This window comes from Phoenix dactylifera, chromosome 9 (genome assembly GCF_051530095.1).
Source record: "Phoenix dactylifera cultivar Ajwa chromosome 9, Ajwa_hap1_PhDact_Kaust_v1.1, whole genome shotgun sequence".
In the NCBI taxonomy this organism is placed as follows: Eukaryota; Viridiplantae; Streptophyta; class Magnoliopsida; order Arecales; family Arecaceae; genus Phoenix; species Phoenix dactylifera.
Window position 1 is genome coordinate 16,462,873 of NC_143198.1, and position 72,089 is coordinate 16,534,961.

The following is a 72,089-nucleotide window of genomic DNA, read 5'->3' on the forward strand; positions in this document are numbered from 1 at the left end:
CGAGTACCAACATCAGTATGAAGTTCGGGAGACTCCTCAAATGTCATCTGATCTCCAAATTTTATGTTCTTATAGTCATTGAAAAGCTACGGATGTCTACTTTCCAACAAAATTTGAATCAACTTAATCGGACTTCTGTAGCTTCCGAAATCTTCAAAATACCATATGGTGTTCAATCTGTCATGGATTTTAACTGGATCTGAACTCTGAATTTCTTCCACATGTGAGAGGTCTTCATGGTAGAACTTCTCTTTCTTTTGACATGTGACCACTTCTAATTAGCCATGGACCCATTCATGCCTTGGACTCAATCTAATTGATATTGAAGAGGCTAACCCATTGTGAATCAAATCACTTATTGCATAACATGGACTCTTTTGATGCCACTTGGCATTCAATTACAAACATAAATCAGCAAATTGTAAATCCAAAATAAGAACTCAAATAAACTCAAAATAAAAGGACTCAATGTGACCAAAATAGAATAGACTCAATCCAATTAAATGCTAGAAATTATGAACCCAATGTGTTTTCGGGCACTCCCAAGCAAGAATCCAAACTCGACGTACATCCATTATGATTTGGGCTCGTGCTCCTGCATCAATTCCCCCCTTCTGGAAAAAAGACTCGACTCCGTCGAGTTTCACAACTGATAGAGCTTGTAGAAGTTTGGGTTCAGCTGTTGGACTTCCTCCATCTTTAATCATGAGCGATCTGAATTTAGTCGGTCCTCCAATGAAAAACTTCTGATATCCTCCTCGATGGGTGGACACTATCTGAACAACTAGGATGTCCTCAATGATGTCCGTCGGGGCTGATCGTCGAAGAAGTGAAGATGGTACAGATGGGATGTCTTCATCTTCAACATAGTGAGCATCATAGGGCTGCAACTCTTCAACATAGAAGATGGGGCTAACCGGCAAATCATCTGGTAACTCGAGCACAAAGGCCTTGGGTCCCATCCACTTCAGCACTTTGAAGAATTCGACTTGGCAAGGTTGAAGCTTCTGAAAATTTCTGCATTCAACACTCAACCACATCAACACAAAGTTTGCTTCCTTGCGCAGGGTCGGCAAATAGAACTTATCCTCCACCATGGTGACTGTTTTGACGTAGCCAAAGTGACCACCAAGGTCTCCGCCATGGACCTCTCGAACAATATGATCACCAAGTGAGGTCTCCGGGACACATAAAAGAAAGCAATTATGGGTCAAAAATTTTGAATGCTGCCACTGATCCACTGCTGAAACTTCTGCATATATGGGCTGAAAATATACTTCAGAGGGGTACAAAAATTTTAGATTGGCAAACCCCATTACCTCAACATTCAAAAGAGTTAGAACATATGAATTTTGACTGAGGGCATCAGCAATAAAATCTTCTGCATGCGGCCCATGCTTCAGGACTTGGCGACGAGAATCCTCGTGTTTTTTTTGGGTTCAACCAGCATGCAGGAAGGTTCGGCAAGCTTGATCTGGGCACCAAATCTATGGTGCGCTGGTTGTCTCTCATCAGTGGAAGATTCTTGGGAAGACTCTCAAGGGTTATATTAGAGGAATCATCCAATATGGACTTGAAATCAGGAGGAACAACTTCTGAAATTTCAGAACTAGCACCCTTGGCAACTGATGTGAGTAGGGCTTCATCCGTAGGGGTTTCTTCTTCGTCTCCTTCATTTTCTTCATCAACAGTGGGCTGAGGAGAAGGAGAAACTTCAGAAGGCTCTATGATCTCGTCCTCCTCATGTACCAACATGGAACGTTGGTCTCTGGTGGGGCAAACAACGGCGGAATGGCCTCGACCGCCGCACTTGTAGCAATCCGTAGAGTTACTTCCTTGCAGCATGGATTGGGGCATACATCCTTTACCCCTTTCATTGGCCCATAAAGCACCTCTTTCTTGATAAGCACTTCGATTAAAAGAGGTTTTAGATCTGAAAATAGGGGCGTTACCTTGAGGAAAAGGGACTCCTTGGCTACTACGTTCTAGAGGCCGTCGCACGATCGGTGTTTGTGCAGGGCATCGTTGTCGCTGCTGTGACTCCATACGAAGCGCGAGTTGGTACGCCTCCTCCTTTTGCCGTATAAGATCCATTCGATGGAGGACTTCAGCCAGCTTCTTATCTTGTTGGCGACGATGTCGTAGTCGTGCCTCCGTATGATCCATCTCTTCTACTTCTCGTTGTTGATCATCATTGTAGGGATGGCAACGATCATCGTAGTAGGAACGACATTGATCGACATTGTAGGGATAATGTCGATCTTCATAGTAGGGATAGCGACATCTTGTACTCATGATGGTGCAATAGAATCAGCAACAAAATCAGAGATAATAAAAGCCCTTTGGCCGTCACCCAAGGGATGAACCGACCCTCCTTATGGCTTCTTTCTCAAACTCTAACCCCCCAGTGGTCATCACCCAAGCGATGATCTGACCCACTTCAGATATATTTTTTTTTCTTTTTTTTTTTTCTTTTACACCACTCATTCAACCTCCAACTCTCCCACGGTATGGGGTTTACAAAGATGAAGAACAAAATATAAAATACCCCAAACCAAACTCAAACAAGAATTATTACTGCAGAAATTTCTGTATGATTTCAAACAAGTATAAGATGCTGAATTTTAATTCCCTTTAACTTCTATGAATCAATCAGATCTACCCAACACACCAAAAAAATCAGATCTGAAAGTTCAAGTTATGGATGGATGTTACCTCCTGAGGGAAGATCTTCTTCCAGTACTCCTGTGGATCGATTCGCTCTGATACCAATTGACGCAATCGGGGTGGGCTGCAGAATTTTTCTTCTTTGATGATGGCTGAATTTTTTTTTTTTTTTTCTCTAAGCAATGGCAATGGAGGCTAGGGTTCTTTGTGGTGGAAGGAAGAAGAAAGAGGATGGGTTGGAAAAATTGATTTGAATTGGCAGCAATTGGCTCCAAAGAAAGGTTGGCGTTGGGCGGTTCTAGATTGCAATTGGATTCGTTGAGAGGAATCAATTCGAACCGATTGGATTGATCAATATAAGGTCTGATGGCTTGAGAGTTTTTTTGAGTATTAGATGGATTCTGAAAGGGATGAAGTATTAAAGAGGATGGAAGAAACTTTACTTAAATTTAATCAGGATTTCTAATAGGTTGGTGATGGAAGAACTAGGGCACAATCGGTACACCAAAAGGAACTAGTCTGAACCCGATTTGATGATCAATATGTTGGCTATATGAACATAGATTTTTCTGAAGAATATGAAGGTTGGAAGCTCTTGTGGACGTGAGGGAACAATGGAGTATGTTTTTTTTTTTTTTTGGATTTTATTTCTAAAGGATAACTAAGGAAACTAGGTTGAGTCTCACACCCTAGGTTCCTAGAATTTGAGGAGAAGGTTGGGGCGTCTCACCTTTATCTTCTTCTCTCCAATGGTGTCTCACCAATGGCTGAAAAAGAGCCCTTCTTTTCGTGGTCTCTCTCTCACCAATCTCTAGAATTTTTTTCAAATAAATTTGATATCATTTCATTCATCAAAACCTCCTCTTATAAAGAGAAAGAGGTTGGAAGTTACGAACAGATTTACTTGGACTCAAAATCAGATAAGGACATTTTTTTAAAATTCAAATCTAACGATAAACTTCCTAAACAACTTGCCAACTAAAGGTTGGACAAGTGTCAACCCTTCATGGTGTGTGGGTTGGAGATTAGGAGCAGGAAACCCCAACCGCACCATTAATCAAACACCTTCTCGAGTACCAACATCAGTATGAAGTTCGGGAGACTTCTTAAATATCATCTGATCTCCAAATTTTATGTTCTTATAGTCATTGAAAAGCTACGGATGTCTACTTTCCAACAAAATTTGAATCAACTTAATCGGACTTCTGTAGCTTCCGAAATCTTCAAAATACCATATGGTGTTCAATCTGTCATGGATTTTAACTGGATCTGAACTCTGAATTTCTTCCACATGTGAGAGGTCTTCATGGTAGAACTTCTCTTTCTTTTGACATGTGACCACTTCTAATTAGCCATAGACCCATTCATGCCTTGGACTCAATCTAATTGATATTGAAGAGGCTAACCCATTGTGAATCAAATCACTTATTGCATAACATGGACTCTTTTGATGCCACTTGGCATTCAATTACAAACATAAATCAGCAAATTGTAAATCCAAAATAAGAACTCAAATAAACTCAAAATAAAAGGACTTAATGTGACCAAAATAGAATAGACTCAATCCAATTAAATGCTAGAAATTATGAACCCAATGTGTTTTCGGGCACTCCCAAGCAAGAATCCAAACTCGACGTACATCCATTATGATTTGGGCTCGTGCTCCTGCATCAAAAGGTCTCCTGATAGTCAATGCCTTCACGCTGACTATACCCTTTTGCCACAAGCCTTGCCTTATAGGTCTCTACCTCTCTATCCGAACCTATCTTTCTTTTGTAGATCCATTTGCATCCAATAGGTACAATACCTTCTGGTGGGTCTACTAAGGTCCAGACTTGGTTGGAATGCATGGAGTCTAATTCTGACTTCATGGCTTCCAGCCATTTCTCGGAATCGATATCAGATATCGCCTCGTTGTAGGTTTTGAGATCCTGTATGTGATCCCTATCTCCCACTAGGAACATTTCCTCGGTATCCTCTTCTAGTATACCTAAGTATCTATCGGGAGGATGGGAGACCCTATTAGATCTACGAGGTGGTCGAGGGACATCGTGTACTGGCTCTGTATGAATAGGTTCAATAGGATCCATGACTCGTTGCTTTTCAGAGACTTTCTCTTCAAGCTCAATTTTCCTCCCACTGCCTCTATCAAGGATAAACTGTTTTTCCAAGAAGATGGCATGACGGCTCACAAACACATTGTGATCCTCTGAGACGAAAAATTGTATCCTAATGACTCTTTAGGATATCATATAAAACGAGCACTTATGGTCCTAGCCTCTAGCTTGTCCGCCTGTAGTCTCTTGACGTGGGCCGGACATCCCCAAATCTTAAGATGACCAAGACTTGGTTTCTTACCATGCTATATCTCATACGGTGTGGTAGGAAGGGATTTAGAGGAAAACCTATTCAACAAGTAAATAGCTGAAAATAGGGCATCTATCTAAAGAAACAAGGGTAAATCAGTGAAGCTCATCATGGACTGGACCATATCAATAGAGTCCGATTCCTCCTCTCTGATCTTCATTGAGCTGAGGTGTACCAGGAGGAATCCATTATGAAATTATACCATTCTCCTTGAGATAATCACGGAACTCTCCATTAAAGTATTCACTTCCTCGATCTGATCGAAGAACCTTAATGAGTTTTTGTGCTTATTTTTCTACTTCATATCTAAGTTTTTGAACCTTTCAAAAGTTTCATATTTGTGTCTCATACACATATCCATACCGTGAGTAATCATCGGTAAAATGAAGTAAAAATTACAACCCCTAGCCTGCACATCGAATGGGCCACACACATCAGTGTGTACTAGGATAAGTATTTTAGTGGACCTCCCTGTATCCTACAAAGGATAATTTGGCCATCTTTCCTTGAAGGCAGAATTCACAAATCAAATATGACTCGAAAGTCAATGAGCCCAAAAGCTCATATTTCTCCAATTTGTTTATTCTGTCTTCTCCTATATGGCCAAGCCTGAGGTGCCATAAATACTTTAGATTTATCTCATTTTTGGATCTTTTAGATCCTATGGTATTCACTGTTTGCTCAGATATATTCACAGATATATCCATATGTATGTGATAGAGACTGTCAACCATAAAACCACATTGAACCTAATTTATTTCTCAAATAAATGGAATAGTAGTCTTAAAAAGATCTTTCTATGCTAAGATACAGAAATCAAATTTCTGCTAGCAACAGGTAACAGTTCCTAAGTATCCTGAGCATATCTGACTGAAAGAGTAGATGCCCTACAAGCCAATCGCAATATGTATTGCGAAGGGTTTTTCTTTTGATTTGTCCAAATCATGTACATGACATTTAAATATGAATAAAGGCATTATATTTTATCATATGCTGTTGATTATATTTATGATAAACTCCTTAGATTAGGGCAATGGTTTTAAGACTATGATGAGATCATACTAGTGAGACTTAAAATTCTAAAATCCTAATCTTAAATATTTCCAGTCATTGGTACATTGAGTCGGGGATCAATGATTACCGAAAAGACTGGCATGTCTTATGTATGCTCGATGTAGAGGATGATTGATCTCACAATCATTTGTGTGGAGACACTAATACAAAGATATGGGTGCTCATTAGAAGAATGAGTTCACTGAATTGACCTACAAAGAGAAATCTTATGAAGTCTTACTTACATGTCAAAAGATGATTCTCTTAGTGGGAGTTGTGCAACTGATCCTTTGACCTGAGATCACCATGGTATCTTGTGCACATGAACCTATGTTTTGGTTTACACTCATTCATGATAATAAGTTATGTACGAGGTCTTCTGGATATGGTGGATTGTGTACGAAGATTATGAGTAGGTCAACAAGAAATTAATCACTTCTAGTAAGAGAAGATAGCATCCTATTTATTCTAATCATATGATAATTCAGGAAGCCTTTGATCAAAGCAGAATAAAAATTAGAAAGAGTTTCTAATGTTTCATTATTTGAATTATCATTAAAAGATTGAGAAAAATATGAATATGAAATTGAGTTTGACATATATTCATACTCATATACATATTTGGGATGCAGTTTGATTAAAGGATTGAATTGCATGGTAACTTGCCACTGAAGGGTATTTTTGGTATTTCCACCAAATTCCATATTTTTTGGGTAGACATGACACGTTGCTAGACGTCAATCTTGTCTTATAGGTTTGATCGAACTAAAGAGTTTAATTCGATCATCAATTAGAAAGGACTCTAACTGTTAAGTTCGGGTTCGCGCAGTTTGGACTTAAATCGATTAGAAGAGTTCTAATCAAGTTGGATCAACTCGCACTCACACCTATTGCTGGCTAAGTATGGAACCCAATGGGTCACACACAAGAAAACTTATCAAGGGTGTAATTGGATTAGATCATGTTTGCAAGATAAACATCCTAGCAGGTGTTGCAAACCTTAGCTCCTGATTCGAACTGGATTCGAATCTGATTCGAACTGGATTCGAATCTGATTCTTAATTGATCTAATTTGATTAGATCATATTCTAATATGGGTTAGCCAAGAGTTGGCACCTAAATTGGCTTAATTTGAGTCTAATTGGATTAGATTTGATAAAACATTTAATTTTGACCGTTCGATCAACATTTGGATGAAGAGAAGGATCAAATGGATGGCGCCATGGATTAGAGCCATTGGATCTTCATCATGGGATGATGGGAGATCATGATCTCGTGATGGACTTGTGATATTGACTTAGTCAACATCAGATGGCGTGAGAAAGAAGGGAATACGGTGAATTTAGAATGGCGCCTCATGAAGAAGTGCCACTTGGATTGGATAAAGATGACACGTCATCATATCCTAACTACTTTCCCTTCAACCGCATCATTCTCTCTCTCCTTCTTTCTTATGGCGCCACTAATAAGGGCCTTTGGATCATCATCTAGCCTTGATCAATGGTTGAGAATGCTCCCTACTTTTCATGCGTGAGAAGAAATGAAGAGAGGCATGAGTACGGTGGATTTCATGAAGAGATGCTTAGGGAATGGATAAGGATGAAGCGCCATATCATAAGCACTTCATCTTATCCTAACTACTTCTGATATGCCCTCTCATCAAATGACACATCCCTTGATCTCACGCCCCTCTTCATGCATGAATGGATGGCTACAATGCATCCGTACGCCATCTATAAATAGAGAATGCTCCCGGTGTTTTCAAATCATCGGAAATCAATCCAACTCTCTCTCTCTCATATCCCTTCTTTCTTACATTAGTTTCTTTCTTTCTAACATTGCTTCTAGTGTGTCCTAAGCCAAGACAAGGTGGTCTTCATTAGGACAAAAGGATTAGAAGTGATTTTAGAAGGCTAAAGAAAAATAGAAAGGAAGGAAAGCAAGCCGTTAGAGTTCTTTAGAAGAATTCTGCATTAAGGATCAAAAGTCTTTAGAGCTAAAGTCTTGATCAAGTTTTCGTGTGGATCACCATTGGAGGGCGGACACTTGGACGCCTCGTAGAGATTGTACACTTTGGATTAGCGTTTGAGGTATTCTACTAATTCTGCATTTATTTTATATTATTTGATTGTAATCATTAAGGTGATCTAGGCTTAAAAGGGTTTCATGCATAGGGACTTTATTAAGAAAATTTTAAAATTCCTAGCTTCCGCTGCCCATTATGACATGCTAGAACCCTACACTGACATACCTTCTGAAGGTCTGTCACCCTTTATGTTCTTTATGCTTTTCCATGTATGTAGGACAGTTCCTCTTCCAATGGCCGTCTATGATGCAATGGAAACATTTTTCCTTGCAATTGGCCTTTTCTTGGAACTTCCTTATTTGGCATTTTCTCGGTCTTCTGTTTCTTCGCAGGCTTTTTCTTCTTCTAAATAGACTTTCTCTTGGAAGTAGAAACCAACTTGACAGCGAAAACGATGCCCCTTGAACTTCTTCAAGGTCCCTAAGTTAGTTACCAATTTATTTAATAATTCTATTTTAGTGCATACAACCTTGTTCATATGGTAGTTTACTATAAACTATTCATATGAAGCTGGAAGGGATTGCGGGATCAAATCCATTTGCAATTCCTTGTGCATGGTCATGCCAAGCTTCTCAAGCTTCTCTAAGTCCTTTATCATGGTCAAACCATGATCATGGACAGACTGTCCATCGCGCATCTTTTGCCTTGAAGAGCCTCTTGGACACTTCAAAACATGCTGCGCGACTCTGATCGCCATACAACTCTTGCAGGTGATTTAATATGTTCCTGGCAGTCTTCATGTTCTCATGCTGGCAATGTAATTCATTGGACATGGATGCCATTGTGCAGCACCTAACCTTATTGTCATTGTTCGTCCACTTAACAAGCGTCTTACGCTGATCAGTGATCGGACGGATTGGTAACATGGGGATTCCATGGTCTAGCATATACCTGAAATTCTCACAATTCAAAACTATTTTTGAAATTTGCTGAGCCAATCTTTATAATTGGGTTTGGTCAAACGGTTGTTCTATAGGATATGAGTTAAGAGTCTAGAAGCTAACTTTATAATCCTTAGAGAGTAAAGATTCTAGTTAGACTTTTGTACTTGATCATAATCTGTTCTAAGGTCTTTTAGAACAAATGCAACTCCCACTATTTTCTCGAATTCCGCACACTCCCCTGGTGGGAAAACGGAAATCCCACACGACTAGGGTTTCTAGTGGGTACTATGGTTCCACCGATTTACATGCCACCTCACCTAACAGTTATTGATGACACATAAATTGATGAATGTACAACTCTTGTACAATGCTTCTCAAGTATGTTGCAGTGCTACTTGGTCTCTAAGCCATGAAAACCTCACCTAACAGTTATTGGTCCCATTTCTTAGTTAAGTCAGACCCACCGTATAACCGTAGGAATAAAGTCGTCATTGGGTCCTCACCTAACAGTTATTGGTGCCCAACCCCACCTTTACCCTACAACATCTCATGTCTATAGAGAGGTCCAGCCCCCCGATGCAACTTGACCACTGTGTCCAGCCGAGACAAATCAACATCAGAAAGGCCTTAGCAGCTCTACTACAGTGGAAGACCTATTGACTTAATATTGGTTAATCAGGTCTTAGTGTTTGCAACTTGAGCTCTTCATAAGAGGTAATCGAACAATTGGCCAGGTAAGCAGGTGGGAGGCTCCCCTTACTCAGAGAGTAAGGTCCTAATTAAGTAACCACCTTTCATGCTTTCCTAGACACTAATTAGATCAATTAATCTAATATGACTTGCTCATGTCGGTTCACTCTCGACTTGATTGAGGAGGTTTTGATTTAGGTCTCAATTGGGTTTGCTACATCACATGTAAACCTATCTACCCGACTCACATTCACATCACATGCAAACGGCACATTGCAGGCAGTTATAATCGCAGCAATAATTAAAGCTAAACTTTAAATAGGTGATGATCATGGATTCTAGTTAGGTCGTATTACAAGCACATGTACGTCAATCGATCAACTGGTCTTCAACTCTTGAATTGGTTCCAAGCCTCCTTGATCCGATCCTTGATCAACTCTTGATCCAATCGCCATCAACCGCTTAGATCACCTGTTCATCTCATGCCTAGTCTTCAACTTGATCGTTGACGTACATCACATCACACAAATACAACCAGATTGTAAAATAAAAATAAAAATAAATTACATCTCCTTTTAGGAGGCACGCAGGCCTCTCAAAACATCGAATAAGATGCATGCAAGCATCTGAAAAATTACATGACATTGCAGATCACATCGCAGGTCATTACATTTGATACCAAAAGGGTTTGAATCCTATGATCATCACCATATGCAACAATTATAATTTTCAGATCTGAAAACTAACTGATTATATCACGACATAGGTTGCTGATCATGCTAATCATGATTCTAAACTTTGTAATCTCATTAACAACGCAATTAGAATCATCATTTTATCACATAAAAATCAGCATGCAAAAATCAGCACCCCTGAAAAATCTGCATGCAGAAATTTTCACCATGCATGATCATTCAATTTTCAGATCTAATAAGCCTTTAGATAATTAATTCTTACCTTAATCTACGAAGCCTAGGCTCTGATACCACTGTTGGAAACCCGCCCATGCCGCTGATATTTCAAAAATATTCAGATGGTAGCGGAATCGGCATAAGCGGGATCGACGTTCATCGCATGAACGTTGTTTCATGAATCGTTCGTAGTTAGATAAGAATTAAAACTTTTTAAACCTTTAGAAAGATCAGATCTTCACGTTGTGCGGGTAGATGATCACCGCAAACTGAAGTTCGTGGTCTAGGATGAAGGTTTGCTTGAAGCCGTTCAAGTGTCCGGCCTCTACGGGTATCCACACGAAGCAGTGATCCGATCAAAGCTCTCTTGTCTTCCCGGGGTGCTAGCTCCCTTGCAAAGACTTCTTTTGATGGCTGATTTCCTCTCTTTCAATCAATCCTTGATTGTGCTTGAGAGGAGGAAGAAGAAGGATGAAGAAGAGGAAGAAGAAGAATCCCCACGCAGCCTTCTTTCTTTTCCCTGCGTTGGAAGGAAGAAGGGAGGAAGAGGATGCCGCCAACAACTTTGGCTTTTATCTTCCTTGCTTGCGGCTGAACCAAGAGGAGAGGAGAGGGAGGCATACGGCAAGGAGGAAGAGGACTTCTTCTATGCCCTAGGTGCCGCCCACAAGTCCCTTTTTATAGACATGTGGAGCTCCTAACATTTAGGAGTTCTTGATGTCTTTCCTAAGAGGGGGCGCCGTCTCTTCTCCCTTCTCCACGTGGAAAGGGGAGGGGCTTATCCCCTTCCTCATGGTAAACCCTAATCCATATTAGGTAGGGATTGGAATGCCCTAATGTGGTCAAGCCCTAATCCAATTAGGCTTAGCCCAAGGGTGAACCAATTTGGATCCAATCTAGGTAAGTCCTAATCCAATTAGAACTTAAATCAATTTTGACTCAATTGAACTCTTCAATCCTAATCCAATTAGGAGTCTTATTGATTCATTAGATTAATAATTAATTGTGACTTAAGAAACCCTAATCCAAATTAGGACATATATAATTTTAGTCCTAATCCAATTAGGACTCTATTTGAATCCGAAGTCCTAATCCGATTAGGACTCTAGGAATCCTACTCCAAGTAGGAATCCAATTTTGATTCAAAATTCCTAATCTCATTAGGATTGCAGGAATCCTATTCCAAGTAGGAATCCCAGTCCTACTCCAACTAGGATTCCCAGTTCTAATCCAATTAGGACTCTAGGAATCCTACTCGAAGTAGGACTCTTGTTTCAAGTCCAATTAATTAATTCCCTTTGTTCCTTCTTCAACTGAATATCAATCAAATTGATTACTTGTGATTCATAATCACTTTTCAACCATCGAATCGGTCAATACTTCTAGTGTGTGTGACCCCATAGGTTCTACTCTGACTGGTAGTGAGATATATTATGATCTCTATCATAATATCATTGAAAGCTCCTTTCAATGGATTGGAACGATTCCAACTCTACTCATTAGGGTTTATCGATCATCGAGATAATCCCTGTGAGTCCCACCATCCACCAGTGACACCTAGCAGCATGTAGTGGCTACCCAGTAGAATAGAATGATGAACCTCTAGGTGCAGTTACCACGTGATACAGTCCTACTATCGTGGATCCCTACAGGACGGAGGTCATGAACAACTCGTCAAACCCCATCGTCTATCATATGTCAAAATTTATTCGACTCGAGTTCGATAGTGGAAAACTCTTTCTCCACTTTATATTACTGCCCTGGCCCAGGTCTTAGAACTCAGTCTAACAAATCACATAGGATCACTCCTCTTCTATCAAGGTCGATAGATTCCTTGTAGGTGCATACCCTACTCCTACAGTGAACCTACTGCAGCCAATCTACACTGCATGGACCCATATGGCTAGAGACCATGTATGTGTGCAGTCAAACTACAATAACCTCACTGTGAGTAGCCGAAGTGTTGGGAACCCGCCCATGCCGCTGATATTTCAAAACAAAAATCAGATGGCAGCGGAATCGGCATGCACGGGTTCGACGTTCATCGCATGAACGTTGTTTCTAGACCTTTCGTAATTAGGTAAGAATTAAAACTTTTAAAACTATTAGGAAGATCAAATCTTCACCTTGCGCGGGTAGATGATCACCGCAAATCTGAATTCGTAGTTTTGGAAGAGGGTTCGCTTGAAGCCGTTCAAACGTCCGGCCTCTACGGGTATCCACACGAAGCAGGATCCGATCCAAGCTCTCTATCTCACCGGGGTGCTAGCTCTCTTGCAGAGATAGCTTTTGATGGCTGATCTCCTCTCTTTCAATCAACCCTTGATTGTGCTTGAGAGGAGGAAGAAGAAGGATGAAGATGGGAAGAAGATCAAAAGCCCCTGCAGCCTTCTTCTTTTTCCATGCGTTGGAGCCAAGGAAGAAGACCAAGAGGAGGGAGACGCCTCCTCTTCTTTTCCCTTTGCTGATGGCGGCTGAACCAAGGAGAGATGGAGAGGGGGTGGCCACGTGATGAAGAGGAGAAAGGTCTATCTAGGGCGCCGGCCCTAGTCCTCCTTTAATAAGGATGAAGGGCTCCTACAAGTTAGGAGCCCTTGACTACTTTCCAAGAGGGGGCGCCGGCCCCTTTTCTCTCTTCATGTCGCACCAACTAAGTGAAGAGGGGCTGATGCCCCTCTTACTTGGTTAACCCAATCCTCTTCCAAAAAGGATTAGGTGCCTCTCTCATGGTTTAATCCCAATCCAATTAGGATTAGCCAAATTGGGTCAATCTATGCTAGTCCTAATCCAATTAGGACTTGAATGAACCATGACTCAATTAAACTCTTCAATCCTAATCCAATTAGGAGTCATGTTGATTTATTAATTAATTTAGACTTAAGGAATCCTAATCCAATTAGGATTTGTTTAATTTTAGTCCTAATCCAATTAGGACTCTATTTGAATTCGAAGTCCTAATCCAATTAGGATTTCTAGGAATCCTACTCCAAGTAGGAATCCAATTTTAATTCAAAACTCCTAATCTCATTAGGATTTTAGAAATCTTATTCCAAGTAGGAATTCCAGTCCTACTCCAACTAGGATTCCCAGTCCTAATCCAATTAGGACTCTAGGAATCCTACCCGAAGTAGGACTCTTGTTTCAAGTCCAATTAATTAATCCCCTTTCCTTCTTCAACTTCTTTATCAATCAAATTGATTACTCGTGATTCATAATCACTTTTCAACCATCGGATCGGTCAATACTTCTAGTGTGTGTGACCCCATAGGTTCTATTCTGACTGGTAGTGAGATATATTGTGATCTCTATCACTATATCATTGAAAACTCCTTTCAATGGGTTGGAACGATTCCAACTCAACTCATTAGGATTTATCGATCATCAAGATGATCCCTATGAGTCCCACCATCCACCAGTGACACCTAGCAGCATGTAGTGGCTACCCAGCAGAATGGAATGATGAACCTCTAGGTGCAGTTAACATGTGATACAGTCCTACTATCGTGGATCCCTACAGGACGGAGGTCATGGACAACTCGTCAAACCCCATCGCCTGTCATATGTCAAGATTTATTCGACTTGAGTTCGATAGTGGAAAACTCTTTTTCCACTTTATATTACTGCCCTGGCCAAGGTCTTAGAACTCAGTCTAACAAATCACATAGGATCACTCCTCTTCTATCAAGGTCGATAGATTCCTTATAGGTGCATACCCTACTCCTACAGTGAACCTACTGCAGCCAATCTACACTGCATGGACCCATATGGCTAGAGACCATGTATGTGTGCAGTCAAACTACAATAACCTGACTGTGAGTAGCCGAAGCACCGCAGGTCAAAGGACCAGTCACACTACTGCAACATCAAGCAAGTCACTGACGAGTGGATAGACATCCAAGTGACTTCTTGTCTTGGTCACGCTCAGTACCCTTGTTCTCTAACAAGCACCTGCACTATCACTTCAGTGTCCCTACACTGTGGACTCAAGTCTCGTCCATCCAGAAGGAAAGTGATCTGTGCACTGATCGGATCGATCACCGTCCTCGTGATGATCCATTGATCAGGAGCATTTAGAAATTAATCACCAATGATACATAACTCAAATTCTCAACTCTTGAGAATATGTATCATCATCTTATTAATTTCTTGGACGATTCATAGACACATTAATAATATGAATGAAAAGATGCCTTTTATTTATTCAATAATAAATAGTCAAGTACAAAATTATGTCCCTAGAATTAACAATGTGTCAGCCAGATTGGCTTCTAGGGCATACATCTAACAGTCTCCCACTTGCACTAAAGCCAATCAGTCATATATCTAAGCCCTATCTTCTCAAGGTGGGCTTTAGTCTTTTGCTGACTCAGCTGCTTAGTGAACGGGTCTGCCACGTTATCCGCGGAGTCTACTCTCTGCACCTCTACATATTTCTTCTCCACATAGTCGCGTATGAGGTGAAAGCGCCGCTCTATATGCTTAGACTTCTGATGAGACCTTGGCTCCTTAGCAAGGGCTATGGCGCCATTATTATCGCAGTAGAGTGTTATGGCATCTGATGTCATCACATCCAACTCTGCAATGAATTTCTTGAACCAGAAGCCTTCTTTAGCAGCTTCAGAGGCGGCGATGTATTCAGCTTCCATAGTAGAATCAGCAATGATCGGTTGTTTAGAACTCTTCCAATTCACCGCACCACCATTGCACAAGAACACGTATCCAGATGTTGACTTCCTGTCATCGACATCAGTCATGAAGTCTGAATCTGTGTACCCTTCTACCTTTAACTCTGATGATCCTCCAAAAACCAAGAATAAATCTTTAGTTCTTCTCAAGTACTTAAGAATATTCTTCACAGCTGTCCAGTGTTCTTCACCTGGATTCGACTGATATCTGCTTGTGACACTCACAGCAAGAGCTATATCAGGTCGTGTACATAGTATGGCATACATGAGGCTTTCTATTGCCGATGCATAAGGAATCTTGCTCATGCGTTGAATCTCTTCAGATGTGTTGGGGCACATCTTCTTGGAGAGATGAATTCCATGCCTTAGGGGTAAGAGACCCCTCTTGGAGTTTTCTATGCTGAACCTCTTCAGCACCTCCTCTATGTACATCTTCTGTGAAAGGCCAAGCATCCTTTTAGATCTCTCTCTATAGACCTTTATTCCCAAAATATAGGATGCTTCCCCAAGGTCTTTCATGGAGAATTCTTTTGACAACCAGACCTTGACCGAGGTTAGCATGGGAATATCATTCCCAATCAGGAGAATGTCATCTACGTACAGTACGAGAAAAACGACAGCACTCCCACTAACCTTTTTGTAAACACATGGTTCCTCTTCGTTTTTGATGAAATCAAACGTTTTGATTGCGTCATCGAAACGAGTGTTCCAACTCCGAGATGCTTGCTTTAGTCCATAGATGGACCTTTGCAGCTTGCAGACCTTGTGATCTCCATCACTGGAAGTGAAACCCAAAGGCTGTTCCATATAGATATCTTCATCAAGATATCCATTCAGGAAAGCAGTTTTCACATCCATCTGCCAGATTTCATAATCATGAAATGCTGCAATGGCAAGCAATGTTCGGATGGATTTTAGCATGGCTACAGGTGAAAAGGTCTCCTGATAGTCAATGCCTTCGCGCTGACTATACCCTTTCGCCACAAGCCTTGCCTTATAGGTCTCTACCTCTCCATCCGAACCTATCTTTCTTTTGTAGATCCATTTGCATCCAATAGGTACAATACCTTCTGGTGGGTCTACTAAGGTCCAGACTTGGTTGGAACGCATGGAGTCTAACTCTGACTTCATTGCTTCCAGCCATTTCTCGGAATCGATATCAGATATCACCTCGTTGTAGGTTTTGGGATCCTGTATGTGATCCCTATCTCCCACTAGGAACATTTCCTCGGTATCCTCTTCTAGTATACCTAAGTATCTATCGGGAGGATGGGAGACCCTACTAGATCTACGAGGTGGTCGAGGGACATTGTGTACTGGCTCTGTATGAATGGGTTCAATAGGATCCATGACTCGTTGCTTTTCAGAGACTTTCTCTTCAAGCTCAATTTTCCTCCCACTGCCTCTATCAAGGATAAACTGATTTTCCAAGAAGATGGCATGACGGCTCACAAACACATTGTGATCCTCTGAGACGTAAAAATTATATCCTAATGACTCTTTAGGATATCCTATAAAACGAGCACTTATGGTCCTAGCCTCTAACTTGTCCGCCTGTAGTCTCTTGACGTGGGCCGGACATCCCCAAATCTTGAGATGACCCAGACTTGGTTTCTTACCATGCCATATCTCATACGGTGTGGTAGGAACGGATTTAGAGGGAACTCTATTCAATAAATAAATCGCTGTGAGTAAGGCATCTCCCCAAAGGAATATAGGTAAATCAGTGAAGCTCATCATGGACCTGACCATATCCAATAGGGTCCGATTCCTCCTCTCTGACACCCCGTTGAGTTGAGGTGTACCCGGAGGTGTCCATTGTGAGACTATGCCATTTTCTTTGAGATAGTCCCGGAATTCCCTACTAAGGTATTCTCCTCCTCGATCTGATCGAAGAGCCTTAAGAGGTTTTCCAGTTTGTTTTTCTACTTCATTCTTGAACTCTTTAAACTTTTCAAAAGACTCAGACTTGTGTCTCATAAGATACACATACCCATACCGTGAGTAATCATCGGTAAAGGTAATGAAGTAAGAATAACGTCCCCTGGCTAGCACATCGAATGGGCCACATACATCTGTATGTACTAGGGCAAGTAATTCAGTGGTCCTCTCCCCATGTCCTACAAAGGGCAGTCTTGCCATTTTTCCTTGAAGACAGGACTCGCAAACTGGATATGACTCGGAAGTCAATGAGCCTAAAAGTCCATCTTTATCCATTTTGTTCATTCTGTCCTCTCCAATATGGCCAAGCCTGAGGTGCCACAAATATCTTTGGTTTATCTCATCTCTGGATCTTTTGGATCCTTTGGCACTCACATCTTGCTCGGTAACATTCACAGACACGTCCATATGTAAATGATAGAAACTGTCAATCATGAAACCACGTGCGACTATTTTATTTCTCAAATACATAGAACAGCAGTCTTTGTCAAATGTAAAAACATGACCTTTCTGTGCTAGACATGAAACAGAAATCAAATTTCTGCTAGCAACAGGTACATAATAGCAGTCTCTAAGTATTAAACTAAATCCGGACGGTAGTCGCAGATGGTAGGTGCCCACAGCCACAGCAGCAACTTTTGCCCCGTTGCCAACCCGAAGGGTTACCGCACCTTCCGCCAGCCTTCTATTTTCCTTTAGACCCTGCATGGTAGTGCACAAATGAGCACTAGAACCAGAATCTATAACCCAACTAGAAGTAGAAGAAACCGTTAGATTAGTTTCAATTATGAGCAAGTCTATACCTTCTGAAGGTATGTCACCTTTCTTGTTCTTTAGGCTCTCGAGGTATGAAGGACAGTTTCTCTTCCAGTGGCCTTCGACATTGCAGTGGAAACATTTTCCTTTGTCGTTAGCCTTTTTCTTTTGAACTTCCTTCTTTTGCTTCTTGTCTTTCTTCTGCTTCTTAGCAGGCTTCTTTTTCTTCCAAGTAGACTTTCTCTTGGAACCAGAAGTCAACTCAGCAGTAAGGACATTGCCCCTTAAACCTTTCAAGGCTCCCTCAGCAGTTACCAACATGTTGATTAGTTCAGTCTTAGTGCATTCAATCTTATTCATGTGGTAGTTTACTATAAACTGACCAAATGAATCAGGAAGTGACTGTAGGATCAAATCCACTTGCAATTCCTTGTGCATGTCCATACCGAGCTTCTCAAGCTCCTCTAGGTCCTTGATCATGGTCAGACCGTGATCATGGACAGACTGCCCTTCGCGCATCTTCGCTTTGAAAAGCCTCTTGGACACTTCAAAACGAGCTGTGCGACTCTGCTCACCATACAACTCTTGCAGGTGTGCCAGTATGTCCCTAGCAGTCTTTATATTTTCATGCTGGCATTGGAGTTCATTAGACATGGATGCCATCATATAGCATTTTACTCTAATGTCATCATCCAACCACTTTTTATGCAACTCACGCTGAACATCAGTAGGACGTGCTGGTAGTGTGGGGATATCTGAATCGAGTATGTAGCCTATCTTCTCACAGTCCAAAACTATTTTGAGATTTCTAAGCCAGTCTTTGTAATTGGTTCCGGTCAGTCGGTTGGTCTCAAGAATACGGGTCAGAGGGTTTGAAGCCGACATTGTATCTGCAGAGAGTAAAGATTCTAGTTAGACTTTTGTACTTGATCCTAATCTGTTCTAAGGTCTTTTAGAACAAATGTAACTCCCACTATTTTCTCGAATTCCTCACACTCCCGTGGTAGGAAAACGGAAATCCCACACGACTAGGGTTTCTAGTGGGTACTGCGGTCCCACCGATTTATATGCCACCTCACCTAATAGTTATTGGTGACACATAGATGGATGAGTGTACAACTCTTGTACAATGCTTCTCAAGCATGTTGCAGTGTAACTTGGTCTCTAAGCCATGAAAACCTCACCTAACAGTTATTGGTCCCATTTCTTAGTTAAGTCAGACCCACCGTATAACCGTAGGAATAAAGTCGTCATTGGGTCCTCACCTAACAGTTATTGGTGCCCAACCCCACCTTTACCCTACAACATCTCATGTCTATAGAGAGGTCCAGCCCCCCGATGCAACTTGACCACTGTGTCCAGCCGAGACAAATCAACATCAGAAAGGCCTTAGCAGCTCTACTACAGTGGAAGACCTATTGACTTAATATTGATTAATCAGGTCTTAGTGTTTGCAACTTGAGCCCTTCATAAGAGGTAATCGAACAATTGGCCAGGTAAGCAGGTGGGAGGCTCCCCTTACTCAGAGAGTAAGGTCCTAATTAAGTAACCACCTTTCATGCTTTCCTAGACACCAATTAGATCAATTAATCTAATATGACTTGCTCATGTCGGTTCACTCTCGACTTGATTGAGGAGGTTTTGATTTAGGTCTCAATTGGGTTTGCTACATCACATGTAAACCTATCTACCCGACTCGCATTTACATCACATGCAAACGGCACATCACAGGCAGTTATAATCGCAGCTTCAAATTAAAGCTAAACTTTAACTAGGTGATGATCATGGATTCTAATTAGGTCGTATTACAAGCACATGCACATCAATCGATCAAGTGGTCTTCAACTCTTGAATTGGTTCCAAGCCTCCTTGATTCGATCCTTGATCAACTCTTGATCCCATCGCCATCAACCGCTTAGATCACCTTTCATCTCATGCCTTTGATTCAGCTTGATCGTTGATGTACATCACATCACAGAAATACAACCAGATGTAAAATAAAAATAAAAATAATTTACATCTCCTTTTAGGAGGCACGCAGGCCTCTCAAAACATCAAACAAGATGCATGCAAGCATCTGAAAAATTACATGACATCGCAGATCACATCGCAGGTCATTACATTTGATACCAAAAGGGTTTGAATCCTATGATCATCACCGTATGCAACAATTATAATTTTCAGATCTGAAAACTAACTGATTGTATCATGACATAGGTCGCTGATCATGCTAATCATGATTCTAAACTTTGTAATCCCATTAACAATGCATTTAGAATCATCTTTTTATCACATAAAAATCAGCATGCAAAAAATCAGCACCCCTGAAAAATCTGCATGCAGAATTTTTCAGCATGCATGATCATTCAATTTTCAGATCTAATATGCCTTTAGATATTTAATTCTTACCTTAATCTACGAAGCCTAGGCTCTGATACCACTGTTGGGAACCCGCCCATGCCGCTGATATTTCAAAACAAAAATCAGATGGCAGCGGAATCGGCATGCACGGGTTCGACATTCATCGCATGAACGTTGATTCTAGACCTTTCGTAATTAGGTAAGAATTAAAACTTTTAAAACTATTTGGAAGATCAAATCTTCACCTTGCGCGGGTAGATGATCACCGCAAATCTGAATTCGTGGTTTTGGATGAGGGTTCGCTTGAAGCCGTTCAAACGTCCGGCCTCTACGGGTATCCACACGAAGCAGGATCCGATCCAAGCTCTCTATCTCACCGGGGTGCTAGCTCCCTTGCAGAGATAGTTTTTGATGGCTGATCTCCTCTCTTTCAATCAACCCTTGATTGTGCTTGAGAGGAGGAAGAAGAAGGATGAAGATGGGAAGAAGATCAAAAGCCCCTGCAGCCTTCTTCTTTTTCCATGCGTTGGAGCCAAGGAAGAAGACCAAGAGGAGGGAGACGCCTCCTCTTCTTTTCCCTTTGCTGATGGCGGCTGAACCAAGGAGAGATGGAGAGGGGGTGGCCACGTGATGAAGAGGAGAAAGGTCCATCTAGGGTGCCGGCCCTAGTCCTCCTTTAATAAGGATGAAGGGCTCCTACAAGTTAGGAGCCCTTGACTACTTTCCAAGAGGGGGCGCCGGCCCCTTTTCTCTCTTCATGTCGCACCAACTAAGTGAAGAGGGGCTGATGCCCCTCTTACTTGGTTAACCCAATCCTCTTCCAAAAAGGATTAGGTGCCTCTCTCATGGTTTAATCCCAATCCAATTAGGATTAGCCAAATTGGGTTCAATCTATGCTAGTCCTAATCCAATTAGGACTTGAATGAACCATGACTCAATTGAACTCTTCAATCCTAATCCAATTAGGAGTCATGTTGATTTATTAATTAATTTAGACTTAAGGAATCCTAATCCAATTAGGATTTGTTTAATTTTAGTCCTAATCCAATTAGGACTCTATTTGAATTCGAAGTCCTAATCCAATTAGGATTTCTAGGAATCCTACTCCAAGTAGGAATCCAATTTTAATTCAAAACTCCTAATCTCATTAGGATTTTAGGAATCTTATTCCAAGTAGGAATTCCAGTCCTACTCCAACTAGGATTCCCAGTCCTAATCCAATTAGGACTCTAGGAATCCTACCCGAAGTAGGACTCTTGTTTCAAGTCCAATTAATTAATCCCCTTTTCTTCTTCAACTTCTTTATCAATCAAATTGATTACTCGTGATTCATAATCACTTTTCAACCATCGGATCGGTCAATACTTCTAGTGTGTGTGACCCCATAGGTTCTATTCTGACTGGTAGTGAGATATATTGTGATCTCTATCACTATATCATTGAAAACTCCTTTCAATGAGTTGGAACGATTCCAACTCAACTCATTAGGGTTTATCGATCATCAAGATGATCCCTATGAGTCCCACCATCCACCAGTGACACCTAGCAGCATGTAGTGGCTACCCAGCAGAATGGAATGATGAACCTCTAGGTGCAGTTAACATGTGATACAGTCCTACTATCGTGGATCCCTACAGGACGGAGGTCATGGACAACTCGTCAAATCCCATCGTCTGTCATATGTCAAGATTTATTCGACTTGAGTTCGATAGTGGAAAATTCTTTTTCCACTTTATATTACTGCCCTGGCCAAGGTCTTAGAACTCAGTCTAACAAATCACATAGGATCACTCCTCTTCTATCAAGGTCGATAGATTCCTTATAGGTGCATACCCTACTCCTACAGTGAACCTACTGCAGCCAATCTACACTGCATGGACCCATATGGCTAGAGACCATGTATGTGTGCAGTCAAACTACAATAACCTCACTGTGAGTAGCCGAAGCACCGCAGGTCAAAGGACCAGTCACACTACTGCAACATCAAGCAAGTCACTGACGAGTGGATAGACATCCAAGTGACTTCTTGTCTTGGTCACGCTCAGTACCCTTGTTCTCTAACAAGCACCTGCACTATCACTTCAGTGTCCCTACACTGTGGACTCAAGTCTCGTCCATCCAGAAGGAAAGTGATCTGTGCACTGATCGGATCGATCACCGTCTTCGTGATGATCCATTAATCAGGAGCATTTAGAAATTAATCACCAATGATACATGGCTCAAATTCTCAACTCTTGAGAATATGTATCATCATCTTATTAATTTCTTGGACGATTCATAGACACATAAACAATATGAATGAAAAGATGCCTTTTATTTATTCAATAATAAATAGTCAAGTACAAAATTATGTCCCTAGAATCAACAATGTGTCAGCCAAATTGGCTTCTAGGGCATACATCTAACACGAAGCACCGCAGGTCAAAGGACCAGTCATACTACTGCAACATCAAGCAAGTCACTGACGAGTGGATAGACATCCAAGTGACTTCTTGTCTTGGTCACGCTCAGTACCCTTGTTCTCTAACAAGCACCTGCACTATCACTTCAGTGTCCCTATACTGTGGACTCAAGTCTCATCCATCCAGAAGAAAAGTGATCTGTGCACTGATCGGATCGATCACCGTCCTCATGATGATCCATTGATCAGGAGCATTTAGAAATTAATCACCAATGATACATGGCTCAAATTCTCAACTCTTGAGAATATGTATCATCATCTTATTAATTTCTTGGACGATTCATAGACACATAAATAATATGAAAGAAAAGATGTCTTTTATTTATTCAATAATAAATAGTCAAGTACAAAATTATGTCCCTAGAATTAACAATGTGTCAGCCAGATTGGCTTCTAGGGCATACATCTAACAACTTTTGCCTTGTATCACACTGGGAGTCGACTCTCGCTTCCTTTGGAGTCGACCTGCCAACCATCGGAGTCGACTCGAGTTCTTCGGGAGTCGACTCGGCTCTCAGGGTCCAAAATAACTTCTCTGTCTTTCTGTCTGTAACTCCCTGGAGTCGACTCGTACTACCCTAGAGTCGACTCGGCAAGCATCGGAGTCGACTCGCGCTCTTCAGGAGTCGACTCGTTGACAGGTTCTGAGATGGATCTTTCTGTCCGTCTGTCTGTTCTCAGTCGGAGTCGACTCGTAATGTATAGGAGTCGACTCGAGCCTGTGCCAGTGCTTCTGATACGCTTGGAGTCGACTCGAAATCTTCCGGAGTCGACTCGAGTCTCAGACTTTGGTTCAAATTGAGTTCTTTACTTATCCAAAATGTATTGAACCAAATCTAGAGACACTTAACCATAAATTTACAAGTATTTGACTGAAACACTAGATTGAATTCATTAGTACTATATAAGATATACTCAAATGCTTTGAGCTCATCAAAATCAAATAGGGTTATAATCAATCACTCCACAATATCACAAAAATTTTCTTTTATTGATAAATAATAACCATTTTTGGCCAAAAGGCCTACAGAGATGACACTCATTAAAAATGTTGGACAATAATGACAATCATCTAATATGACTACTCTAGATTCAAAAACAAGCTGAATGACTCCTAGAGCTAGGACTGGAACTGATCTTCCATCTCCAACGTTCAGGAATCTCTCGTCATTCTTGAATCTTCTACTAACTTGAAGTCCCTGCAACGAATTGCAAATATTAATTAGACTTTCGATATCCAATACCTAAGTGGTAGAATCATAAATTGAAAAATTACAAGGTCTTATCATATAATTACCTTGTGCAGCAACTGTTTGCTGCTTTTTTTTCTTAGGCCTGTTTGGATCAAGGGACGCTATGTAAGCCGGACAGTTCTGCTTCCAATGATCCATCTTCTTACCGAAGAAGCACTCTGCCTTGCTCTTATCGGCTTTACGCTTCTTAGTCTGGCTGGGCTTAGAGACCCCAACACGAGCTTTCTGCATCTTCTTCTTTTTTCCTTTCTTAAAGGAAGAAAGTCCTGCAGAAGTCCCACCTACCACATTCACTGACTCCTTTTTGAGTTGGTGATCCTTCTCATAGGTCTACAGTAAACCTAGCAAACCATGATAGGATACTTCAGGTTTAGTCATTCTATAATGACTAAGGAAGGTCAGGAAGGACTTGGGAAGTGAGTTCAAAATGGCATCCTTGCCCAATTGCTCGTGCAAAGGAAAGCCAAGTTTACTTAGGCGATCGATTTGTTCGACCATGTACAATACATGATCGGTGACCGATGCCCCTTCTCTCATGCGGGCATTGAATATAGCGCAGGAGGTCTTATGTCGTTCAACATCATCAGGTGTGCCGAAAGACTCCTTCAACATTTGAAGGATTTCCACTGGCTGCGCTTCCTCGAATTTACGACTAAACTCGTCATTCATCGAGGCCCTCATGATGCAACGCACTGTAGTGCGATCGTTGAGCCACTTCTGATAAGCGTCTCTGATTGCACGTGGTGCATTGGCTACAGGTTCCTCATGTGCAGGATCCGATATCACATATAGGATCCGCTCATGCTCTAATACTATTTTCATCTTTCGATACCAGCTATCGAAGTTAGGTCCATTAAGCTTATCATTGTCTAATAGTGTTCGGAGGGACAATGAGTTAGCCATATCTGAAAAATAAAGGAAAAACCCAACTAATCAGTATATGATTTATTTAATCCTAAAGACTTGGACTTTAGTCAAAAGTTTTCTCCCACTATTTTAATCGAATTAATAGCCTTTACCTTTAATTCGAGGAATTACTTTAATTCCCTAATGAGTACTAGAATCCGCATAGACTGCATACGGGCCCGAGGAAGGCTCGGCCAACCCATTTGCATCTAAGGGTAGGTATATTACCAATTGTTTCTCTAAACAATTTCTAGTAATCAATTTTGCCCCAGGTGGTAATCAGTAGGCGGAGGCCTCCACTGAAAATCCTGGTTAGGTCCAACCATTAATGAACTAACTCGATGACACTACCTAATGTATGATCAGGCCCGAGGAAGGCTCGGCCAACCTAATCACAATTAGATAGCTCAAAAAGCTATCATATAACGAAGGATAATTCCAGTATTTAGAGGAACACCAGACGGAAGCGTCCTGCATGTTCAACTGTAATATTGGACCCATTATTATTCACCTTAATGGGAGGCTATGATCTAGTTATCTATATAACTTTATCATTTTAAGGACCTAATAATTTAGAGGATTTTAAATGATATGTAACACTGACCGATAATTCTAAATCCTCCCACTGACTTCACCAAATCATATAGAGGACTAGCTCTTATTGGTCTATTAGACACCTAAATCAGTCACACTGATTTTCCATAATGGCATGGGTGAGTGCCAAGTCTCAAGGTACCTTAATCAAAACTTGATCGACCAAATTGGCCAGGTAAGAGAGATCATGGGAGGGTTATGACATTAACCTCTTTTCTAGACACCAACTATATTGGCCAGGTAAGAGGTAGCCCCAATTAAAAACCATAATCAAATGCCGACTTACCTTAGACACCAATTGGTTTATCAAGTTGATTTAGGTTATCTTTGGAAACTTGGGCTCGACCACTAAGCCACAATCAGATCCAATTGAAATGTTTGGATATAATAAACTACAACTATTGAGTTTGATCATTTTACAAACCTTGATTTAGTCTAGTTCAACTATTGATTAGATTAAACCATGTTTCTTAAGTTAGTCCATTTCAATTTGATTTCGTGATTAGGTCTAACCTAGTCAACTAATCTGATTGTGCTAACCCATGCCCCAAAACCCATGTTCAAATTTAAATTTAATTCGAATTTCAAATTTTGAATTTTAAATCTTTATTTGAAATTCAAATTTTAAATTTTAAATTCAACATTTAATTCTTAGTTAAATGTATTATGATCATGGATTCAAGGTGTCAATTTATTCCAAATATAAACAATTTATATTTAAATTTGGTGGTCATAATAGATTTAAAACTGAAATTTCATAAACATCAATTATGCATAATTTTACAAAAATAAACTATTTATTTTATGATATAAATTAATCTCAATTTTGTGCTAGGACAACCTTTTCACTATAAGGGGTTAATCTTTGAGGATGATAGTGTTATTTTGATGATTAACAAGCAATAATCGAGAGTATGTTATAAGTTAATTCGATACTTCATTTATAAGTCTGTTACTCTCAGTATATTTGTATAACAAGATAAATATGCATTTCATTGTTTATATGAATGAATCTAACCTTGAGTTGCAGCAAAGTGTGGATTGAGTGGACCCCAAGGATGATTGGGTCGACCCCGGCACATCAAGAAAGCATTTGGCACACTTCTGCAAAAATGGCACAGATGAACAGTAAGTTGGATCGACCCAAAGAAAGCATGAGTCAACCCAAACTTCAAGCTTCTCAAAGACTCAGAAAAATGGTTCTCTGGAAACACTGAGAGGGTCAACCCAAGAGGAAGTTGAGCGACCCAAGCTTGAGTCGACCCAAACACTGAGAGGGTCGACCCAAAGACAATGACAGAATACATGACAGAAAAGGTTCTCTGAAAACCCTGAGAGGGTCGACCCAAGTGGAAGTTGAGTCGACCCAACTGAACCTTGAGTCGACCCAAAGAAATGTTGAGTCGACCTAAGTGAAGGAAGGCTGAATTGCAAGTTTCTGTGGTTCTGAGAGGGTCGACCCAAGGAAAGGTTGAGTCAACCCAAGTGAAAGTTGGGTCGACCCAAGGACAGGTTGAGCCGACCCAAACACGGGCAGAAGCTTAACGGCTAGTTCTGCAGAAGTACTTTTTGTCCTTCCAACAGTAAGTAACGGCTAGTTTTTGAATTCTAACCATTGGGGCTTGTCCAATGGATGAAGGAAACTATTTAAAGTGGCACTATTCATCAGAGAGAACATCCTTTTGCAAGAATATCAAAGAGTACACAAGAAAGACAAAGTGCCCTAATCTTCTTCATCCAAGTGCTTCATTCAAGAGTCAAAAGAAAGTAGTTGAGCAGATTCCAAGAGTCATTAAGAGCTCCATCCACCCTTGAAGAGTGAAGCATCCTTGACAAAGAGGAGAGAAGTCACATCATGCGATAACTGTTCTCTAAACTCTTCTTTGTAGATTATATTGTTATATTTGCTCATCTAGGAGCTTAAATCTTCTTACCTTGTTTATTAAACTCCTTGTAAAGGTTAGTTGGTTAGCCTGCAAAACCAATGGAATAGGTTGATTGGTGAACCCGTAAAACCAATTGTAAAGGTTCGTTGGTGAGCCCGGAAAACCAACATAGGTTCGTTGGTGAGCCCGTAAAACCAACATAGGTTTTTGGTGAATCCGAAAAACCAAAGTGTAAAGGTTTTTGGATTATGAGCCAGAAAAACAATCCAACTGTAATCCGTGGGATTATAGTGAATTCCCAAGGGGTCGCTTGGGGAGTGGACGTAGGTGCTTAGAAGAGCACCGAACCACTATACTTCTTGTTGTTTGTATTTTGATTTGTTTAATTCCACTAACTCATCAATTAACATAAGTAAGATAGTTAAAATTAAGAGAAACCAATTCACCCCCCCTCTTGGCTTGCCACCTTGGGCAACAAGTGGTATCAGAGCAAGGTGCTCCAATAGTACTTATTGATCTCACAATCAAGAGTTAAAGATCATGACAACCTAAGTGGGATGTTCTATGAGTGAGGGGCAATCAACAAATAGACCTCCTCTATTTAATGGCACAAACTACACATACTGGAAAGCTAGGATGAGAATATTCATTCAAGCTTTAGACTATGAATTATGGTACATTATTACTAGAGGACCTCACACACCCACACTTAATATAGAGGGCACTATCATACCCAAACCAGAAATGGATTGGAATGAAAGTGATAGAAGATTAGCACAGTTAAATACAAAAGCAATTAATGTACTTTACTGTTCATTAGATGTAAGTGAATTTAATAGAATATCTACTTGCATCTCTGCAAAAGAAATTTGGGACAAACTTGAGGTCACTCATGAAGGGACTAATCAAGTTAAAGAGTCAAAAATAAATATATTAGTACACAAGTATGAATTGTTTAAAATGGAATCCACTGAGTCCATAACTGATATGTTTACTCGTTTTACTGAAATTATAAATGGGCTTAAGAGTTTAGGAAAGTCTTATACTAACTCTGAATTGGTGCAAAAAATTCTCAGGTCTCTACCAAGAGTTTGGGAGGCCAAGATAACTACAATTCAGGAAGCTAAGGACCTCAACACACTGCAATTAGAGGAACTTCTAGGATCACTCATGACCCATGAGTTGACCATGAGGCAAAATTCAGAAGATGAGGTCAAGAGAAGAAAGCCCATTGCCCTAAAGTCTACCACCCCTAAACAACAAACTGAGTCGGAAGATTCAGATGATGATGATGAATTTGATGAAGAAGGAATGGCTATGCTTGGAAGAAAATTCAGAAAGTTTATGAGAGGTAAGAATAGATTTCATAAAAAGAAACCCTTCTTCAAAGGTAGCTCAAGCAAAGAAAAGGGTAAGGACAAAGAAAAGGAAAAAGAAACTCCTATTTGTTATGAGTGTAACAAACCCGGGCATTATAAAATAGATTGCCCAGAATTGAAATGGATGGCAAGAAAACTGAAAAAGAAGAACTTCATGGCTGAATGGAGTGAAAGTGAGAAGTCAAGTTCAGAAGAGGAAGATCATCAAGAGACGGCCCAAATGTGTCATATGGCCAATGACGATGAGGTAGATTCTGAACTTGAATGTGATTTTACTGTTGATGAATTACATGATGCATTCTTAGAACTCATGGAAGAACATAGAAAACTAATCAATAAAAATAAAGTTCTAAAAGAAGAAAATCAGTCTCTTGTCAAAGATAAGTTAAAACTATCTCATAACTATGAAACATTAAGTAGGAAACTTACAAATGAAACCAAGAATCTAATTGCTGAAAATGTCAAGTTAAAAGAAGATGCTGAAAAATATAAATCCTTAGTAGATAAGTTTACACTTAGTTCTACCAAATTAAATATGATTCTTGATAGTCAAAAAGCTGTATATGATAAGGCTGGATTAGGATATAAAACAAATAGGAAACAAAAATACTTAAAGAACATTTCTGTAAAAGCTAAAAATAAAAATATTACTTGTCATTGCTGCAATAAATTAGGATATAAAGCATATGAATGTAACTATAGAAAGTCCAGTCAAAACAAATTGAGTAATAATCATAAGATCAAATTCAAGAAAGTTTGGGTTCCAAAAAGAACATCAAGTACTAACCCTAAAGGACCCAACATAGTTTGGGTACCTAAAGCTCTTTCTTGATCTTTATTGCAGGGGTGTCTTGCAGCTAATAAAGAGGAAAAATGATGATATCTAGATAGCGGCTGTTCAAGACACATGACCGGTGACGTAGACCAATTTGTCACCTTGGAATCTAAGAAGGGTGGAGTAGTAACCTATGGAGACAATGGTAAAGGGTATATCATTGGAAAGGATAAAATTTTCATTACTCCATCTATTTTCATAGAAAATGTCTTATTAGTTAAGGGTTTGAAACATAACCTACTTAGCATAAGTCAATTTTGTGATAAAGGATTTAAAGTCACATTTGAAGCATCAGTATGCATAATCACAAATCCTAAAGATAATAGTATTGTACTTGTAGGACAAAGGCAAAGAAATATTTACATGGTAGATCTTCATGATTTAGGCAAGAAAAATGGATTATGCTTAATTACTAATGAAGAAAAGAAAAATGAAACAAGTTGGCTTTGGCATCGTAGACTAGGACATGCTAGTATGGAATTAATATCAAAACTAGTCAATAAGGAATTAATAAAAGATGTGCCAAAATTGATTTTTGAAAAGGACAAAATCTGTGGACCATGCTCATTAGGAAAACAAACTAAATCATCCTTCAAATTAAAGAATATAGTATCAACAACTAGGCCTTTTGAACTCATACACATGGATCTATTTGGACCCACTAGAACTGCGAGTCTAGGAGAGAAGAAGTATGGACTAGTTATTGTAGATGATTTTTCAAGATATACATGGGTTTTATTTTTGGCACATAAGAATGAAGCATTTTCAGAATTCTTGAAACTTTATAATAATATCATAAATGAAAAGAAGCTCACCTTAGTAGCAATTCGAAGTGATCATGGCACTGAATTTGAAAATCAACACTTTGAAGAATTTTGTAATAAAAATGGTATTTCACATCAATTTTCAGCACCTAGAACGCCTCAACAAAATGGGGTTGTTGAAAGAAAAAACAGGACATTGGCAGAAATGGCACGCACAATGTTGTGCGAGTCAATCTTCCAAAGTACTTTTGGGCTGAAGCTATAAGCACTGCTTGCCATATTCTAAATCGGGTTTTAATACGACCAATAACCAAGAAAACTCCTTATGAACTTTGGAAAAATAAGAAACCAACTGCTAAATATCTTAGAGTATTTGGATGTAGATGTTTTATTTTAAACAATGGCAAGGAGGATCTAAGTAAATTTGATGCCAAGTCAGATGAAGGTATCTTCTTAGGATACTCCACATCTAGCAGGGCATACAGAGTATTCAATAAAAGAACCCTTGTAGTCGAAGAGTCAGTTAATATCATATTTGATGAGTCTAATAGTGAGTCTGCTAGGAAAGAAAATATTCTTGATGATGATACAGGAATTATTAACTTTGAAAAGTTGAATATTGATGACGTGCCAATTCAAGATAAGGGAGATGATTGCATGCCACCATAATCTCAAAACTTGCCAAAGGAATGGAGGTATGCATCTGGACACCCTAAAGACTTAATTATTGGTGATCCATCTCAAGGGGTAAGAACTCGATTCTCTCTTAGAAATTTAAATGATTATCTTGCTTTTGTTTCACAATTAGAACCTAAGACTTATGAAGAAACTGAAAAAGATACTAATTGGATAAATGCCATGCAAGAAGAATTAAATCAATTCAAAAGAAGTAATGTATGGACATTAACTGAAAGACCAAAGCATAACTCTGTAATTGGAACAAAATGATCTTTAGAAATAAATTAGATGAAAATGGGTTAGTTACAAGAAATAAAGCTAGACTTGTAGCTAAGGGATACAATCAAGAAGAAGGGATAGATTTTGATGAAACATTTGCTTCTGTAGCTAGATTAGAGGCTATTAGATTACTTCTAGCATTTGCATGTTTCATGGATTTCAAATTGTATCAAATGGATGTAAAAAGTGCAATTTTAAATAGTTTTATAGAGGAAGAAGTATATGTAGAGCAACCTCCTGGTTTTGAGAATCATGAATTGCCAAATCATGTGTTTAGATTACATAAGGCATTATATGGATTGAAGCAAGCACCTAGGGCTTGGTATGATCGATTAAGCAAATTTTTGCTTAATAATGACTTTAGTAGAGGAAATGTAGATAAAACACTATTTCTCAAAAGAAAGGACGAAAATCTATTAGTGGTACAAATATATGTAGATGACATAATCTTTGGTGCCACAAATGATACTCTTTGCAAAGAATTTGCTGATTTAATGCATGGAGAATTCGAAATGAGTTTGATGGGAGAACTAAGTTTCTTTCTAGGATTACAAATCAAACAAACTAAAGAAGGTATTTTCATTCATCAAACTAAGTATAAAAAGGAAATACTAAAGAAGTTTGGGAATGAAAATCATAAGGGAGTAGGCACTCCAATGAATCCTACTAGTAAGCTAGACAAAGATAAAAAAGGAAAGAGTATTGATATTAAGCTTTATAGAGGACTAATTGGATCCTTGCTCTACCTTACTGCTAGTAGACCAGACATCGTATTTAGTGTAGGAATATGTGCTAGATACCAATCAGATCCTAAGGAGTTATATTTAAGTGCTGTTAAAAGAATTCTTAGATATTTAAGAGGAACTACGAACATAGGATTATGGTACTCAAGAGACTCCTGTCTAGATTTGCTTGCATACTCAGATGCTGATTTTGCTGGATGCAAATTAGATAGGAAGAGCACTAGTGGAACATGTCAATTCTTAGGAAACAACTTAGTATCATGGTTTAGCAAAAAGCAGAATTCAGTGGCATTGTCAACAGCTGAAGCTGAATATATAGCTGCTGGCAGTTATTGTGCTCAAGTACTATGGCTTAAGCAACAACTAGAGAACTATGGAGTTAAGCTAGATAATATTCCTATTAAGTGTGATAATACTAGTGCCATCAACCTTACTAAAAATTTGGTTCAGCATTCTAAAGCCAAACACATAGAAATAAGATATCATTTTATTAGGAATCATGTGGAAAATGGAAACATATGTATTGAGCATATATGCACAGAAAAACAATTAGCCGACATATTCACAAAACCCTTGAGTGAAGATATATTCTGCATGCTAAGGAGGGAATTAGGCATATGTGATCCTTTCTATTGAAGAGATATAAAAGGAAGCAAGCAGTCTCATGATACATTCCTCCCATTTCTAAAAACCCATGAAACATGAGTCAAAATTGTCATATATAGATTCCTTACTCATGTATCATTGTCCCGGATAGAATTTGTAAGGATTGGAAGTAAGGAAAATTTTTAGAAGCAAAAAGGAAGAGAAAAAAAAATTCTGAACTTGGGTCGACCCAACCCAGAATAGGGTCGACCCAACATTGAGTCGACCCAAGAAAATTCTTGAGTCGACCCAACGTCGGGACCCCACTGTTAAAAGGGGGACCCATGAACTTTTTTAGGGCACTGTTTGCCCTTGTCCTCTTCTGAAAACTCTATTTCCCACTCTCCAAACTCCTCCAATCAACTCCAAACGCTAGATTACTTCAAGATCTTGGAGAAATGGGACCCAAAAGAGCCGTAGCCAAGAGATCCGGGAGAGTCACGGATCCAACGTGAGGAAAGAGAAGCTACGGAGCCATCTACAGTGTCTCCACAACGTGAGGCACGTGCAGAGCCACCTCCTCCTCCTTCCCCCTCAGTACAACTTGCAAAGTTTGCGGAGAGACCGGTTAAAACGGGGAGAAGGATCCATTCCGAGTTCTTTGATCAAGAAGGGTTCCGTTTGGGGAAATGGATCCGAAGGCAAGGTTGGGAGTATCTTTGCTCCCTAGATGTGGTGATCTACCCCGGACTAGTTCGGGAGTTCTATGCCTTCCTCAAAACTGGAATGGGAGGGCTCATTTCGGAAGTTCGAGGAGTTAGGGTTCGAGTTTCCGAGGAGAGTTTGAGTGAGTTGCTTCATCTCCCCTGCGAAGGAGCAACTCCAGAAAAGCCAGAAAACAAGATGAGAGCCCTGCAGTTGATTCTTGAAAATGAAGACTTCGACTTTTCGGAGAAGGTAATAGCGAGCTCTCTTTCTGCTGAAATGAGGTTGTTGCTCAGCATCATAAATAGGATTCTATTTCCGAAGAGCGGAAGATTTGATCTCATTACAGAGCGAGATCTAGCAGTGATGGAGCATATTATTCAGGGTATTCCCCTGAATCTCCCGGCCATGATACTGAAGCAGATGAGGAAGGTGATCTGCAACTCCAGAGTATCCCTACCTTATGGTATGATACTCACCTTGATCTTCCGACAGCACGACATATCTGTCGAGGGGGAGGTATCCAGGCATGTACTTTTTACTGATACATACACTGCACGATCACTTATTCACATGGGCTATGAGAAAGTGAACGAGCAGTGGTGTGGAGTGATTGATTAAAACCCCGTTTGATTTTGATGAGCTCAAAGCATTTGAGTATATCGTGTGATTACTAATGAATTCAATTGAGTGTTTCAGTGAAAATCCTGCTCAAGTGTTTCTAGACATGGTTTACAGTATTTTGGATAAGTTAAGAAGTCTGCTGAACCAATGTCTGAGACTCGAGTCGACTCCCGAGTTTCACGAGTCGACTCCAAGCGTATCAAGGTCACTGGCACGAGCTCGAGTCGACTCCTAATCAGTATGAGTCGACTCCGACTGAAAACAGACAGAAGGATAGAAGAGCAGTCTTTCAGATCTGAGATTCGAGTCGACTCCAGTGGAACGCGAGTCGACTCCCAGCGGTGCACAAAGAAAAAGTCAGAGAGTGTTTTATGGACTCTGAGATTCGAGTCGACTCCAGTGGAACGCGAGTCGACTCCCAGCGGTGCACAAAGAAAAAGTCAGAGAGTGTTTTATGGACTCTGAGATTCGAGTCGACTCCCGCATTACGCGAGTCGACTCCAAGATTGTGCGACCATCAACAGAGAAAACCATGTTACTGCCACTGAGATTCGAGTCGACTCCCAGACAGCTCGAGTCGACACCAAGACAAGCTTCACGTCAAAAGGCAGAAGACCAACTTTCGGAAACTGAGAGCCGAGTCGACTCCAAGGAAGTTCGAGTCGACTCCAAGACTGGATGAGCCAAAAGACAGAGAATCGGGAGTTCGGGCTCTGAGATTCGAGTCGACTCCCAGGACAGTCGAGTCGACTCGAGAGGGCAAAATTCAAATTTGTATCCACGGTCTACAGAGGAAAAGCCGACTCCAAAATTGCCAGGTCAGCGCCAGAAGTTGGCGAGTCGACTCCGGGCCAAGACGAGTCGACTCCCAGTCGTGACGGCAACTTTAATTCAAACTTGGAACAGTTGCCGAGTCGACTCCTGAAAAGCTTGAGTCGACTCCCGCTACAGCCGAGTCGACTCCTGATCGCGCGAGTCGACTCCAACCCACCAACGGTCACATTGTCAGGCTGCGCAGAGTGTGCAGAACGGCCAGAAAAAGTGGAGTAACGGCTAGTTTCCGTGGGGGTTGGCTTAAATAGCCACAGAAGACTGTAGCAAAATAGAGAACATACATTCCACTCCAAGCATTCAAGTCTTCAAGCTTTGCAAGTGCTCTTCAACGAGAAAAAGGGGAGATCAGCATTTACTGCGCCACCAACTTCTCCCCAGCATTCAAAGCTTCCTCCTCCTACATTCAAGTCGATCACTCATCCAAGAGGAGACCAGAGTCAAGAAGCCATTCCTCTACTTAAGCTTAAAAGCGTTTGAGGGCTTCTAAACTCATCCTTGAATATATTGTTTCATACCTGCTTTTGAGAAGCTTATTTTCTGTTTTCTTTCTACTACGTGTATTTACTTGGTTCAATCGGGGGATTGAATCAAGGGGATAAAGGTTAGTTGGTGAGCCAGTTTTAAAACCAACGTGTGAAAGGGTTTGATTGTGAGCCCGGGAAAACAATCGGGGTTGGTTCTAGTCGGTGAGCCTGGGAAAACCGACCGAGTTCGTTGTTAGCTCGTAAAACAACAAGTTTGGTTGTGAGCTTGCAAAACAACCGGCTGTAATCCAAGGGGGTTATAGTGTATTCCCAAGAGAAACTTGGGGAGTGGACGTAGGAGCAAGGGATAGCTCCGAACCACTATAAAACTTGTGTTTGTGATTGATTGTCTCTTCCTCTTCTCATTTCATATTGCTCACAGCACATAGTAATTAATTAAATAACTTGGCATAGTTTTTAATTAATCATCCATAACGTTTTAAATTATCCAAATTGTTTTAAAACCCAATTCACCCCCCCCTCTTGGGTTGTCTATCTGGGCAACAAGTGGTATCAGAGCCAAAAACTCTTCCACTCAAGAGTTAAAAGATCAAAATGACAACCCCATTTGGATCTTCTCACATTGAGGGTCAGTCCACCCAAAGACCCCCTTTCTTCAATGGATCCGACTACTCATACTGGAAGGCTAGGATGAAAATATTCATCCAAGCCCAAGACTATGAGATGTGGACCATTGTTGTAAATGGCCCATACATCCCATCCATATATATAGATGGTGTCAAGGTACCCAAACTAGAAACGGATTGGGATGAACATGACATGAGGAAGGCACAATTAAACTCTAAAGCAATGAATGTCTTCTATTGTGCCTTAGACCGTAATGAATTCAATAGGATTTCAACTTGTAATTCAGCAAAAGAAATTTGGGACAGACTTGAAGTGACCCATGAGGGCACGAATCAAGTCAAGGAATCCAAAATAAACATCTTGGTTCATAAATATGAACTATTTAAAATGGATTCAAATGAAACTATCACATCCATGTTCACTAGGTTTACTGATATTGTCAATGGCCTAAAAAGCCTTGGCAAGAACTATACTAACAGTGAGCTTGTCAGGAAAATCCTTCGATGTCTACCGAGGTTGTGGGAAGCTAAAGTGACAGCGATCCAAGAAGCTAAAGACTTGAACAAGCTTCCACTTGAGGAGCTCCTTGGATCCCTGATGACTCACGAACTCACCATGAAACAACACGAGGAAGAGTCTTCCCATAAGAAAAAGGTAATAGCTTTAAAATCTACTTCTTCTAACAAGGACTTATCTTGCAGCAGCAGCAGTGAAGAAGAAGAAGATGAGGAAGATGGTGGTGAGGCTCTTCTTGTGCGCAAATTCAAGAAATTCATCAACCACAAGAAGTCCTATCATCAAAGGAGAGGGCCCTCAAATTTCTACCGGAAGGACAAAGGTAAGGAAAGAGAAAACGAGGGGATTGGATGTTACGAGTGCAAGAAGCCGGGTCACATAAGAGCTGAATGCCCCTTACTGAAGAAGGGGAGTAAGTACAAGAAGAAGAAAGCTCTTGTCACTACACTATCCGACTCCGACTCATCATCCTCCTCTTCTGACGAGGAACAAGAAGAAAAGGCCAATTTCTGCTTCATGGCCAACGAAGACGAGGTAACTTCCGATACGCATCCTGATTTTTCTTTTGATGAACTTTATGATGCGTTCAATGAATTAATGATTGAGTATAAGAATATAAATGTTAAAAACAGAGAACTAAAAGTAACTAATCAAACTTATATTCATAAGCATGATTCATTAATTAAGGATAAAGATAATCTTACCAAAGAAAATCTAGAACTTAAGACAAGCAATCAACTTTTAATTAAGAAGACTAACACCTTAACTAAAGATGATGAAAAACTAACTAAGGAACTTTCAAACCATAAACAAGTCTTAAACAAGGATCTAACAAAAGAACTAAATGATTTAAAAACAGAAAATCAAACATTAACTAAAGAACTTAACAAATACAAACCCTTAGTTGAAAAATTTACATATAGTTCAGAAAAGTTAAACATGATACTAAATAGTCAACGTGCAGTATTTAATAAAGCAGGCTTAGGGTACAAACCAAGGAATAAGCAAAAACTTCTTAGTAATTTCTTTGTTAAAGCTGGGGAAACAAAAACTAAGAAAATCACCTGTTTCTGTTGTGGAAATATAGGACATAAAGCAAATACATGTGACTATAGGAAAAGGAAAACTAAAAGAAAAATTAAAAGGGTATGGGTTCCAAAAGGAACCAACTTGACTAACCATGAAGGACCCAAGAAAACTTGGGTACCTAAGATGACATGATTTGCTTGTGTAGGAGTGTCTTGCAGCCAAGGTCAACAAAAATTGCTGGTATTTGGATAGTGGCTGCTCAAGGCACATGACGGGTGATAAAGACCAATTTTTCACCCTTGAAGCTAAGAAGGGAGGTGTTGTGACGTTTGGAGACAACAACCAAGGTCACATCATTGGCATTGGTAAAGTTCAAATCACCCCTTCTACTTTTATAGATAATGTTAGATATGTTGATGGTCTTAAACATAACTTGTTAAGCATTAGTCAATTATGTGATAAAGGATATGATGTTATGTTTAAACCATCACTATGTATTATAACAAATCCTAATGATAATAGTTTGGTCTTTAAAGGGATTAGACGTGGAAATGTATATGTTGTAGACCTAGAAGATCTTGCAAAACATAACCAATGTCTAGTTGTAAATGAAACCAAAGAAAATGATGCTAGTTGGTTATGGCACCGTAAGTTAGGTCATGCAAGCATGGACACAATAACTAAACTAGTTAAAAGAGACTCCGTGATAGGTTTGCCAAAATTAAAATTTGAAAAGAACAAAATCTGTGAAGCATGTCAATTTGGCAAACAATCTAGGAATTCTTTTAAATCCATAAAATGTGTCTCTACCTCTAGGCCTCTAGAATTATTACATATGGACTTATTTGGTCCTACTAGAACAACAAGCCTAGGTGGAAATAAATATGGTCTAGTTATAGTAGATGATTACTCTAGGTACACATGGGTCATGTTTCTAGCGCATAAGGATCAAGCATTTTCTATGTTTAAGAAGTTCCACAAGGAAGTAACAAATGCTAGAGAATCCTCAGTTATAGCTATTAGAAGTGACCATGGTACCGAATTCGAAAATCAATTATTTGATGAATTTTGTAGCAAAAAGGGGATAACCCATAATTTCTCAGCACCTAGGACACCACAGCAAAATGGAGTTGTTGAAAGGAAAAATAGAACACTAGAGGAAATGGCTAGAACGATGTTATGTGAAAGTAACCTCCCTAAGTATTTTTGGGGAGAAGCCATTAATACTTCTTGCCATATATTAAATAGAGTTCTATTAAGACCCATCATAAAGAAAACACCATATGAACTGTGGAAAAACAGAAAACCAAAGGTTAACTATTTTCATGTTTTTGGATGTAGGTGTTTTGTACATAATAATGGGAAAGATAATCTAGGGAAATTTGACCCTAAATCTGATGAAGGAATATTCCTAGGTTATTCTACAACTAGTAAAGCCTATAGAATCTTTAATAAAAGAACTCTAGTTATAGAAGAATCCATACATGTTGTTTTTGATGACTCTAGTGACATCTCATCTAGTAAGAAGGTTAATTTTGATGATGATATTGAAATACTTGAAGAAAAGATAGATGAGATGGGATTACGAGATGATAATCAAAAGTTGATTGAAGGAGAATCATCAAACCAAGAGCCTATAGTGGATCATGGGCTAACTAAAGCTTGGAGGTATGCTCACGGGCATCCTAAGGAACTAATTCTAGATGATCCATCACAACCGGTTAGGACTAGAGCATCCCTTAGGAATATGAATAATCATCTAGCCTTTGTTTCACACTTTGAGCCCAAACATATAGAAGAAGCCGAAAATGATGTAAATTGGATAAATGCAATGCAAGAAGAACTAAACCAATTTACTAGAAACAAAGTGTGGGATCTAGTAGAGAGACCTTCTGAATATCCAATTATTGGTACAAAATGGATATATAAAAATAAGCTAGATGAAAATGGAATTGTTATACGGAATAAGGCTAGACTAGTAGCAAAGGGTTATAATCAAGAAGAAGGTATAGACTTTGATGAAACCTTTGCTCCCGTAGCTAGACTTGAGGCTATTAGACTATTATTAGCATATGCATGCTCTAAAGATTTCAAACTATTTCAAATGGATGTAAAGAGTGCATTTTTAAATGGGTATATTAATGAGGAGGTGTATGTAGAACAACCTCCTGGTTTCGAAAATCATCAATACCCTAATCATGTGTATAAACTAAACAAAGCACTTTATGGGTTAAAACAAGCACCTAGAGCATGGTATGAGAGACTTAGTAAATTCCTATTAGAACATGAATTCTCTAGGGGAAATGTAGACACAACATTATTTCTGAAAAGACAAAATAAGGATATGTTGTTAGTACAGATTTATGTTGATGATATCATTTTCGGTGCCACTAACAATCGCCTCTGCGAAGAATTTGCTGATTTGATGCAGAGTGAGTTTGAAATGAGCATGATGGGAGAACTGAACTACTTCCTCGGGCTTCAAATCAAACAATCTGAAGAAGGCATCTTCATCAATCAAGCAAAATATATCAAGGAGATGCTCAAGAAGTTTGATATGGAGGGAAACAAATCAATCAGCACCCCCATGAGCTCATCATGTAAGTTAGACCAAGATGAATCAGGTAAATCCGTCGATCAAAAACTTTATAGAGGTATGATAGGTTCTTTACTGTATCTTACTGCAAGTAGACCTGATATTATGTTTAGTGTGTGCATGTGTGCTAGATATCAGGCTAATCCTAAAGAATCACACCTAGCTGCAGTTAAAAGAATCTTTAAATACTTAATAGGAACTAAGAACATAGGACTGTGGTACTCTAAAGAATCTAGCCTAAACTTAATAGGGTACACAGATTCAGACTTCGCTGGATGTAAACTTGATAGAAAAAGTACCAGCGGGTCTTGTCAATTTCTAGGAGAAAACCTAATCTCATGGTTTAGCAAGAAACAAAACTCGGTTGCATTATCCACTGCAGAAGCTGAATATGTTGCAGCCGGGAGTTGTTGTGCTCAAATCTTATGGATTAAACAACAATTAGAAGATTATGGCATTAAACAAGATGAAATCCCCATTAATTGTGATAACACAAGTGCCATAAATCTAACTAAAAATCCAATTCAACACTCAAGAACTAAACACATTGAGATAAGACATCACTTCATAAGAGATCATGTATTGAATGGTGATGTGTCACTCCACTTTGTGTGTACTGATAATCAATTAGCAGATATTTTCACAAAACCCCTAAGTGAAGAGAGATTTAGTGTGCTTAGAAGGGGATTAGGAGTGATTGATCCATCCTAGTGGGAGTTACCACTAGATTAATTGATTTTAATGATGAGAATGAGGTTAAAAGAGAGTTTCTATTCAATGATCATCATATCAGTCCTTAATTAGGTGATTTTCCCTCATTTGGCGCGATTATAGCAAGAGTTTTAAGTGCGTGCCAAGGTTAGAGACGACTCGAGTAAGTTTCAGAGCCGGCTCCTAAGGGGGAGTCGACTCGCGCATTTGCGGGAGTCGACTCGCAAAGCTGGCAGCAAAAGGGGAGTCGACTCGCGCATATTCTGGAGTCGACTCGAGGTCGAGTCGACTCGCGACTCAGGGGAGTCGACTCGCAGTCGGGATCCGACTTTTTAACCCTAGGTTTGTCGTTTCGCAAACACTTTTCCTCAAGCCGCCACTGTTCACAAAGCCCTAGAGCCGACTCCTAGGTCATCCCCGATCGTCTCCAAGCCTTTTTCCCGTCGATTCTTCGCCGGACATTGAGTTTCCATCCGTTCCTAGGTCATTTCCGGTCCGTCCCGAGCTTCCTCTGTCCGTCCTTCATCGTCCTCAAGGTATTTTTATTCCCGTTTAGGTCAAGATGCCTCGTAAGGCCGTCGTTAGGAAGAGGTCCCGTCCCGCGGCCGTTCCCGAGCGGCGCTCCAAGGCGCGGCATGATCCCGCGAGGCAACCACCTCCGGATCGTTCCCCGCCTAGGGAGGTTCATGTTAGGCCATTGGCCGGGAAGGCCGTCTCCACCGGGAGGTATGTCGATTTTGACTTCCTCTCCCGGGAAGGGTTCACCATAGGCGATAGGCTTAGAGCCCAGGGTCTAGAGTACTTCCTCACCTTGGACCTTCCCACCTATCCTGGCCTAGTTCAAGAGTTCTATAGTACCGTCCATCGGGGAGATGGAGGTATTGAGGGCACGGTATTAGGTGTCCCATTACGTGTCACGGAGGATCTCGTTGCCCATATCCTCCACCTTCCACTGGTAGGGGTAGCTCCTGCACATCCTGAGGATAGATTTGAGGCCCTTACGATCGTCTTAGGGCAGCCACCTCAGTCCCCCCTAGATGAGGTATCTGCTAGCTCACTTCCTATTGAAGTGAGAATCCTCTTGAGCATTCTATCCAGGTCCATCTTCCCTAAGACAGGAAGATTTGATTTTGTGAATGAGAGGGACCTAGCTATTATGTCTTACATTCTTCAGGACACCCCGGTCAACTTCCCCAAGCTGATTTATAGGTATATGTGCGAGCCTTTAGATAGACCTAGGCTCTCCCTCCCATACGGGATGGTATTCACTCTCCTGTTTAGGCAGTACGAAATTTCCATTCCTGAGAGGGAACCCTCTCGTGCCTTGCGATGGACTGATCGCTTGGGTACGGGGACCATGCACAGGATGGAATTTCGGAAGAAAGACGGGATCTGGGTTAGGAAGTCCACTCTCACTGCTCAGACCACCAGACCATCACCCAGTCCTGAGCCAGACTCTGATTACCCAGACTCTCCACATCATCCAGACCTTCCATCCACTCCTCCTGCTCCTACCACCTCTGCCGGACCTTCCTCCTCAGCTCCACCATCTATGGAGGTCCGTATTGATCCAGAGCAGCTCCGAGAGCTGCGGCAGGAGATCGTCCGAGATTTGAGGGACGAGCTGCTCCGGGAGCTCCGAGATTCCGTGCCAGCTGCCACTCCTGCACCCACTCCTGCACCCACTCCATCCTCCGCATTGGTGCCATCCTTGACAGCCGTGACAGACATGACGGCTAAAGTGCGGGAAGAGATATATAATATCAGGGATTTGATGCAGGCCCAGTTCCGCAACATGAGGGAGATCAAGAGCACCACTCGACAGTTTCGAGAGGAGATAGGCCGTGACATGCACACCACTACCGAGGGGGCCGAGCGCTTGTCGAATGTGATTGTCGGCAAGCTGGACGCACTTCAGACCTCAGTGACTGGGCTTCAGACGTCGGTGACTGAGCTCTCCACTATGCACAGCAGAGCCACCTCGTCTATCATCACACAGCTTAGCCATGTCACAGAGGCAGTCGCCCTCCTCATGGAGCGGAGCAGATTGGGAGGAGGAGCCACATCCTCCAGAGGAGGAGACGCATCCTCGAGAGGAGGAGCTACATCCTCGAGAGGGGGAGCTACATCCTCGAGGAGGACATAGATGATTTTGAGTTGTGTTTTATCTTCTTTTGTATTGTTTTTGCCTTACTTATAGTATGCTCAAATGTATTCACCTTCATATCAATACAATGAGTAGACATCTTATCTTTATTTCTGTGCCAATTGACTGTGCCATTTGATGTTTGATTGTGCCATTTGTGCCATTGATTGTGTGTGTGATTACCTCCTTTTTGATATGATGACAAAAAGGGGGAGAAATATGTATAAAATATGTAATAAGGGGAGAAATATGGTTAAAATATGTAAAAGAACTCTTAAAAACACACACAAATTTGTTCTAAGTGGATTCGGTACCTCGAGGCTCATTATCTCTCTTTTGGGGCTCCTAATGGAGTAATCTCCAGAATCTATTCAAGGGATATTCGGAGATTAGCTTAATCGTACTCAAGAACAAATTGACAGATTTTCCCTCTAAAAACAAAAAATTCAGTTCAAAAATTTCAAAGCATTAAAAGGAAATTCAGAAAACTAAAACTAGTTGAATGCATATGTTGAGGGGGAGAATCTGAATTTTAATCAAGATAAATCATTGATAACATATAAGCCAAACAATTGATTGCATAATATGGAGGCTTATATAATTCCAAATGAAAGGGGGAGCTTTAACTCCGAAATTTAAATGTTTCACACCTTTCAAACTTGGATAAATTAAATTTTCAGACATTTGAATTCACTTATGAATTTTATTTCATTATTTATTGAGCAATTCATTTTACGTATACTCAAAGTTTTGTCATCATCAAAAAGGGGGAGATTGTGGAGTGATTGATTAAAACCCCGTTTGATTTTGATGAGCTCAAAGCATTTGAGTATATCGTGTGATTACTAATGAATTCAATTGAGTGTTTCAGTGAAAATCCTGCTCAAGTGTTTCTAGACATGGTTTACAGTATTTTGGATAAGTTAAGAAGTCTGCTGAACCAATGTCTGAGACTCGAGTCGACTCCCGAGTTTCACGAGTCGACTCCAAGCGTATCAAGGTCACTGGCACGAGCTCGAGTCGACTCCTAATCAGTATGAGTCGACTCCGACTGAAAACAGACAGAAGGATAGAAGAGCAGTCTTTCAGATCTGAGATTCGAGTCGACTCCAGTGGAACGCGAGTCGACTCCCAGCGGTGCACAAAGAAAAAGTCAGAGAGTGTTTTATGGACTCTGAGATTCGAGTCGACTCCAGTGGAACGCGAGTCGACTCCCAGCGGTGCACAAAGAAAAAGTCAGAGAGTGTTTTATGGACTCTGAGATTCGAGTCGACTCCCGCATTACGCGAGTCGACTCCAAGATTGTGCGACCATCAACAGAGAAAACCATGTTACTGCCACTGAGATTCGAGTCGACTCCCAGACAGCTCGAGTCGACACCAAGACAAGCTTCACGTCAAAAGGCAGAAGACCAACTTTCGGAAACTGAGAGCCGAGTCGACTCCAAGGAAGTTCGAGTCGACTCCAAGACTGGATGAGCCAAAAGACAGAGAATCGGGAGTTCGGGCTCTGAGATTCGAGTCGACTCCCAGGACAGTCGAGTCGACTCGAGAGGGCAAAATTCAAATTTGTATCCACGGTCTACAGAGGAAAAGCCGACTCCAAAATTGCCAGGTCAGCGCCAGAAGTTGGCGAGTCGACTCCGGGCCAAGACGAGTCGACTCCCAGTCGTGACGGCAACTTTAATTCAAACTTGGAACAGTTGCCGAGTCGACTCCTGAAAAGCTTGAGTCGACTCCCGCTACAGCCGAGTCGACTCCTGATCGCGCGAGTCGACTCCAACCCACCAACGGTCACATTGTCAGGCTGCGCAGAGTGTGCAGAACGGCCAGAAAAAGTGGAGTAACGGCTAGTTTCCGTGGGGGTTGGCTTAAATAGCCACAGAAGACTGTAGCAAAATAGAGAACATACATTCCACTCCAAGCATTCAAGTCTTCAAGCTTTGCAAGTGCTCTTCAACGAGAAAAAGGGGAGATCAGCATTTACTGCGCCACCAACTTCTCCCCAGCATTCAAAGCTTCCTCCTCCTACATTCAAGTCGATCACTCATCCAAGAGGAGACCAGAGTCAAGAAGCCATTCCTCTACTTAAGCTTAAAAGCGTTTGAGGGCTTCTAAACTCATCCTTGAATATATTGTTTCATACCTGCTTTTGAGAAGCTTATTTTCTGTTTTCTTTCTACTACGTGTATTTACTTGGTTCAATCGGGGGATTGAATCAAGGGGATAAAGGTTAGTTGGTGAGCCAGTTTTAAAACCAACGTGTGAAAGGGTTTGATTGTGAGCCCGGGAAAACAATCGGGGTTGGTTCTAGTCGGTGAGCCTGGGAAAACCGACCGAGTTCGTTGTTAGCTCGTAAAACAACAAGTTTGGTTGTGAGCTTGCAAAACAACCGGCTGTAATCCAAGGGGGTTATAGTGTATTCCCAAGAGAAACTTGGGGAGTGGACGTAGGAGCAAGGGATAGCTCCGAACCACTATAAAACTTGTGTTTGTGATTGATTGTCTCTTCCTCTTCTCATTTCATATTGCTCACAGCACATAGTAATTAATTAAATAACTTGGCATAGTTTTTAATTAATCATCCATAACGTTTTAAATTATCCAAATTGTTTTAAAACCCAATTCACCCCCCCCTCTTGGGTTGTCTATCTGGGCAACAAGTGGGTTCATACTGGAGCAGGGATTCAGGGTGATGCACCAGAGGGTGATGCACCAGATATTGGAGACCCTATCCCTGAGGATGAGGAGCATATGGATCATCCTACTGCACCTTCAGAGGCTGGACCATCGTCATTTGTTCCTGCGGGAGACACAGATGAGTTCTGGAGTAGGATGACTGAGCTTATGTCAGCTCAGGCGAGGACTATCACTGATGGGCTGACGAGCAGATTAGATATCATGTCTGCTGAGATCAGTGATCTGAGGGAGCAGATAGGAGCTCTACGGAGAGAGAGAGAGAGATTCATGGACCATCTGTGCCACAGGCTGCTGAGTCAGAGATCTCGGCACAGAGTCATCCAGCTCATTGTGCTCCACGACAGACTCAGTCTCATCAGGCTCGACCTTCCCTCGCCACTTATACCAGGAGGATGAGGACTAGATCCCAGCCATTAGATACTCCCTAGGCTGATATTAATATTTCTGTTTAGAGCCTAGGATAGGTATCTAGTTCTCATATGTATTTTGTGTTGATCATGTATTTTGAACTTTGATTGAGGAACATTGTATTTGCTTTTGTTTTTGGCATTATTGTACTAAAATGTTTCTATTTTGATCAATGAAGTTTAAATGTTTGTTATTTATTGTGTCTGTTCCCATGCACCTATTTGATGATAACAAAAAGGGGAAGAAGTAGAGAAAGAGAAATAAGTTGGGTAAGAAAAGAGAAATAAGTTGTCAAACAAGTTGAAAATTATAATAGGAAAGCATATACATTTAAGGGGGAGCAATTTGTAACAATGAAAATGATCAAATCTAAAATTTCTATTAAATTTCAGAATTTGGCACATACCTTTCACACCTCGATACATAATTAGAAACTCATGCTTTATCTCAAATTTTTGAAGTTTCATCTTTAATGAAATATAAATGAAAGGGGGAGCAATTCAAAAAGTCAAATTGGAAACATTTGGATGAAATAGGGGGAGACTTCACTCTCATATTTGAAAAGCTGAAATTCAGCAATTTGAGCCTTTTTAAAACTGATTTTAAGATAAGTATCAATAGGCTCATACTCTATATTTTGTAATCATCAAAAAGGGGGAGATTGAGGATGATAGTGTTATTTTGATGATTAACAAGCAATAATCGAGAGTATGTTATAAATTAATTCGATACTTCATTTATAAGTCTGTTACTCTCAGTATATTTGTATAACAAGATAAATATGCATTTCATTGATTATATGAATGAATCTAACCTTGAGTTGCAGCAAAGTGTGGATTGAGTCGACCCCAAGGATGATTGGGTCGACCCCGGCACATCAAGAAAGCATTTGGCACACTTCTGCAAAAATGGCACAGATGAACAGTAAGTTGGGTCGACCCAAGGAAAGCATGAGTCGACCCAAACTTCAAGCTTCTCAAAGACTCAGGAAAATGGTTCTCTGAAAATACTGAGAGGGTCGACCCAAGAGGAAGTTGAGTCGACCCAAGCTTGAGTCGACCCAAACACTGAGAGGGTCGACCCAAAGACAATGACAGAATACATGACAGAAAAGGTTCTCTGGAAACCCTGAGAGGGTCGACCCAAGTGGAAGTTGAGTCGACCCAACTGAACCTTGAGTCGACCCAAAGAAATGTTGAGTCGACCCAAGTGAAGGAATGCTGAATTGCAAGTTTCTGTGGTTCTGAGAGGGTCGACCCAAGGAAAGGTTGAGTCGACCCAAGTGAAAGTTGGGTCGACCCAAGGACAGGTTGAGCCGACCCAAACACGGGCAGAAGCATAATGGCTAGTTCTGCAGAAGTACTTTTTGTCCTTCCAACAGTGAGTAACGGCTAGTTTTTGAATTTTAGCCATTGGGGCTTGTGCAATGGATGAAGAAAACTATTTAAAGTGGCACTATTCATCAGAGAGAACATCCTTTTGCAAGAATATCAAAGAGTACACAAGAAAGACAAAGTGCCCTAATCTTCTTCATCCAAGTGCTTCATTCAAGAGTCAAAAGAAAGTGGTTGAGCAGATTTCAAGAGTCATTAAGAGCTCCATCCACCCTTGAAGAGTGAAGCATCCTTGACAAAGAAGAGAGAAGTCACATCAAGCGATAACTATTCTCTAAACTCTTCTTTGTAGATTATATTGTTATATTTGCTCATCTAGGAGCTTAAATCTTCTTACCTTGTTTATTAAACTCCTTGTAAAGGTTAGTTAGTTAGCCCGCAAAACCAATGGAATAGGTTGATTGGTGAACCCGTAAAACCAATTGTAAAGGTTCGTTGGTGAGCCCGGAAAACTAACATAGGTTCGTTGGTGAGCCCGTAAAACCAACATAGGTTTTTGGTGAACCCGGAAAACCAAAGTATAAAGGTTTTTGGATTGTGAGCCCGGAAAACAATCCAACTGTAATCCGTGGGATTATAATGAATTCCCAAGGGATCGCTTGGGGAGTGGACGTAGGTGCTTAGGAGAGCACCGAACCACTATACTTCTTGTTGTTTGTATTGTGATTTGTTTAATTTCACTAACTCATCAATTAACATAAGTAAGATAGTTAAAATTAAGAGAAACCAATTCACCCCCCCCCCCCTCTTGGCTTGTCACCTTGGGCAACAATCTTATAGCAGGACAACCATATAATTCAGCACAAGATTGATATTTTATCATTAAATCTAGATCGAATCTAAAATTAAATCATGCATAATTCTAGATGTTATAGGCCAATTCCATCGGCCAACCTGGCTCTGATACCAGTTGAAGGGAAAATCTTCCGAGTTGTCCAGTAAATTCGAACGCCAGGCATGAAAATCAGTTTTAAAATTTTATTTATTTTATTTATAATAATTATAAATATTTAATTTAACTTTTATGTAAAATTACCTCAAGCCCGCAGCGGAAGTTGGTCGAGGTAATCTGGATTTGGATCCCTGAAGGTAGCTCTACGAGGCTTGGATCTGCAAGCCCTCAACTTCGCACGCACGTCGAGCTTCGTAGGAAGGTTGGACGATATCTGTATTTTACAAAAACACTTTTTGCAAAAAGAACCCTAGAAGAAACACTTTTCTTTTCTTCTCCTTCTTCTTCTTCCTTCTTTCCCGTTTCCACCCGAGAGCTTCAATTCTGGACCAATCGCAGAGGAGAAGAGAAGAGACCAGAAAACCGGATCTGGATGCTTGCCACTGGTGAGAAGATTGATAGAGAAGGACCACTTCTTCTCTCTTCCTCTTCTCCTTTAGAAAATTCCCACCGAAGCCTCTGTCTGTGAAGTTTCTTCCAAAGATTTCACTGACAGATTCACTCCCTTTTCCTCTCTAATTTGTTCTCACTTCAAGAGGAAAACGTTGGTCTATCTATAGGCCAACACAGAGAGGTTTTTAAGAGGAGTTATGAGCTGCCGTTATCGATTTAAATGTCAGATTGGTAACGTTTGTTTCAAAAACAAATGTGGAGAAAATCGTCCAATTCATCCGATAACAGCCGGATTTCAAAAATCAAATTTAACCGGAATGTAGCCGGTTCAAAACCGGAAATTCCGATCCAGACGGCAGAGCAGACGGAGGCTAGATAGTGGCGCGGTGTGGAGAAGAAACCGGGAGGAAGAAGGCTCTGTTTTCTCCTCCCAGGCTTTTCTCCATCGCAGCTCACAAAGAAAATGTTAAGGGTCCATGAGGGGGAGTGGTCCACGGGTCCATGGGAGTTTAAAAACAAGTCAGCCGTTAACCATGTAAATGGGATTAGCCAAATAGGAAATAGGTTAGCCCATTTTGTAATAAAGCAAGCCTATTTGGTTCTAAACCAAATTGACAGCCCATTTGAATGATTTTTGATCCGAAAAAATTCCACATGAGTCCGACTCATGGGAGATTCAATTGGGTCCAGTTTTGGCTCGATCCAAGTCCGACTTAAATCAGAACAAATATGAAATTAAATTTTAATTAAATCATGATCGAGCCCAATTACACTAATTAGACCCAATCAAATCCAATCTCAACAATTGAGTCCTGATCAAGTTCAATTATATTAATTGAAACTTGATTGACCCGAAATACAGACTTAATTAGTTGTTCATCCATGAAATTTAGCATGTACCTCATATTCAGTGCTAGCTGAACATAGACAGAACTAAATTTCAAATGACCCACAATTTAATTCTTAATTAAATTGGGTCAAGACCTTCCTACTTAGCTTGACTAATGTGCGTGACTCCGATAGGTTCGAACACTAAGCCGGTAGTACATGGACTACGCCATGCACTAATCGAGGTGACCATCTAGCAATGATACCCGACGTCCGGATAGGTCGAATATGCAAAGCAACATTTAAGAATCTAGACGTATGGTTGTTGCATAATTCATCCCTATGACCATCGATGCTCAAGATGACCTCAGAGTGGACTGTCGACCTCCGGATCCGGTCATCCATAGTGTATTTCAAATAATCAAATCAAGTGACCTATCACTTGGTTTACCCAGGCCAAGATTTTACTGAATTAAAATACAGCGAGACATCAACTCCTATAATCTGGAGCGGTCAATTCCATCTTGACTCATACACAGACTTTGCAAGTACTTGACTGCACCCAGCATCCTTCCGATCCCTAAATTAGAAATTCAGGTCATCCAGTGCCTAAGTACAGTGAGTTGCTTGCAAGTCACCATGACAGTCCCAGGTCTAAGGGGTACTTATGCCCATACGCTTTGCAAGCTAACTCCCGACAGTGGAGTGCTACGCAGGTGAGTCACTGTTCAGTGACGATGTACTCCTACACCTCACCTGTATGCCATACAGTGTCTCTACACTCCTTGATTTAAGAGGACAACCAACTAAATGGCACACAACGACATATACTTGACATAGCTATCGTCCAATTGACAGCTCATCATTTGATCGCGAACTGGTTTAAGGACTAAATGATAAAACCTCTTTTATCCACTAAATTAGTCCTAAGGACTTCATCACAATACACAGGAGTTCAATTTGAAGATGTATCACTTGTGATGAATAGAAAATTGCCAGAATAAATTTTTATTCATTTTAATAAAACATATACATAATCCAATTTCTTACAATTAAAAAATTAGCTTTGGGACACAATTCCCAACATTTAAATCCTTCTATTTAATCCCTTCTCCCCACCTAATGGAGCGACCACCAAGCTTCGATGCCTCCTCCCTTTCTTCCTCATCTCTAGTGGTCACTAGTTCACTACAACTGAGCACCATCACCCAACCATAGCCACAACCCCATTTCTCCATCCTCAAAGCCTCTCTCTAGTTCTCCATTCTACTATCTATCTATGTTTCCCCATCGAAATCCACCACCTTCAACTAGTCTGTTGCCCTCTCTACTCATCGGTAAGCTTTCCTCACCCCCTATGGTAGCCCTCTTTTGCTATGAATGTGGCCACTAAGGTAGCTAGGGGTGCAGCCCCTTTCTTCTCCCTTTCTCCATTCTCTCTATGCACGCGATGAAGTGACATTGCAGCAAAGGCCATGACCACCTCACCATGAAACCATCCTCTCTAGGATGTCTTTATTGAGTAACCCAAGGACCTGAGTCAGGACCGATGCCAAAACCCCCAATAATCCTTTCTTTGGGGGCTAAACCTTCCCTATTTTTGTACCCTTTCTTCCTTTTATTTCTCTCCTGCTCACCACTACCACCTAGTGCCAGACCTCTAGTCGTGCTCGTCGTTTCCTGGTGCATTACCAGCTCAACTTCCTCCTTCCTCTCCCACTTTTCTTTAAGAAGACCACTTGACCATCTCCTATGTTTTGCCATTAAAAGAAAAAGAAAAGAAGAAAGAGTTCCATTCCTTGCTTAATCTCTCTCTCTTCATCTCATTCACTCTTTCTCTCTCTTTGCCTCTCTCTCTTTTCACACCCTCGTAGGGACTGCAAGAGGTGATATAAGGACACACCCATGATTTTCTCCCTCCATGGATTTTCTCTCTCATTTCCTTGATATCCTCTCTCCTTTCTTCCTTCTCTCTCTTGTTGGATCTATTTCTATCTCTAAATGATGGGTGATCCTAGAGGGTCCCTCCCTTGCAACTTGCATTGATCTCAATAAAGAGGTCCTGACTCTTGGTCACAGGTAGTGTGCTGGCCTTCACCCTAGCCTTTGTTAGACGCCAATAGATTTGATCATCTTCAATCTCTATTGAACCACTTGATATTTTCTCACCTTTCTTCTCTGACCCATGGACCAAATACTTGTTTTCCTTGATTTCTTCCTATCACCGATGGACCGAACCAAACCCCTGATTGAACCACCCAGACCCTTCTCTCTATTTTCTTTTCTCTCTTGTTTCTATTTCCATTGAGGTTTAACTTTGTTTGTTGTTCTGATCAAGACCTCCAACTCCAGAGAAGCATTAGATCGAAGATGACCACTATCAGTACTATTTTGGCTTTTAAATTGAAAATTCCTAGTTAGTTTTTCTTTTTTAAAATCTAGAGATAGATGAGATGTGAAGTTTCATATGGGTGTCACAATGTTGTTAGATATTCAGATTTTAAGTAAAATTAAGGAAGATGGACTAATGAGTTGTTAAATTTTTATAGAATGTGAATAGTCTTATTGGAAGGATTTTTGGTTCTGATCAATTTAGACTATAAGTTGTTAGAAACCCCGATCATGCCGTAGAAAATTCAAAAAAAATCTGATGGCAGCGGAAGAGGCATGCGCGGGATCAACCGTTCATCGCATGAACGTTGTTCAAAAACCGTTCGTAGATAGATAAGGATTAAAAACTTTTTAAAAATATTAGAAGATCAGATCTTCACCTTGTGCGGGTAGATGATCACCGCAAACTGAAGTTCGTGGTTTAGGATGAAGGTTCGCTTGAAGCCGTTCAAGTGCCCGGCCTCTACGGGTATCCACACGAAGCAGGAACCGATCCAAGCTCTCTATCTCACCGGGGTGCTAGCTCCCTTGCAGAGATATCTTTTGATGGCTGATCTCCTCTCTTTCTTTCAACTCTTGAATGTACTTGAGAGGAGGAAGAAGAAGGATGAAGAAGAGGAAGAAGATCAAAGCCCTTGACAGCCTTCTTCTCTTTTCATGCGTTGGAGCCAAGGAAGAAACCCAAACGGAGGAGGAAGAAGGAGACCACCATGGATCTTTTTCCTTCTTGCTTGCGGCTGATCCAAGAGGAGAGGAGAAAGGGGGCGTACGGCCACAAGGGGAGAGCTTCTCATATGAATTAGGTCAGCCCCCAAGCCTCCTCTTAAATAGCATCTAGGGCTTCTATTTGGTTTAGTCCAAATCATGAATCAATTGGGTTCAATCTATGCTAGTCCTAATCCAATTAGAACTTGAATGAACCATGACTCAATTGAACTCTTCAATCCTAATCTAATTAGGGGCCATCTTGATTCATTGGATTAATAATTAATTAGGACTTAAGAAATCCTAATCCGATTAGGATTTGTTTTAATTCTAGTCCTAATCCAATTAGGACTCTAATTTGAATTCGAAGTCCTAATCCGATTAGGACTCTAGGAATCCTACTCCAAGTAGGATCCAAATTTAATTCAAAACTCCTAATCTAATTAGGATTATAGGAATCCTACTCCAAGTAGGAATCCTAGTCCTACTCCTAATAGGAATTTCAGTCCAAGTAGGAATTCCAGTCCAAGTAGGATTCCTGTCCTAATCCAATTAGGACTCTATGAATCCTACTCCAAGTAGGACTCCTAGTCCTACTCCAAATAGGATTCCCAGTCCAAGTAGGAATCCCAGTCCAAGCAGGATTTCTAGTCCTAATCCAATTAGGACTCTATGAATCCTACTCCAAGTAGGACTCTTGTTTTAAGTCCAATTAATCAATTCCCTTTGTTCCTTCTTCAACTTATTATCAATCAAATTGATTACTTGTGATTTCTAATCACGATTCAACCATCGGATCGGTCATTACTTCTAGTGTGTGTGACTCCATAGGTTCTACTCTGACTGGTAGTGAGATATATTATGATCTCTATCACAATATCATTGAAAACTCCTTTCAATGGATTGGAACGATTCCAACTCTACTCATTAGGGTTTATCGATCATCGAGATAATCCTTGTGAGTCCCACCATCCACCAGTGACACCTAGCAGCATGTAGTGGCTACTCAGTAGAATAGAATGATGAACCTCTAGGTGCAGTTATCGTGTGATACAGTCCTACTATCATGGATCCCTACAGGACGGAGGTCATGGATAACTCGTCAAACCCCTTCGTCTGTCATATGTCAAGATTTATTCGACTCAAGTTCGATAGTGAAAAACTCTTTCTCCACTTTATATTACTGCCCTGGCCAAGGTCTTAGAACTCAGTCTAACAAATCACATAGGATCACTCCTCTTTTATCAAAGTCGATAGATTCCATGTGCATACCCTACTCCTACAGTGAACTTACTGCAGCCAATCTACACTACAAGGACCCATATGACTAGAGACCATGTATACGTGTAGTCAAACTACAATAACCTCACTGTGAGTAGCTGAAGCACCGCAGGTCAAAGGACCAGTCATACTACTGCAACATCAAGCAAGTCACTGACGAGTGGATAGACATCCAAGTGACTTCTTGTCTTGGTCACGTTCAGTACCCTTGTTCTCGAACAAGCACCTGCACTATCACTTCAGTGTCCCTACACTGTGGACTCAAGTCTCGTCCATCCAGAAGAAAAGTGATCTGTGCACTGATCGAATCGATCACCGTCCTCGTGATGATCCATTGATCAGGAGCATTTAGAAATTAATCACCAATGATACATGGCTCAAATTCTCAACTCTTGAGAATATGCATCATCATCTTATTAATTTCTTGGACAATTCATAGACACATAAATAATATGAATGAAAAGATGCCTTTTATTTATTCAATAATAAATAGTCAAGTACAAAATTATGTCCCTAGAATTAACAATGTATCAGCCAGATTGGCTTCTAGGGCATACATCTAACAATCTCCCACTTGCACTAAAGCCAATTGGTCATATATCTTAGGCCCATCTTCTCAAGGTGGGCTTCAGTCTTCTGCTGACTCAGCTGCTTAGTGAACTGGTCTGCCACGTTATCCGTGGAGTCTACTCTCTGCATCTCTACATATTTTTTCTCAACATAGTCGCGTATGAGGTGGAAGCGCCGCTCTATGTGCTTGGACTTCTGATGAGACCTTGGCTCCATAGCTAGTGCTATGGTGCCAATGTTATCGCAGTAAAGTGTTATGGCATCTAATGACATTACACCTAACTCTGCAATGAACTTTTAACCAGAAGGTTTCCACTGCACCCTTAGATACAGCTTAACATTCAGCTTCTAAGTTAGAATCTATAATGATCGGTTGTTTGGAACTCTTCCAATTCACTGAACCACCATTGCACATATTCTGATGTAGACTTTCTATCATCAATATGTGTGCATCCTTCTACCTTCAACTCTGATCTTCTCCCAAAGACCAAGAATAAATCTTTAGTTCTTCTCAAGTACTTAAGAATATTCTTCACAGCTGTCCAGTGTTCTTCACCTGGATTCGACTGATATCTACTTGTGACATTCACAGCATGTACTATATCAAGTCATGTACATAGCATGGCATACATGAGGCTCCCTATTGCTGATGCATAGGGGATCTTGCTCATGCGTTGAATCTCTTCAGATGTGTTGGGGCACATCTTCTTGGAGAGATGAATTCCATGCCTTAGGGGTAAGAGACCCCTCTTGGAGTTTTCCATGCTGAACCTCTTCAGCACCTCCTCTATGTACATCTTCTGTGAAAGGCCAAGCATCCTTTTAGATCTATCTCTATAGACCTTTATTCCGAAAATATAGGATGCTTCCCCAAGGTCTTTCATGGAGAATTCTTTTGACAAACAGACCTTGACCGAGGTTAGCATGGGAATATCATTCTCCATCAGGAGGATGTCGTCCACGTACAGTACGAGAAATACGACAGCGCTCCCACTAACCCTTTTGTAAACACACGGTTCCTCTTTGTTTTTGATGAAATCAAACGTTTTGATTGCGTCATTGAAACGAGTGTTCCAACTCCGAGATGCTTGCTTTAGTCCATAGATGGACCTTTGCAGCTTGCAGACCTTGTGATCTCCATCACTGGAAGTGAAACCCAAAGGCTGTTCCATATAGATATCTTCATCAAGATATCCATTCAGGAAAGCTGTTTTCACATCCATCTGCCAGATTTCATAATCATGAAATGCTGCAATGGCAAGCAATGTTCGGATGGATTTTAGCATGGCTACAGGTGAAAAGGTCTCCTGATAGTCAATGCCCTCGCGCTGACTATACCCTTTCGCCACAAGCTTTGCCTTATAGGTCTCATACACATATCCATACCGTGAGTAATCATCGGTAAAATGAAGTAAAAAATTACAACCCCTAGCCTGCACATCAAATGGGCCACACACATCAGTGTGTACTAGGGTAAGTATTTGAGTGGACCTCCCTGTGTCCTAGAAAGGATAACTTGGCCATCTTTTCTTGAAGGCAGAATTCACAAATCAAATATGACTCGGAAGTCAATGAGCCCAAAAGCTCATGTTTCTCCAATTTGTTTATTCTGTCGCCAAGCCTGAGGTGCCATAAATACTTTAGATTTATCTCAATTTTTGGATCTATTAGATCCTATGGTATTCACTGTTTCTCAGATATATTCACAGATACATCCATATGTATGTGATAGAGACTGTCAATCATAAAACCATGTTGAATTAATTTATTTTTCAAATAAAAATATTTCTGTGCTAAATAAAATACATAAATCAAATTTCTGCTAGCAATAGGTAACAGTCCCTAAGTATCCTGAGCATATCTGACATACCTTCTGAAGGTCTGTCACCCTTCATGTTCTTTATGCTTTCCATGTATGTAGGACAGTTCCTCTTCCAATGGCCGTCCATGATGCAAATGAAAACATTTTTTCTTGCAATTGGCCTTTTCTTGGAACTTCCTTATTTGGCATTTTCTCGGTCTTCTGTTTCTTCGCAGGCTTTTTCTTCTTACAAATAGACTCTCTCTTGGAAGTAGAAACCAACTCAACAGTGAGAACGATGCCCCTTGAACACTTCAACGTCCCTAAGGTAGTTACCAATTTTTTTAACAATTCTATTTTGGTGCATACAATCTTGTTCATATGGTAATTTACTATAAATTGTTCATATGAAGCTAGAAAGGATTACGGGATCAAATCCGTTTGCAGTTCCTTGTGCATGGTCATGCCGAGCTTCTCAAGCTTCTTTAAGTCCTTTATCATGGTCAAACCATGAACATGGACAGACTGCCCATCGTGCATCTTTGCCTTGAAGAGCCTCTTGGACACTTCAAAACATGTTGCGCGACTCTGATCGCCATACAACTCTTACAGGTGATTTAATATGTTCCGGCAGTCTTCATGTTCTCATGCTGGCATTGTAATTCATTGGACATGGATGCCATTGTGCAGCACCTAACTTTATTGTCATTGTTCGTCCACTTAACAAGCGTCTTACGCTGATCAGTGATCGGACGGATTGGTAACATGGGGATTCCATGGTCTAGCATATACCTGAATTTCTCACAATTCAAAACTATTTTTGAAATTTGCTGAGCCAATCTTTATAATTGGGTTTGGTCAAACGGTTGTTCTATAGGATATGAGTTAAGAGTCTAGAAGCTGACTTTATAATCCTCAGAAAGTAAAGATTCTAGTTAGACTTTTGTACTTGATCCTAATCTGTTCTAAGGTCTTTTAGAACAAATGTAACTCCCACTATTTTCTCAAATTCCTCACACTCTCCTGGTAGGAAAACGGAAATTCCACACGACTAGAGTTTCTAGTGGGTACTGCAGTCCCATCGATTTATATGCCACCTCACCTAACAGTTATTGGTGACACATAGATTGATGAATGTACAACTCTTGTACAATGCTTCTCAAGCATGTTGCAGTGTAACTTGGTCTCTAAGCCATGAAGACCTCACCTAACAGTTATTGGTCCCATTTCTTAGTTAAGTCAGACCCACCGTATAACCGTAGAAATAAAGTTGTCATTGGGTCCTCACCTAACAGTTATTGGTGCCCAACCCCACCTTTACCCTACAACATCTCATGTTTATAGAGAGGTCCAGCCCCCCGATGCAACTTGACCACTGTATCCAACCGAGACAAATCAACATCAGAAAGGCCTTAGCAACTCTACTACAGTGGAAGACCTATTGACTTAATATTGGTTAATCAGGTCTTAGTGTTTGCAACTTGAGCTCTTCATAAGAGGTAATCGAACAATTGGCCAGGTAAGCAGGTGGGAGGCTCCCCTTATGAAAGTGAATCCTAGGTTCTTCGGTGTTTAGCATGCTGAATTTTTTTTTTTTTTTTGAAAACCATGGCTGAACCTGATCGGGTTGCCTACGTACCCCTTCATAAGGGGGATCAAGCCATACGTAGTTCTTTTTAAGTTTTAAAATGCAGCGGAAAAACCGAATCAAACAATTTAATTCATGCATGCTTACAAGATCAAATCTAGAAATCAGCACCTTAAGAACACATAGGATTATGCCGGAATCGTTTAAACAATTATGCTAAAACTTTTATGCATGATTAACTATCAGATCTTAAACTTAAGAACTCTATTCCAATTAATCTCCGAATATCCATCGACTGGATTCTGGAGATATCTCCGTGAGGAGCTCCAAAAGAGGGTAAAACCTCGGAAAATTGGACCTAGACCTTGACACCATAATAAATGATTAATGCTAGATTAATACCTTTTATGATGGATGAAAGTTGTGAATCTAATTCTTGACTTCGCAGCCACGCACACGAATGACCTCTACGAGAAGTACACGCGAAGTCCTGAAGGATCTTCTTCCGCAACAGTGCTAGCAGCTGCAGAACACTTGAAAGCTGAAATTGGCCCGCCGGGATTCAATCAACTCTTGATCAATCGTCTTGAAGCAGATAGAGATGAGATTTGTAAGGGAAGTAGAGGACTCAGATCTGATCTTGAATCTTCTAGATATTCACCCTGAAAACCCTATCTAAAATGGAGAAGAAGAGGAGGAGGAGGCGGGTGAGGAAGAAGGCTGCAATGGATGTGTTTTTGGTGCCCATGTTTGACCCCTTTTAATGGCCTCCGAATTTTTATTCAAAATTCGAAATTTATTTTCAGAAAACCTCTTTTAGTTGGCACATGCAAAGGAATAGGAACAACCCAAATCAGATCTCAACCAAATCTGATTTAAATTCAAATTTTAAACACATGTGCAAGAGGGAAGGAATTTGAAATCCATGCGGCAAGGTAAAACACTTCATAATTTCGAAATCACCTCTTGAAATTCGAATTTAATCCATTCAAAAACTCAGACGCCACCTTGGCTGATGGTTTGAGTGATTAAAATCATTTAACACATTGCTTAATGTTTGAATTTAAATTCAAATAACAAACAATGTCGCCATGTGTCAAGCAATGGCTCCATGTGCCATGCAATAATTTTGGTTTATTTAAAATTCATGAAATCCAATTCCATATCACCAATAATTGCCACATCATCTGAGCCTAATCCCCTTGGGTTGCACCTAATCAAATTTGGTCAAACCCGAATTAAAACAAAGCAATTTGGTTGAACCCAATCTAATCAGGTCAGACCCTGATTGAGCTCAAATTGAATCCAATTCAATTTTGGCTCATGCAAACTCAATCAAATTGAATTATTACTTTGTGTTGGACCTAATTCAATTAGGTCAATCCCCAATTAAGAACAAATTAATTTAAAATTAATTTGATCAGCTTAAGTCCTTTTTGGTTCTGACCTAATCCAATCAGGTCAAAACCCTGATTGAGCCCAAACTTGAATCCAATTCAATTTGGCTCATCCTTAGCACAATTACTCAATAAAATTGAGTTTATTAGTAATTTAATTACTAATTAATCCTTCAATAATTACTTTAATTATTTTATAAGATAATTTGTCAATCAAATTGACCAAATTACCCCTGAATGATTCTTAATCATTCATCAGCTTTCTTGATCAATCAGGAATCTTCTATGCGTGTGACCTCATAGGTTCGAACCTAAGCCGGTAGTATAGGAACAATTTTCTACACTAATCGATGTGACCATCTAGCAATGGTACCCGACGTCCGGATAGGTCGAATATATGCGAAGCAAATATTCTGGAACCCTGAACTATGGTTACTGTATAATTCAATCCCTTTGACTCCTAATGCCAAGATGACTTAGAGCTCACTGTCAACCCTATAATTAGTACATCCATTATGTGATTAACTTTAGATATCCCGTGACTCCTCACTGGGATTACCCTGGCCAAGGTTTTGCTAAATTAATCACAAGACATCATCTCCTGTTTTCAGGAGGGGTCAATTCCATCTTGACTCACAACTGACTACGCAAGTACTTGACTGCACCCAGTGACCTTCTGTCACTGAATTAGAAATGTAGGTAGTCCGGTACCAAAGTACAGTGAGTTGCTTGCTAGTCACAGGTTGCGGTCTCAGGTTAGAGGGCCAAACTTATACCCATATCCACTCGGAATATCTCTCGACAGTAGAGCGTTTCGGAATTGGTCACGTTTAGTGAAATGTACTTCTACACTTCACTTGTGTGGCATACCAGTGTCTCCACACTCCTTGGTTAAGAGGACAACCAACGTATATGTCACACAACGACCTAATCTCGATAATGTTGTCGTCCTAGTAACAACATATCATTTCGTCGCAAACAAGTTTAAGGACTCAAAGATAAAAATCCTCCTTTATCATAACATAAGTCCTAAGGACTTCATCATATAAGAGTTTATTTGAAGATGAATTGATGAATCATGCCAAATAATACTTTATTAATTTGTCAATTCATTTACAAAATTCAATCATCAATATGCTGACGATTGACATTTAGGATACAATTCCCAACAACTCCCACTTAGGCTAAAGCCAATCGGCACAGTATCTAATACCCATCTTCGACTTGTGTTCGTTGAACTCTTTGATGCCGAGGACTTTGGTAAATGGGTCAGCCAGATTTTCTTTTGTATCAATCTTCTGAAGATCAATATCACCTCGTTCTATAATCTCTCGAACCAGGTGATAGCATCGCAGAATATGCTTGGTCCGCTGATGTGCTTTAGGTTCCTTTGCCTGAGCTATGGCTCCAGTGTTATCACAAAATATAGGAACTGGACCATCAATGGAAGGTGCCACTCCCAGCTCGGTGATGAACTTGCGCAACCATACGGCTTCCTTGGCTACATCAGATGCTGCATTGTATTCTGCTTCACATGTAGAATCTGCCACTGTATGCTGCTTGGAACTCTTCCAGCAGATGGCCCCACCCTTAAGAGTGAAGATATATCCTGACACGCTCTTGCTATCATCTTAATCTGACTGAAAACTTGAATCGGTATATCCCTCAAGTTTTAAGTCAGAATCACCATAGACAAGCCACTGATCTTTAGTATTTCTCAAATACTTAAGGATGGTTTTTACAACCTTCCAGTGGTTGCTACCTGGATCAGACTGGTATCTGCTCACTACTCCTAGTGAGTATGCCACGTCTGGTCTAGTACATGTCATGGCATACATTATAGATCCCACTGCCGAAGCATATGGAATTCTATCCATACTCTCTCTTTCTTGAGAGGTTGTCAGACAATCCCTTTTAGAGAGGTTAATTCCATGGCCCATCGGAAGATAGCCTTTCTTGGAATTAATCATACTGAACCTCTTCAGTATAGTATCAATGTATGTGGATTGGGATAATCCAAGCAATCTTCTAGATCTATCTCTATAGATCTTCATCCCTTGGATGTAAGATGCTTCTCCCAAATCCTTCATGGCAAATTGAGATGATAGCCAAACCTTTGTTTCTTGTAATGCAGAAATGTCATTTCCGATTAAAAGAATATCATCCACATACAAAACAAGAAATATAATAACTGAACCATTTGCCCATTTATAAATGCAAGGTTCCTCTTCATTCTTAATGAAGCCATATGATTTGATCATCTTATCAAATCGTATGTTCCAACTCCGTGAAGCTTGCTTTAATCCATAAATGGAGTTTTGAAGCTTGCACACCTTAGACTCATCTGCAGATATAAAACCTTCAGGTTGCATCATATACACCTCTTCTTCTAAATCTCCATTTAGAAAAGCAGTTTTAACATCCATCTGCCAGATCTCATAATCTAAGTGTGCTGCTATCGCAAGCATAATCCGAATGGATTTGAGCATTGCCACAGGAGAAAACGTCTCGTCATAGTCAATACCATAACGTTGACGATATCCTTTGGCAACCAGACGGGCTTTATAGGTCTCTACTTTTCCGTCTGCGCCCCGTTTTCTTTTGAAAATCCACTTACACCCTATGGGTTTAATCCCTTCGGGTGGGTCAACTAATGTCCATACATCATTGACCTTCATGGATTTCATTTCGGATTGCATGGCTCCAAGCCATGCATCAGAGTCATGCCTCTGCATAGCATCCATAAAGGTGATCGGATCCTCATCGTTTTCATCAAGTTCGACAAGATCTCCGTCCTGGACCAAGAAACCGTAGTATCTGTCCGGCTGACGTGGTACTCTACCTGATCGCCTTAATGGTGCATCTAAGATGGGTTATGGATCTGATCTAATCAAATCCGACTCAACTAGTTCAGTAGATGGTGTCGGATCTTCTACATGTTGAACTTTCCTAAGCTCAACATTAGAGCTTTTAGTTCCTTCACTAAGGAATTCTTTCTCTAAGAAAACAGCTCTATTGCTTACGAATAACTTTTGTTCTTCAGCAAAGTAGAAGTAATATCCTTTAGTTTCTTTAGGATAACCAACAAAGAAACATCTGTCAGACTTGGGTTCAAGTTTGTCTGTTTTCAAACGTTTGACATATGCTAGACACCCCCAAACCCTAAGGTGAGACAGCATTGGCTTACGTCCAGTCCACATCTCATGTGGTGTTTTATTTACAGACTTACTTGGAACCTTATTTAGAATGTAGCAGGCTGACTCAAGTGCATATCCCCAAAAGGATATGGGCAGACTCGCAAACCCCATCATGGATCGAACCATGTCTAACAGAGTTCGATTTCTTCTTTCTGATACACTGTTATACTGTGGTGTACCAGGAGGAGTCCATTGGGAGAGAATCCCATTCTCTCCTAAATATGACAAAAACTCATTGGAAAGGTATTCGCCTCCTCGATCTGATCGAAGAGTTTTAATACTCTTTTCAGTTTGTTTTTCTACTTCATTACGATACAATTTGAATATTTCAAATGCTTCAGATTTATGTCTCATTAAATAGACATAACCATACCTAGAATGGTCGTCTGTAAACGTAATGAAATATGAATACCCTCCTCTAGCGTCTGTGCTTATTGGCCCACATACATCAGAATGTACAAGGGTCAATAAATCACTGGCTCGTTCACCTTTTCCGATAAAAGGTGATTTGGTCATCTTACCAAGAAGATATGACTCACAGGTTGTCAATGATTCACAATCATTAACATTGAGGATTCCCTCTTTACTTAACCTGTTCATCCTGTTCTTGTTAATATGACCTAGCCTATGATGCCAAAGGTAGACATCCGTGACATTATCTATTCTAGGACGCTTACTTGACGTGTACATTACATTAACAGGTTGTGATAACAAGTAGATGCCATTGCTCAATTGTCCATTCATTACAGTAACACCATTCATAATGATATCACAAGAATATTTCTTCATTGAAATTTCATAACCGTTCATGGCCAAAAGGCCTACGAAAATTACATTCAATAAGAATGTAGGACAATAGTGACAATCACTCAAGACAACTACATGAGAATTGAAAACAAGTTTGAGATTTCCTAAAGCTAGAACTGGAACAGATCTTCCATCTCCAACATTCAGGAATCTCTCGCTGTTTTCAAATCTCTCATTGACCTGAAGTCCTTGCAACGAATTGCATATATTAAACGGACTTCCAGTATCTAATACTCAGGTCGAATTATCACATATAGAGAAATTACAAGGTGTTATCATATAAATACCTTGATCAGCAACTGATTGCCCTTTTCTCTTGCTTAGCCTGTTCGGGTCAAGTGAGGTAAGGTACTGAGGACAATTCCTCTTCCAATGCCCCTGCTTCTTACAATAGAAGCATTCTGCCTGACTTTGGTCATCCTTAATCCTTTTGGTCTGACTATGCTGAGTTTTCAGCTTTCTATACCAATTATTGAAGTTGGGACCAGTCAACTTGTCATTATCCAACAATGAGCGAAGTGATAAATTAGTGGCCATTTCTGCATAAAAAGAAAATTTGGCTATTAGTATATAAATTGACTAAACACAGTAGACTTGGACTTTAGTCTAAAGATATTCCCACTATTTTATACAAATTGGTAGCCTCTACCTCTAATTCGAAAAATTACTCCTAATTCTTTAGTGGGCACTAGAACCCAATAGATCCCATATAGGCCCGAGTGTGGCTCGGCCAACCCATATGCACCTATTGGTAGGTTCTTAACCAATTGCTTCACCAAGCAACTTCTAGTGATGATTTTGCCCTAGGTTTTCCGGCAGGCGTGTGGCGCCTCCACCGAATACCCTAGTCAGATCCAACCATTAAATGATAGGGTTAAGTCTAATCAACTAATAGACGACCAAGCCCGAGTGTGGCTCGGCTCACCTGACCGCCTATTGAAGGTACACTTAACTCATCATATATTGAATGACAATTCCAATGCTTGATAAGTACCAGGCGTGTGGCGCCTCCAATAATTATCAAAACATTGGACCCATTATCACCCAACTTAATGGGAGGCTATGACCTAGTTATCTCCATAACCATTTCATTTTAAGGACCTAATAATTTTAGAGGATTTCATAATTAGGATACATGAGAAGATCCGGTTAGTCTAATTTCTCCCACTGACTTCACCAAATCAGATTAGACTCAAACCGGTTAAGGAGACACCTAAATCAGTCATACTGATTTTTCTTAAGGCATGGGCTAACTGTTGGGAACCCGCCCATGCCGCTGATATTTCAAAAATTTTCAGATGGCAGCGGAATCGGCATGCACGGGTTCGACGTTCATCGCATGAACGCTTGTTTCGATACCTTTCGTAATTAGGTAAGAATTAAAAACTTTTAGAACTAATAGGAAGATCAAATCTTCATCTTGCGCGGGTAGATGATCACCGCGAATCTGAATTCGTGGTTTTGGAAGAGGGTTCGTTTGAAGCCGTTCAAACGTCCGGCCTCTACGGGTATCCACACGAAGTAGAGAACCGATCAAATCTTTCTTGTCTTCCCGGGGTGCTAGCTCCCTTGCAAAGACTCCTTTGATGGCTGATCTCTTCTCTTTCTTTCAACTCTTGAAAGTGCTTGAGAGGAGGAAGAAGAAGAAGGAACTCAAGGAAGAAGAACACAGCTTCTGCAGCCTTCTTTCTTTTCCCTGCGTTGGAAGAAGGATTGGAGGAAGAGGAAGACGCCAACACTTGGACCTTGCTTTTCCTTTGCTTGCGGCTGAACCAAGAGAGGAGAGGGGAGGGTGGCGGCAGCAAGAGGAGGATGAAAAGCTCTCTTAGGGCGCCGGCCTCTAGTCCTCTTTTTATAGCCATCTAGGGTTCCTACTAAGTAGGAGCCCTAGACATCTTTCCAAAGAGGGGGCGCCGGCCCCCTCTCTTGTGCCGCACCAATGGATCAAGGGGGAGGGGCGCCCCTCCCTCTTGGTAAACCCTAGTCCACATTAGGGTTTGCATTGCCCTAATATGGTCAAGCCCTAATCCTATTAGGTTTAGCCCAAGGGTGAACCAATGGATCCAATCTAGGTAAGTCCTAATCCAATTAGAACTTGAATCAATTTTGACTCAATTGAACTCTTCAATCCTAATCCAATTAGGAGTCTTATTGATTCATTAGATTAATAATTAATTGTGACTTAAGAAACCCTAATCCATATTAGGATGTATTTAGTCCTAATCCAATTAGGATTAGATTTGAATCCGAAGTCCTAATCCAATTAGGATTCCTAGGAATCCTACTCCAAGTAGGAATCCGATTTAGATTCAAAATTCCTAATCTCATTAGGATTGAGGAATCCTATTCCAAGTAGGAATCCCAGTCCTAATCCAATTAGAACTCTAGGTATCCTACCCGAAGTAGGATTCTTGTTTTAAGTCCAATTAATTAATTCCTTTTTCCTTCTTCAACCTTTTATCAATCAAATTGATTTCTTGTGATTCCTAATCACGATTTCAACCATCGGATCGGTCAATACTTCTAGTGTGTGTGACCCCATAGGTTCTATTCTGACTGGTAGTGAGATATATTGTGATCTCTATCACTATATCATTGAAAACTCCTTTCAATGGGTTGGAACGATTCCAACTCAACTCATTAGGGTTTATCGATCATCAAGATAATCCCTATGAGTCCCACCATCCACCAGTGACACCTAGCAGCATGTAGTGGCTACCCAGCAGAATAGAATGATGAACCTCTAGGTGCAGTTAAACATGTGATACAGTCCTACTATCGTGGATCCCTACAGGACGGAGGTCATGGACAACTCGTCAAACCCCATCGTCTGTCATATGTCAAGATTTATTCGACTCGAGTTCGATAGTGAAAAACTCTTTCTCCACTGTGCATACTGCCCCGGCCGAGGTCTTACGAACTCAGTCTTATAAATCACATAGGATCTCTCCTTATCTATCAAGGTCGATAGATTCCATATAGGTGCATACCCTACTCCTACAGTGAACTTACTGCAGCCAATCTACACTGCATGGACCCATATGGCTAGAGACCATGTATGTGTGCAGTCAAACTACAATAACCTCACTGTGAGTAGCCGAAGCACCGCAGGTCAAAGGACCAGTCACACTACTGCAACATCAAGCAAGTCACTGACGAGTGGATAGACATCCAAGTGACTTCTTGTATTGGTCACGCTCAGTACCCTTGTTCTCTAACAAGCACCTGCACTATCACTTCAGTGTCCCTACACTGTGGACTCAAGTCTCGTCCATCCAGAAGGAGAGTGATCTGTGCACTGATCGGATCGATCACCGTCCTCGTGATGATCCTTTGATCAGGAGCATTTAGAAATTAATCACCAATGATACATGGCTCAAATTCTCAACTCTTGAGAATATGTATCATCATCTTATTAATTTCTTGGACGATTCATAGACACATAAACAATATGAATGAAAAAGATGCCTTTTATTTATTCAATAATAAATAGTCAAGTACAAAATTATGTCCCTAGAATCAACAATGTGTCAGCCAAATTGGCTTCTAGGGCATACATCTAACAATCTCCCACTTGCACTAAAGCCAATTGGTCATATATCTTAGGCCCATCTTCTCAAGGTGGGCTTCAGTCTTTTGCTGACTCAGCTGCTTAGTGAAAGGGTCTGCCACGTTATCCGTGGAGTCTACTCTCTGTACCCCTACATATTTCTTCTCCACATAGTCGCGTATGAGGTGAAAGCGCCGCTCTATATGCTTAGACTTCTGATGAGACCTTGGCTCCTTAGCAAGGGCTATGGCGCCATTGTTATCGCAGTAGAGTGTTATGGCATCTGATGTCATCACATCCAGCTCTGCAATGAATTTCTTGAACCAGAAGCCTTCCTTAGCAGCTTCAGAGGCGGCGATGTATTCGGCTTCCATAGTCTAATCAGCAATGATCGGTTGTTTAGAACTCTTCCAATTTACCGCACCACCATTGCACAAGAACACATATCCAGATGTTGACTTCCTGTCATCGACATCAGTCATGAAGTCTGAATCTGTGTACCCTTCTACCTTTAACTCTGATGATCCTCCAAAAATCAAGAATAAATCTTTAGTTCTTCTCAAGTACTTAAGAATATTCTTCACAGCTGTCCGGTGTTCTTCACCTAGATTCGACTGATATCTGCTTGTGACACTCACAGCAAGAGCTATATCAGGTCGTGTACATAACATGGCATACATGAGGCTTCCTATTGCCGATGCATAAGGAATCTTGCTCATGCGTTGAATTTCCTCAGATGTGTTGGGGCACATCTTCTTGGAGAGATGAATTCCATGCCTTAGGGGTAAAAGACCCCTCTTGGAGTTTTCCATGCTGAACTTCTTCAGCACCTCCTCTATGTACATTTTCTGTGACAGGCCAAGCATCCTTTTAGATCTATCTCTATAGACCTTTATTCCCAAAATATAGGATGCTTCCCCAAGGTCTTTCATGGAGAATTCTTTTGACAACCAGACCTTGACCGAGGTTAGCATGGAAATATCATTCCCAATCAGGAGAATGTCATCTACGTACAGCACGAGAAAAACGACAGCACTCCCACTAACCTTTTTATAAACACATGGTTCCTCCTCGTTTTTGATGAAATCAAACGTTTTGATTGCATCATCGAAACGAGTGTTCCAACTCCGAGAGGCTTGCTTTAGTCCATAGATGGACCTTTGCAGCTTGCAGACCTTGTGATCTCCATCACTGGAAGTGAAACCCAAAGGCTGTTTCATATAGATATCTTCATCAAGATATCCATTCAGGAAAGCAGTTTTCACATCCATCTGCCAGATTTCATAATCATGAAATGCTGCAATGGCAAGCAATGTTCGGATGGATTTTAGCATGGCTACAGGTGAAAAGGTCTCCTGATAGTCAATGCCTTCGCGCTGACTATACCCTTTCGCCACAAGCCTTGCCTTATAGGTCTCTACCTCTCCATCCGAACCTATCTTCCCTTTGTAGATCCATTTGCATCCAATAGGTACAATACCTTCTGGTGGATCTACTAAGGTCCAGACTTGGTTGGAATGCATGGAGTCTATCTCTGACTTCATAGCTTCCAGCCATTTCTCAGAATCGATATCAGATATCGCCTCGTTGTAGGTTTTGGGATCCTGTATGTGATCCCTATCCCCCACTAGGAACATTTCCTCTGTATCCTCTTCTAGTATACCTAAGTATCTATCGGGAGGATGGGAGACCCTACTAGATCTACGAGGTGGTTGAGGGACATCGTGTACTGGCTCCTTATGAATAGGTTCTATAGGATCCATGACTCGTTGCTTTTCAGAGACTTTCTCTTCAAGCTCAATTTTCCTCCCACTGCCTCTATCAAGGATAAACTGATTTTCCAAGAAGATGGCATGACGGCTCACAAACACATTGTGATCCTCTGAGACGTAAAAATTGTATCCTAATGACTCTTTAGGATATCCTATAAAACGAGCACTTATGGTCCTAGCCTCTAACTTGTCCGCCTGTAGTCGCTTGACGTGGGCCGGACATCCCCAAATCTTGAGATGACCCAGACTTGGTTTCTTACCATGCCATATCTCATACGGTGTGGTAGGAACGGATTTAGAGGGAACTCTATTCAATAAATAAATCGCTGTGAGTAAGGTATCTCCCCAAAGGAACATAGGTAAATCAGTGAAGCTCATCATGGACCTGACCATATCCAATAGGGTCCGATTTCTCCTCTCTGACACCCCGTTGAGTTGAGGTGTACCCGGAGGTGTCCATTGTGAGACTATGCCGTTTTCTTTGAGATAGTCCCGGAATTCCCCACTAAGGTATTCTCCTCCCCAATCTGATCGAAGAGCCTTAAGAGGTTTTCCAGTTTGTTTTTCTACTTCATTTTTGAACTCTTTGAACTTTTCAAAGGATTCAGACTTGTGTCTCATAAGATACACATACCCATACCGTGAATAATCATCGGTAAAGGTAATGAAGTAAGAATAACGTCCCCTGGCTAGCACATCGAATGGGCCACATACATCTGTATGTACTAGGGTAAGTATTTCAGTGGTCCTCTCCCCATGTCCTACAAAGGGTAGTCTGGCCATCTTTCCTTGAAGACAGGACTCGCAAACTGGATATGACTCGGAAGTCAATGAGCCTAAGAGCCCATCTTTATCCATTTTGTTCATTCTATCTTCTCCAATATGGCCAAGTCTGAGGTGCCACAAATATCTTTTGTTTATCTCATCTCTGGATCTTTTGGATCCTTTGGCACTCACATCTTGCTCGGTAACATTCACAGATACATCCATATGTAAATGGTAGAGACTGTCAATCATAAAACCACGTGCGACTATTTTATTTCTCAAATAAATAGAACAGCATTCTTTGTCAAATGTAAAAACATGACCTTCCTGTGCTAGACATGAAACAGAAATCAAATTTCTGCTAGCAACAGGTACATAATAGCAGTCTCTAAGTATTAAACTAAATCCAGACGGTAGTCGCAGATGGTAGGTGCCCACAGCCACAGCAGCAACTTTTGCCCCGTTGCCAACCCGAAGGGTTACCGCACCTTCCGCCAGCCTTCTACTTTCCTTTAGACCCTGCATGGTAGTGCACAAATGAGCACTAGAACCAGAATCTATAACCCAACTAGAAGTAGAAGAAACCGTTTGAATCTATAACCCAACTAGAAGTAGAAGAAACCGTTAGATTAGTTTCAATAATGAGCAAGTCTATACCTTCTGAAGGTGTGTCACCTTTCTTGTTCTTCAGGCTCTCGAGGTGTGAAGGACAGTTTCTCTTCCGGTGGCCTTCGACATTGCAGTGGAAACATTTTCCTTTGTCGTTAGCCCTTTTCTTTTGAACTTCCTTCTTTGGCTTCTTGTCTTTCTTCTGCTTCTTTGCAGGCTTCTTTTTCTTCCAAGTAGACTTTCTCTTGGAACCAGAAGTCAACTCAGCAGCGAGGACATTGCCCCTTGAACCTTTCAAGGCTCCCTCAGCAGTTACCAACATGTTGATTAGTTCAGTCTTAGTGCATTCAATCTTATTCATGTGGTAGTTTACTATAAACTGACCAAATGAATCAGGAAGTGACTGTAGGATCAAATCCACTTGCAATTCCTTGTGCATGTCCATACCGAGCTTCTCAAGCTCCTCTAGGTCCTTGATCATGGTCAGACCGTGATCATGAACAGACTGCCCTTCGGGCATCTTCGCTTTGAAAAGCCTCTTGGACACTTCAAAACGAGCTGTGCGACTCTGCTCACCATACAACTCTTGTAGGTGTGCCAGTATGTCCCTAGCAGTCTTTATATTTTCATGCTGGCATTGGAGTTCATTAGACATAGATGCCATCATATAGCATTTTACTCTAATGTCATCGTCCAACCACTTTTTATGCATCTCACGCTGAACATCAGTGGGACGTGCTGGTAATGCGGGGATATCTGAATCGAGTATATAACCTATCTTCTCACAGTCCAAAACTATTTTGAGATTTCTAAGCCAGTCCTTGTAATTGGTTCCGGTCAGTCGGTTGGTCTCAAGAATACGGGTCAAAGGGTTTGAAGCCGACATTGTATCTGCAGAGAGTAAAGATTCTAGTTAGACTCTTGTACTTGATCCTAATCTGTCCTAAGGTCTTTTAGAACAAATATGACTCCCACTATTTTCTCGAATTCCTCACACTCCCCTGGTAGAAAAACGGAAATCCCACACGACTAGGGTTTCTAGTGGGTACTGCGGTCCCACCAATTTACATGCCACCTCACCTAACAGTTATTGGTGACACATAGATGGATGAGTGTACAACTCTTGTACAATGCTTCTCAAGCATGTTGCAGTGCAACTTGGTCTCTAAGCCATGAAGACCTCACCTAACAGTTATTGGTCCCATTTCTTAGTTAAGTCAGACCCACTGTATAACCGTAGGAATAAAGTCGTCATTGGGTCCTCACCTAACAGTTATTGGTGCCCAACCCCACCTTTACCCTACAACATCTCATGTCTATAGAGAGGTCCAGCCCCCCAATGCAACTTGACCACTGTATCCAGCCGAGACAAGTCAACATCAGAAAGGCCTTAGCAGCTCTACTACAGTGGAAGACCTATTGACTTAATATTGGTTAATCAGGTCTTAGTGTTTGCAACTTGAGCCTTTCATAAGAGGTAATCGAACAATTGGCCAGGTAAGCAGGTGGGAGGCTCCCCTTACTCAGAGAGTAAGGTCCTAATTAAGTAACCACCTTTCATGCTTTCCTAGACACCAATTAGATCAATTAATCTAATATGACTTGCTCATGTCGGTTCACTCTCGACTTGATTGAGGAGGTTTTGATTTAGGTCTCAATTGGGTTTGCTACATCACATGTAGACCTATCTACCCGACTCTCATTCACATCACATGCAAACGGCGCATTGCAGGCAGTTATAATCGCGGCAATAATTAAAGCTAAACTTTAACTAGGTGATGATCATGGATTCTAATTAGGTCGTATTACAAGCACATGCACATCAATTGATCAAGTGGTCTTCAACTCTTGAATTGGTTCCAAGCCTCCTTGATTCGATCCTTGATCAACCCTTGATCCCATCGCCATCAACCGCTTGGATCACCTTTCATCTCATGCCTTTGCTT